The sequence below is a fragment of the Cupressus sempervirens genome, chromosome 9 (assembly GCF_028749045.1).
Source record: "Cupressus sempervirens isolate cs-2001-9-10 chromosome 9, ASM2874904v1, whole genome shotgun sequence".
Lineage (NCBI taxonomy): Eukaryota > Viridiplantae > Streptophyta > Pinopsida > Cupressales > Cupressaceae > Cupressus > Cupressus sempervirens.
The window spans coordinates 737,093,523-737,165,611 of NC_143126.1; the positions used below are offsets into that span (position 1 = coordinate 737,093,523).

General features: G+C 35.9%; 1 pseudogene; it reads right to left on the reverse strand.

Annotated features, from left to right (window-relative positions):
- Positions 1 to 17,694: 17,694 nt before the first annotated feature.
- On the reverse strand, positions 17,695 to 49,795 carry LOC149540833 (sulfate transporter 3.1-like; annotated as a pseudogene).
- Positions 49,796 to 72,089: the final 22,294 nt, after the last annotated feature.

Genomic DNA, 72,089 nt, shown 5'->3' on the forward strand with positions numbered 1-72,089 from the left:
CGATACCCCTAACCAGGGCTACTTAAGCAACAACAAAGATTGCCTTGCATAAAATGAGTTGATTGTTGAAATATTGTGAATTGATGTAGAGGATACTTATGTTAGGATTTTTCCTGAAGTAATCAAAGTACTAAAGTTTCAAATTAGTCACAAGCAAGGTGATAGAGGGAGAAATTAGAAGTTTTAGAAAATGCTATACTTGCATGATAAGATGCTAAAGTAATATGTCTTTGGCATTCTTGTCAAAGAGGGAGAAAATGTAGAAACTGATCAGATCTACAAGATCTAATGGAAACTGATTAGATCTATAGGATCTAATGGACAAAGTTGGAAGTAGCTAATACCAGAATGGTAGAACATGATCAAATGGATAGAGGGAGTAATAATGTAAGATGAATTCAGGAGTAGTACATGATCAAAATAAACAAGTGGTAAGCCACAGAAAAGAGGAAAGAATACAATAGCTAAGAGGGAGAAGCAAAAGTAAAATAATCAAGATATAGATTTGAGAAGGAGATGTGAAAACTGATGTTAACACATTTTTCTTTTTGGCATTTTACTTACTATTTTCACCTAGTTAGCATTTTGATAACTTGGTTGAATAGTTTGGTTTGATGGTTTATTATTTTGGTTTGCCATCAATGCCAAAGAGGGAGATTGTTGGAAATCTGATTGAAAAGATCATTGTTGAAGATCAAAGAGGGAGATTATTGTAAAGAAAGAAGTTGGTTGATAATAGTGTTTTCAATCATTGTTTTGTCATTGATGTCAAACTTGCTATTTGTTGGAATGATAATTGCTTATAAGATCCAAGTACTATCACTTAGTTGATTGATGAAGAGGATTTAATCAACAAGATGTAACAAGAGCACCTAAGGGAAAGGTTGAGTTATGGTTTTGTAATGAAGTGCAAGGATTAGTTGAGACAATGGTTAAATGATGTATTGATAGTATACTTAAAGATACAGATGTTAGCCACACTTAGAAACCTAAAAAGAATAAGTTGTAACAAGGTTGACTGCAAAGATTAACTAAGTTCATCAGTGAGTGCCAAGCAAGCTAGTTCAAGCCGAGCAAATTTTCAGTTGAAGCCAAGCAAATCCAAAATCTAGTGTGTATCGAGTGAAGTTCAAGTGCTGAGTGATATAGGAGCTGAGAAAACATAAAACTTAGTGGATGCTGAGTGAATCCATAGTAGGTGCTAAGCATTAGTAAAATGTAGTTGATGCTGAGTAAAAAAGTGCGTGTCGAGAACCAGAATTTCAATAGTGTTGAGCTACTACATTATTTGAAAGGTCAAAGATTTGCCAAATCTGAGCCGATAAAGTTGTTACCTTGAATTTTGTGAAATAGTTGGAGGATAAGGATGATGAGTTGGTGGCACAAAATTCTATGTAAAACATTTTTGAGTGAATTCAAGAGGATTCTTCAAGATGTTTCTAGAAGACACAAGATGTGGGTTAGATTTAATGAATCCTACCTAATCCATTCGAACCAAAATAAAAGGAGGGAAGAATCGAGCGGGAAAAGAAATTCTAGACTTCTATTTAAGGAGTCATAAACCAAGAAGTAAGAGTTTCTAGTGTACCAAATTGCAAAGTGGTTGAAGGATGTCAAGGAGAAGACATCAAGGAGAAGGAAGAATAGAGCACAAAGACCTTACTTTGATAAGTGGTCAGAGAGAGATGATTGCACTGGTACATTGAGCACGAAGCCTCAAGGAGAAAAATCTTGAGAGGAGGACAAGCTGTCAGAGCTAAAGAGATTGAAAGCTAGACAAAGTGTTATGAGTTAAAGAGCGATCTAAAATCTGCAAGATAAGTTGTGAATTGTAATTAGGTCAAAACCCCTTATTGTTACTCTCTAGCAATTGTATTAGTTAGGGTAAAAATCCTATGGACTTAGGTTGGTTTAATAGCCATTTGTAAGTCCTTTAGCAAGGTGTCATTCCCAGTGAATGTTCTAAAGTTCTCTAACTAGGCCCACTTCTAACAAGGTGGATAAATCCTTTAACCAGGTCACATTTAACAATGTGTTGTAGCCTTTAATAGGGAAGGCCTTTCACATCACATCACTGCAGAAGAGTGAGAATTGAGTAGCATGTTATTGGTGGTTTTTCCCAAATTGGTTTTTATGTAAATCACTATGTTATGTGTTGATTCTTCATGTGTTATGCTTGCATGTTGATTTACAGTAACTTTTACTTGATGAAAAGTTTGAATTGGACATTTGGACCCTAAATAACTAATTCACCCCCCCTCTTAGTTATTCTAAAGAATTTTTAACATCTTATTATGTGGTTTTCCACCATATTTTATCAAGTGGACATCTGATGTGAAAACAAGTTTTGAATAATGAAGAATCTTCCTCTTTGTTTGCCAATCCTCGAATAACCACAAGTTAGAGTTCTTCATAGAATATTGTCTAAGCCATGTGCTGGTTACAACCACTACATCGATATGGTACTCTAAACCTTTACCATCTATATTTGAGCGATCCAATTTTTGTTTGGCTTGGACACAATGACATAAATAATAATCTATCCCTTCTTCATTTTCTTCAGGTGCAATAAAAAAAAAAAACATGGCCTGCAGTGACAAATGTACAAAATGCAGTCATTAATTAAAAAAATACTCAGGTAAAAGTTATAAAGTTACATATTGAAATTACAAAGATATATAAATATATATATTACCAGGTTGCACTAGATTAGACAAGTAGTAAAAGTCAATAGACGAATCCATCTCTACCATTTCCAGTGCTTGTGGGGGATGATAGGTGTCAATTGGGTCCAAAACCTATATATCCCATTTGTCCACCCATTCAGTTGACTCACAGTTATCCCAATTTTTCTCTGTGCACGACAGACAATACATGCCATTTTTCGTGTGTGGATACTCCATGAACCTACATTAGAGCTTCTAAAATAGTGCAACTCACTAGATCCTATTAGTGTGCAACAATCCTTATATGGTGCAATGTTAGTATTATTTATCAACCAAAAAAATCTATGAACCGTAGATTCACCTTCCTTACCTGGACCCATTGTAGTGTTACATCACTGGACAATGGATTTTGCATCTGTCAATATTGCTCCATCTTTGTAATTAGTTCTTTATGAGCTAAGGCTCTTTTGATGCATGTGCCTGCACCATCGTGCTCTCCCTTTCCATGACTAGCCTTTGTGAAATTCCACATATATTGAATTCTACAAAACTTGTGCATCCTACTCAACCAATAGAACATCCGTGCATTCTTGAATTGAGATGTGCAATTGTCTGACCAAACAATGTGCTGACAATATAATATGCCCTTGCTAGCCAAATGTCCATAAAATAATTGAAAACAACCATGTACAAACTCCATAGAATGTGATTGATCATCACTGATGTAAAACTGGTACTCCCTCAAAATCTTCCTGTCATCCTCTGTACTTGTAGGTGAATGCATGAATGTTATGTGAAAAAATATGGAAACCTGTTGAGAAGTATAATACTTTGCTTGCACCTCATTTTGTGGTTGTAGTGTGTAGTTCTTTGTGAAGTCTACAACTAAAACACTGGTATCTAGTGGAAATGTATCCTTGCACAACTTGAATTGCAAATCCAGCCATCTAGCTCTATGTGTATGCCTTGCATACTTGTAAATAATCTTTTCATGAAAAATCTTCATGAACTCATATACTGGAATCTTTTTAATGACTAAATCACATCTTTTACCCTATTTCCCATCTTTTAGAGCATATGTCACTATCTTAAATTTTCCATAATCTACTATTTCATTTCCAATTGCATGTGTACTATCCATATGTTGACAAGTTGATAAAAGTTGCAAAGAACCACAAAATAAGCATGTACCATCCAAGTATGATGTCTTGTAAAATTTTTGGCCACCCCCTATTTCACATAAAATGTTGGATATGAACTCCCTTGAAGATCTTGGTGGGCTCATTCATGTCACAACCCTGCAAAATATACTTAGAATGCAAAAACACACATATATGCCTAAAAATATCAAAATGGTTAGAAAATTCAATATGTATCCTACAACAAGAAGTTGTGTGTGTGTGATTTATCTTCACATAAAAAGTTTTACCCATTTCAATTTTTTTTTGACTTATTCGAATTTGAGGATACATACCAATAAATTTTGCTAAAAATTGTGTCTGAGTTGAGTCCAAAAAATGTTTTGCATGTGGGTCATAATTTTGGCTACCAATCCTCCTTCTTACAACATCTCTTTGATTAGGGAAAATACGTGTGTTATTTTTCAAAAAATCTTCAATCAATGATTTCAAAGCTTCACTAATTTCTTTACCCTTTTGCGGTAGTCTACTGCTAAATGTCCATAACTCATTTTTTGTTGGATCTTCCAATCTCTCACGCCTTAGCATGGCTCTCCTTAGAGTACCTCTACCAATTTTCAATATTTTTCATGTCTTTCTCATGAGTCAAGCTTTCTTCATTTGGGTACTTACTATTGTTGATGTAAGTACTCGTCTTGTGATATTACTATCTTTGGTGCATGATTCAGAACCCACTTTTTCACAAGCACTCATTAGATTCTTTACAATATTTTTTTCATTTGAATCATCCATTTCTCTTAGCCCAAGAATCTTCATGATAGGCCTACATTTCAAATTCTTCATCATTTCAACAAATAATTGGCATTGATCTATAATATTTAATTCTTCAAAAAATAATCTCTACATATGGTTAACTTTTTTTTGAAAAGTATGCTTGCTAATTTTGTCAAGCATTGATTTCAAAATTTTATTATCAATATCAATCAAATATTTTGGTCTTCTAAAATGAATTCTAGAAGGTGTTATAATCTCTTCCATTCCCTCAACATTTTGAACATCAACATAAGGTTGAGTGTATTGCGTACCTTGAACCGAAGATGATGTGCCTTGACAATAAGATGCAAAAGATGGAATATCACCTACTTGATATGTTGATGTTGTGCCTTCAACATGATATGATGGAGTGTGTACATCATCGGATCTAAAAATTAGTGTCTCTTCAACATGAGAGGACAATATGACTCTGACATTGGAAGATGATATAGCTTCACAATTCAATTGTCTTCTTAAGCGTAATAGTCTCATTCATTCTCTTTGTGTTTCCAATTCCTCCTCTTTGTTTCTTTATATCGATGCTTGTTCATCCTCTTCGAAAGTCAATTCTTCATTATTGCTTTGCAATTTTGTTTGTTTATGTAGTAGTTTCATTTTATCTCTTTTAATTGCCAAATCTCTCTCCCTATCTTCATTTGTTTGAGTTTTTGGTTTCTTCCTTGGCATGATGATGATTTCTACATATCAAATTATTCAAACATCTGAATTACTTACAATTTGTAAATTACAAATCATTCAAATACATATAAAAATTACATTTATTTCAATGAATACACAATATATATCAAACAACTTACCAAATTTCTAACCATTTTGAGATAACATTTCGTTCAAACATACAGATTTCAATGAATTCACTAATATTAAACAACATGTCAAATTTTAATCAAATTTGTCTCTATATATCAACAAACAATATTTAAAAATAATTACACAAACCTTTTCTATAGAAAGAATATTCAAAAAGCCTTCAAATAGTGTATCCAATGATTGAATTTGGTGTTTGCTAGCTTCAAAAAGTCTTCAAATAGTTTTTGCTAGCTTCCAACAGCTTGAAAGCCGTATTTTCTATTAGAACAATAGAATGCACAATAGACAAAAAGAAAAATGTGAATCAAAAGGGACCCAAACTTGCTTTGTGACCCTTTTTTGGTGATTTTACATAGTGCGTATGCACTATAGTACATACACACTATAGCGCGTATGCTCTATAAAGTGCATATGCACTATAGTGCATACACACTATGTCAAAACACATCTCTCCCTATCCCAACATCCCCCATCCCTTACTCTATATCTCTCCCTACTCTCTCTCCTCTCCCATCCCCTACTCTCTCTTAGTCTCTCTCTCCTCTCTCATTCCCTACTCTCTCTCTTTGACTCTCCCTCTCCTACTCCCTCTCCCATCACTTACTCTCTCTCACTCTCTCTCTCCCATCCCCTACTCTCTCACTTTCTATCCTCTACCATCCCCTACTCTCTCTTGCTCTCTCTCTCCTCTCCCATCCCCTACTCTCTCTCTCTCCCCTCTTCCATCCCCTACTCTCTCTCTCTCTTTCCCTCTCCCCCTGCCTACTCACTCTCACCTTCTCTCCTCTCCCATCCCCTACTCTCTTTGTCTCACACACTCCCATCCCCCTCTCTCTCTCTCAGGCTACTCTCTCTCATCCCCTACTCTCTCTCCCCTCTTCCATCCCCTACTCTTTCTCTCTCTCACTCTCACTCTCCCACTGCTTACTCTCTCTCTCTCTCTCTCTCTCTCTCTCTCTCCCATCTCCTACTCTCTCTCACCATCTCTCCTCTCCCATCCCCTACTCTCTCTCTCACACTCCCATCCCCCACTCTCTCTCCCTCTCTCACTACCTACTCTCTCTCCCCCATCCCCTACTATCTCTCTCTCTCCCTCTCCTACTCCATATCCCACTGCCTACTCTCTCTCTCTCCCATACCCTACTCTCTCTCACTCTCTCTCTCTCTCTCGCATCCCCTACTCTCTCTCACTCTCTCTTAGGTCTCCCATCCCTTACTCTTTCTCACTCTCTCTCTCCTCTCCCATCCCATACTCTTTAGATCTCTCTCACACACTCCCATCCCCCCCTCCCTCTCCCACTCCCTCTCCCACTGCATTCTCTCTCTCTCTCTCTCTCTCTCTCTCTCTCTCTCTCTCTCTCCCTCTCCCTCTACTCTCTCTCTCTCTCTCTCTCTCTCTCTCTCTCTCTCTCTCTCCCATCCCCTACTCTCACTCTCTCTCCCCCATCCCCCTACTCTCTCTCACACTCTCTCCCATCCCCTACTCTCACTCTCTCTCTATCACACCCTACTCTCTCTCACTCTCTCACACTCTCTCCCATCCCCTACTCTCACTCTCTCTCTGTCACCCCCTACTCTCTCTCACTCTCTCACACTCTCTCCCATCCCCTACTCTCTCTTGCACACACTCCCATTCTCTCTCTTGCACACACTCCCATCTCCCCTCTATCTCCCTCTCCCACTCCCTCTCCTACCACCTACTGTATCTCTCTCTCTCTCGCTCTCCCATCTTCTACTCTCTCTCTCTCTCTCTCTCTCTCTCAGGCTACTCTCTCTCCCCTCTCCCATCCCCTAAACTCTCTCTTTCACAGATACACACTCCCATCCCCCCTCTCTTTGCTCTCCCATCCCTTACTCTATAAATCTCTAACACACACTCCCATTACCCCTCTCTCTCCCCCTCTCCCACTCCCTCTCCCACCGCCTACTCTCTCTCTCTCTCTCTCTCTCTCACTCTCCCTCCCTCTCTACTCTCTCTCTCTCTCTCTCTCTCTCCCATCCCCTACTCTTACTCTCTCTCTCTCCCATTCCCAACTCTCTCTCTCTCTCTCACTCTCTCCCATCCCCTAATATCTCTCACACTCTCCCCCATCCCCTACTCTCTCTTTCCCCTACTCTCTCTCTCTCCCCTCTCCCATCTCCTACTCTCTCTCTTTCATAGACACACACACTCCCATCCCCCCTCTCTCCCTCTCCCACTCCCTCTCCCACTGCCTACTATCTCTCTCTAACTCTTTCTCCCTCTCTACCCTCTCTCCTATCCCCTACTCTCACTCACTCTCTCTCATCCCTTACTCTCACTCACTCTCTCTCTCTCTCTCTCTCTCTCCCATACCATACAAGCTCTCTGTACCACCCCCTACTCTCTCTCTCTCTTACACACATTCCCATTCCCCCTCTCTCTCCCTCTCCCAATCCCTCTCCCACCACCTATTCTCTCTCTTTCACACACCCACACACTCCCATCCCCCTCTCTCTCCTCTTCGATCCCCTACTCTCTAGATCTCTCACACACACTCCCATCCCCCCCCTCTCTCTCTCTCCTCTTTGATCCCCTACTCTCTAGATCTCTCACACAGACTCCCATCCCCCCTCTCTCTCCCTCCCACTCCCTCTCCCACTGCCTACTGTCTCTCTCTCTATCTCTCTCTCACTCTCTCCCTCTCTACTCTCTCTCGCCCCCATCCCCTACTCTCACTCTCTCTCTCCCATCCCGTAATCTCTCTCTTATACATAGTCCCATCCCCCTCTCCCTCTCCCTCTCCCTCTCCCATTCCCAGTCCCATTGCCTACTCTCTCTCTCTCTCTCTCCCATCCCATACTCTCTCTACCTCTCTCTCCCCTCTCCCCTCTCCTACTCTCTCTCTTTCACACACACACACACACCCATCCCCTATGCTATTTCTCACTCGCTCTCCCTCTCTCACTCCCTCTCCCACCACCTACTCTCTCTCACTCGCACTCTCACTCTCACTCTCACTCTTACTCTCACTCTCTCTCACTCTCACTCACTCTCTATCTCTCTCTCTCTACCTCTCACTATCTCCTTCTCTACTCTCTCTACCACCCCCTACTCTCTCTCACATTTTCACTCTCTCTACCATCCCCTTCTCTCTTTCTCTCTCTCTCTCTCTCTCTCTCTTTTTCTTACACACATTTCCATCCCCCTCTCTCTCCCTCTCCCACTGCCTACTCCCATCCCCTACTCTCTCTCCACTCTCTCCCATTGCCTACTCTCTTTCTTTCACACACATGCACTCCCATCCTCCTCTCTCTCTCTCTCTCTCCCATCCCCTACTCTCTCTCAAGCTACTCTCTCTCTCCCCTTCTCCCATTCCCCACTCTCTCTCTTTCACACACATGTACTCCCATCCTCCTCTCTCTCTTTCTCTCGCTCTCCCTCTCCATATCCCACTACCTACTCTCTCCCTCTGCCCCATCCTATACTCTCAATCTCTCTCTCCTATGCTATACTCTCTCTCTCTCTCTCCCCATCCCCTATTCTCAATCTCTCTCTCCCATCCTATACTCTCTCTCTTTTCCACCCCTACTCTCTCTGACACTTCCTCTCTCTCCCATCCCATACTCTCTCTTACACACATTCCCATTCCACCCCTCTATCTCCCTCTCCCTCTCCCTCTCCCACCACCTACTCTCTCTCTCCCATCCCCTACTCTCTCTCTCCCCTCTCCCCTCTCTTACCCTCTCTCTTTCATATACCCACACACTCCCATCCCCCCTCTCTCTCTCCTCTCCCATCCCCTACTCTCTAGATCTCTCACACACACTCCCATCCCCCCCTCTCTCTCTCTCTCTCCCTCTCCCACTCCCTCTTCCACCACCTACTATCTCTGTCTCTCATTCTCTCCCTCTCTACTCTCTCTCCCCCATCCCCTACTCTCTCTCTCCCCCCTCTCCCATCCCCTACTTTCTCTTTCTACCACCCCTACTCTCTCTCACACTCTCTCCCATACCCTACTCTCTCTCACACACACTCCCATCTTCCTCCTCTCTCTCTCTCTCTCCATCTCTTGCTCCCTCTCCCACTACCTACTCTCTCTATGATCCCCTACTCTCAATCTCTTTCTCCCATCCTGTACTCTCTCTGCCACCCCTACTCACTCTCTCACACTTCCTCTCTCTCCCATCCCCTACTCTCAATCTGTCTCTCCCATCCCGTACTCTCTCTACCACCCCTACTCAATCTCTCACACTTCCTTTCTCTCCCATCCCCTACTCTCAATCTCTCTCTCTCTCATCCATACTCTCTCTTTGTGACCCCTACTCTCTCTCACATTTCCTCTCTCTCCCATTCCTTACTCTCTCTGCCACCCCTACTCTCTCTCACACTTCCTCTCTCTCCCATCCTGTACTCTCTCTGCCACCCCTACTCTCTCTCACTTCCTCTCTCTCCCATCCCCTACTCTCTCTCTTCCCTCTCCCATCCTCTACTTTCTCTCTCTCTCTCTCTCTCACACACACACACACACACACACACACACACACACACAACCATCCCCCCCTCTCTCTCTTTCTCTTGCTTTGCGTCTCTTCTTCCCTCTCTATGCACTATTTAGGTCTCAATAGTGTGTGTGCACTATAGCGCACACACGCTATTAGGACCCAAATTTAAAAAGCTTTAAATAGTATGCACACTATAGGGCTTATGCGCTATTCAAACCTTTGCATTCTACCAAGCCTAAGGCTTGGTTTTGCCTTGGAGATCCAACCCAAAGGTTTGGAGTCTATAAAATGGTCTGAGACATGTTTTATTGCAAACATACAAAAAATGATTGATTTTTCTTGTGTGCTCTCCTTCAAGATTCCTCATGGTTGACCATCGATAAGATCAAGTTACATGTGTAGGACCTAGAAAATGGTAAAATGTCTAACATACTATGAGTAAATCACAAACCCAATAAACATATGTTAACACCCTCTAGTCTACCATGAAAGCCAAATGAATCAAAACAAGAAAGCAAATCTAAAACTCCCTCTTTCATTTGTAGCTCCCATGTCTTTCTTTCTTCTCCATTTGATGTAGCTCCAAAATTGCCTATAGTGCACACAATATTGAAAAAAAAGCCTATGATAATGATGATTATATGAGAATACTTGAAGTTGTGATTTGAATATGAGAGCAAGAGTAAAAATGTGAGAAAACTAGGGACTAGAAATGAGAGAAAGAGTGCTCATTTTATAATCAACACTCAAGGTGGAAGCATTGGATTTGTCACCCATAGATATGCATCATCGAAAGAGATTCCTTGGAGAATCCATGATGAATATGACACAAGATGCCAAGTGCAAGATTCTATGATGCTTGGAAGTCAAACTTGGCTAAAGAGGGAAGAGAATCTATGATGCGTCATATGACACCTCAAGCCCACTTAAAGCCAAGAATCTTTGATGAATGAAGCCAAATATGGATGTGTGTAAGAGAATAAGAATATTGGATTATGACATATCTTAGCCAAGTGTCAAAGGAGAACCCACAAGGTGTCACTCCCATGTGTCATGATGATTTCAATATTTTGTGGAATATTTGAATTAAAAATCTTTTATTCCACAAAATAGAAATTAGTGAAATGGAATTAATGGAGGAAAATATGACTTAGGAAATTAAGAATTTCCTTGGTTTGTGGATGATGAACCAATTAATTAATAAAATATCAATTAATTGAGAAGGTTAGTTAAGAAGAATAATTAGTAATGACATAGGATTAAATTATGGGCTATTTAATCCTATAGAGAAAATTAGTAGGTGATTGGCCAATTTGATTAAATAAGTGTGACAACATCCTTTGATGAAAATGTGATGATGATATGGGTTGAATAGGATGATGATAGGTAGACCAAAGCCATGGTCAAATTGATTGATTAATTGAAATTGATAATATGTCAAGGACACATGACATGAATTAAAGATACGTAACATTTAATTGATATTGTAAATGCTATAGGACCGAGATTGATTGATATGGTTGATCATAATAACATTAATGAACACTGTTAATATTATTAAAATAGTTGATAATTCCATGATTTGACATTGAGAGACTCAACAATGTCAAAGATCGGGTGACGTGAATGATAGTTTGACCTAGCACTGAGAACCATGATAGTACTAAGGTCAGATTGATAAGATTTGATAGATTGATAGGTTTCCAAGGCACTTAAAGCCACAAAAATGCCTAGGATAAGATAAATGATGATTTATTTGGGATGCTTGACACGTTCTAGGATGATTAGGACTGATTTCGAGTTGATTTGGGGTGATTTTCAGTTGATATGAAATGGTTTTGAGTTGATTTGAAATAGTTTCTAATGATGTTGAAATGGTTCCAAAATGATGTGAAATTAATGTGAAAGAGGATATGAATGATGAAAGACATTATTGAGATATGATCAAGTTGGCCAAAAGATCAGAGTTAGTGGAATGAGAAAATGAGATGAATTAGTATGAAAAGTGATGTTGATTCAGGGGCCTGAGGGTATTTTAAAGGGTTACCACTCAAGATAGTGACCAAATAACTAAAATGATAGCTCAATTTTTTCACAATGAAGATACAAATCCAACACAACTGACAGTTCATAAATCAAACTTGAAACAAAAAATTTATGGCCTCCAAAGTGCAAAATAGGGGCTCCGAGAGCAGTTCTAGGCATCCTACTACCCCAAGTGCACCCAAAATGCATCCAAGTGTGTCATGATAGTACCAAGTATGCCCATGGTGCACTTGGGAAGTCCAAGTGTGCTCAGAAAGTGCACAATGTGCCCCAGAAGGCTCCGGGGGCCAAAAATAGCCTGACTAGACTCAGAATGACCTGAAACTTTGTGTGAGTGCCCAAAATGGTGGAAAGAGGTCAGAATATGAGTGAAACTATTCAAACATGGTCATATTTGGTCAATATTGGTCAAACAAAGGTCAGAGTGAGGCTATACTAGGTGGAAAGCCCTAGAAGGTTGACAAACAATGTAGGATGATGCTAGAATGTAGGAATGCAAGATGAAGATGATTTGGTGTATCAAAACACATGATCATGGTGGTGAATGAAGATATGAATGAAAGAAGACCTAAGAGATGAAATGAGGACTAATTAGAATGAGGTGAAGACTTTTTCTTTCAAAGAGTGCACTATATGTCAAATGGAGCTTCATTTTGATCAAACCGTAGACATGAACCATTTTTGAGCATCTACAACATGATATTATAGGTCTCTGTGTTAGCTATATAACCATTTAATTTATTTTTAATTTGAAATATTTCAAGCCTTTCATCTGTAATTTCTTTTGAATGTATGTCCATTTTTTGACAAAAACCAACATGTACTAATTGGGCTATAGATTTTAGCTCATTCATCGAATTTCGCAACAACTTAATTTTTTTAGAAACTAGACTCCATTCTACACACTTTGAAAAAAAGAAGTTTTGATTTTAGATTAGTTTTCAATCATTTCTAGGGGGAACACATAGATAATTCACATTTTTGGGATGTGTCTAGTTAAAAAATTCATTAAAAAAAAAAACACATTATAAAATTACTAGAAAATCTGGGATAAACTACATAGTGTTAAGTAACTTTTGACCAGAGTGATTAAAGAATTAAAAAAAAAAGTTAAAATTTTAGGGGGGCCACACGTTGAACTGTGCTATGTTTTTTTGGAATAAATAGTACCACTTTATATGGCCCCCTTTTTTGAGGACCTAAAACTAAACCATTTTGAAAAAAAATTAGTAGTTTAGAAACTAGATTCAAAGGACTACGACTTTTGTTTTTTTCATATCTTAAAATTTTGAGCATAACTATCTTCAAATTCTTGTTGAAGTTTAGAAATTGCTGATTTTAGAAAAAGGTGTCTACTTATACCCCCCTTTTGGCACCACAACTTGGTGCACTTACCTAGTATTTAGCTAGTCTTTAAGGGGCCTCAAAACCCTTTAGGTCAAAACACTACCATCAATTGGTTTATTGTTGTTCTGTTATTTGTAGGGAGCATCTATGTTACAACCATTGAAGAATAGATATAATTGACTTCATGCAAAAATATATATCTTCTCCCAAGCTATGCACTAGATATAGAAGGTAATATTTGTAGAAGGAATATTAACATTTGATGATCCATAAGATTAACAAAGATTGAAAGGAAAGATCCTATTAAGGATATAATATAGTTGATAAAGTGAGCAAGTTAACAAATGATTGGCCAAATAATTTAGAACTTGTATTACCATGAACATACAATATCTCTAAAAATTACATGGCATTGAATTTTTAAACTATTTATAAATTTTGAGAGAGATACGATTAATATTTATAAAGTTTATAATGTTACAAGCTAGGGTTGTTGTTGCACCAAAAGATTGTCCTGTTAATGACTGATACAACCACTAGGCTTATAGAACCCATGAGATAGCTAAGCCATGTCACAAGTCCTGAAGGGGAACTTTGGTGATTAGTATAGCAATCCCTCCTCAACATTACTAGAGGATATTAAAACACATGACCAAGCTCTAATACCACTTATTACAAGATAAGGTTTCCATTGCACCAAAAGATCAATTTTCCAATGTTCAATACAACCACTAGACTTATAGTACACATGAGGTAGTTAAGCCATGCCACAAATGCTGAAAGAGAATGTTGATAACTAATCCAACATACAGATATTCACTTTTATACTGGATATCTTATTGTAAGAAACTACAATTCTATGAAATATTATTTTATTAAATATTTAAATATGATCAAAATTAACAATTCTCTTAGATAAATTGAGAGCTATAATTTCATAAAATAGCATGGTTAAAAATACATTTAACAACAAAAAATACTTTGGTTCATGAAGTTTGGTTGGAACCCTAAGGATTCCATGTAAGGAAACTTGGCAACAAAGAATATAATTGTTTCCACATAACCCATAATAGATCTGAAATAAATACGGAATTAAAATCCACATGCAAGAGAATAGACAACATACCCACAAAATGTGACACAAGATATACCCTGGGAAACCCTCATTGAGGGAAAAAACCCAGCCTCCAAAAGCATCCATCACCATGTATTATTCAGCAAAAAATACCATTGCCATACAACCATGGAAGCCTTCATGGCCATAGCCACAACCGAGCAAACTATGTGAACAAGCATGAATCCACACATCCCATGCCATGCTTTCAACCTTCACAAATGCTCCCTTGGCTAACCTATCAAGCCTTGTCCCGCTCGACTCTTGCCTTTTGTCTTCTCCTTGTCACACTCTCTCTCTCTCTACAACAACTACCGTTGTGGCTGCTTATATAGTAGCAAGTCCCACAAAACCACTAAGTGGTATTACATAAACCATGTGCTACCTAACCCACTGACCCCACATTTAATATTGGGCATTTAATTCTTTTCCCCAATATTAAATAATTACATGAAATATTATCACAATGTTACAATACAACTCATCAAGAATATTCCATGGGAATCTTTACATGTTGCACGTCCATCTAGGTACAACATTACATAATAAAAATAAAATAATAAAATAACAATATTATGCAATGTGTGCAACACCCATTATCTCAACATTCCATTCCCAATTTTGTTCAAAATTCTCCCACTACTCTCTTTGTCTCACCTTCCCTTAAGGCCTAGTTGAACTATATCAGAGGCCCCAATTTTTAGAAGTCTTCCTCCCATATTACCCAATACACTTTGGCATAAGGCCTTGATGGGAAGATCTTGTGGCTAAATTTGAAGATTTGTGTATCTGTCATAATAAACACAAAACATTTACGAAGTGACTACTTTGTTAGCTCTAGATAGCATACAACAAGATCAATAAATTTGAGGCAGTGATTGAATCCAAGAGAAGAATTGAAGACTAGATTAAAGTAAAGGATGATGACATAAATGGCAAGTGGATGAAGTTTTTAGGGAGAAAGTCCATTATTGGGAGTATAAGGAGGAAAAATTGTTGAGTTAAAAATCTAGATGCCCCAAGAGGAGCATAAGACAAAGATCTTCAATGCCCTTTCCTCTATGAAGGAGTTCTAGTACCAACTAGGATAATATTTGTAAGAGATGGTGTTAAAATGCATTCTTTGACATGCCAAATTTGTTGATATATTTATCACCATGTAAATTCATGGAATTCTGTTCTTTTTAAATAATAATAATAATAAAGTAACTAATGACATGGATCTTTAATAATAGTTATAAATTAATAACCATAACACTTCATTGATAGTTAATTTATGTTTACCATTACTTTGGGGATTATTGGGGGGAGATAAAAATTGGTAATCTTTACATGCCATTACTTGGGAGAAAAAATAGTCAATGGGAAATGAAAAAAATATAAGGGGAAGGATGAAACTATTAGCATGAGTGCTAATGCTATTCCTTTGGGGGAGTATCATAAGTATTTCTAGAGTATGTGGAGATTGGTAGCATGATTGATCTATTGCATTCATGATTGTGTTTGTCATTGATGACAACATCGTATGGTTTTTTTAAAGATTGGCAACATAGCAGACATAGGTCATGGTCATATGGATTGAGATTTGATGTTTAGGTGAAGCATGGTTGAGGACACGTTATACACAGTATCCTTATGATGAGGTTAAGTGTACATGAAGTAAGTCAATGATATGCAGAATATATGTTTGATTTAAAGAGAGAAATATAGAGACAGAGTACTTGATAAGAAATTTCTAATAATTTATTTGAATCTCCTACTAGAGATAGAATCAAGATATTCAAAGTTATACAGTGACATAGGAAAGTCTAATGATGATTTCAACAAGTGTGCAATTCCTGTAGTCACACGTATGAGAATTTCTAAAGACTGTGAGCTGACAGTATTGTCTAACTAAGAAATAATTAATTATCTTAATGTGGTCCTATTATAATTAATTGGGAAAACCCCAAGGTTGACTCAAGGAATTGTTTGGAGGACATGATATAAAAGAAGGTTATTTTCCTTTTGGTAAAGCATGAGTTGGATGTGAATTACAATTGAGGAATGTGAATAAGAGAAGAGTATTTGGTAAATGTGAGTAAGTGATCCAAGGGATTATTGGATGTGAAATTTGTGATCTAGTATCAAGATCAAAAGAATAGGAGTAGTTTGGTTGATAGGACAAAGGACACCTTTGAGAAGAAAAATTCTCCTGCTCCAACTTTATCTTTGCAGAGATTTAAAAGGTTGCAAATTAAATGGCTTGGATAAGAAAAAATTGCTTGATACAACATGGAACAAATGGACATTTATGCATAGGAAATTTATGGAACAAAACAAATGTACTAGTCAGATTTACTAGATAATTCTTACTTTGAAAACATAAAATGCTTACATGAAAAAATTAAGAATAAAAGTCATACTCTAGGCACATGAATTTCAAAATGTATCGTTGTATATTCAAAAACCAATATAGAAAATGATGTGGAACATTTAAAATACCAAATTGTCTTGCCATTTTAAATAAACATGCTGATATTTAGTTGAAAATTTAAAATGTTAATATTTGATGTACATTACATCCTATATTTTTCTTAAGAGCAGGAATACACTTACAATGCATAGAAAAGAAACAAAGAAACAACTTTACTAGTAGGGATACTGGTTCAAGGCCAATTATTAAAAAGATAGGAGAGTTTAGAGATGGTTACAAAGAATGGTTACAAATAATGTTGGTTTTCTTTGTAGCAATGAATCACCAAGAGAATGACCTTAAATGAGAGATGTGGCTAGGACATTGGAGAACCTCAAGAAATCATTGATAGGAGGTCCAACTACTTCTAATTTAACACCAACTATATTAGAGCTCCTATGCAATACCAATGTCACAAAACCATTGGCCTCTGGCAATCAAAGTCCTTCATTTTACCTTATGACCTTCCTTGAAACCTTTGTACCTAGTTAATCTGCATGAAAAATCACATATTAAAATTTTATTTCTAAAACTATCACAAGAAACACATTAGTAGTTGTTAAACATAATTAAATCAAATGCTTAAGAGAAATTTTCATGAACCATCAAGAATTTAAAAAAGAACAATCCTTTTTATCCCAAATATTGCCATAAATAATGTGTATACAACAACTGTAAAAAGCTTTATTTATGAATGAAGTAGCTAGCAAAGTGAGATGATAGAATTATACAAATTAAATTCAATTGCATATCTCAGATTAAAGAGCAAAGAGAATTGTTACGTTAAGTACCATGATAGATTGAAAAAGAAAAATAGCATCAAACATACCTTTCTTCTTGTGGCATTCCAGAATAAAAGTAGATTGATGGAAAGTTGCACTCCACAAGAAGCTTGTTCAGCTCTACAGCCCTGTTAACACTCTTGACAAATATCACAACTTGATTAAAGTCCAGTGCATCAAGAAAATCATTTAGCTTTCGGTTCTTCTCCAGCTCACTCAGTTTGATGTAGTGCTGGAAGAATCTCAAGACATAAATACCAGACACAACAAAAGAGAGAATAGTTTACCATTTTATCGGACATTATTAAACTCAAATAAATTCAATACCTGAGCTAAACCATGAAGTGTCAATTTTGCCTCATTGTCAATGTATATCTCCATAGGCTGTAAATGAAAACAAATGTGTGTAACATTAGGTGGTGTGATGACCATCAAGAGCCAACAGTGCCACAACAATCCACCTCATATTTGTACCATGAAAAAGAACTAAACATAGCTAGTGTACACTATCATCAAAAATTGCAAAGGTCAAGACATGATTTGTGCCCTGGAAGAATGGTTTATCTAGTGAACCTATCAAGATAATTATAGAGCAAATGAAGAGGGCACTTATATCTACAAAAAATGAGGTTGTCATATGACACTTTATTCACAAAGCTAAAGAAAATCTAGTTAGAAGATGCAATCAAAAAAACCCAAAGATTTTCAAACTAATCAAAATTTCAAAATGGTCAAATACTCGCAGAGAACAATTCAAATAGTAGTAAAAGTTTTTTTTCAACAAGAAAAGAAATTATACAATATTAATACTAAAAAAATAAATCAAACCTGGAACAAGATTTGCTTCATCAGTTCCTACTATGCAATGAGGAGGATAAGGAGGCTCTGGCTTATTTGGATAATGTGTGTCAAGAAATGCCAGCATTGTCCATTTTCAACCACTAAATTCTTTGGCCAGCTTCACACTCTCTTCCATCATAACATTTATCTATTGATTGGGGTATTGGGGAGCTTGTAAGAAGGAGATCATGCCGATTTCTATTCTTCCAAAAGATCTAATAAAATTTTCATTAGGTAAAATTAAAGTAGAAAGTCCATTTGAGACTAACATAAAATGAGCTTCTAAGAATCATAATCTTTCTCTAATCCAATAGGATTATTTCAAGGCATGTTTAGTAAAAAAAGTAATATGAAAGCGTTACAATTGTCTACAAATTGATAACATGAAAATGCTGGCTTTCTACAAGTTCTATTACTAAATTATTCCTAAAGTCGTGTTATCATGATTTTTGCACTTCTAAATAATAGAAATGCTTAGTAGTCCTGAAGTTTAATGAATGCTAATTGTCCATACCTAGATTGCTCAAAGGGGGGCCAAAGGCACAAAGGAGGCCATGCTGGCAAGCCATGTTTTATATGACAAAATTAAATATTTACTAAACTATTATTCAACTGATTCAACTTGCAAATCAATTAATGGAACATCTATTGAATAAGTTTTAACACACACAATTCTTTTTATACCATTAGGTCTAGTATAATAAAATACAATTAAAAGTAATTCATTCACTAATCCAATGTTCAATAAGTATAAGGAAATTAATTTCATCCGACATTTATTAGCAAGAAGATTAAAGGAAGTATTATCATCAACTTTTCTTAACCAAATAAATTCAATGCAAAATGAATACAACTGTACAAGTCAATCACCATCTACAAGTCATGCACCATCTAATCATTTTATAAATATGTGAGTGATTATTTCCTAAAACCATCATTAAAGGAGATAAATAATTCCTTACAGAACACAAAAAAGAAATAAACATGAAGGATCAGTTTGATGTAACCTACAAAACTATCCTCTAACTAATGGATTTACACTATTAGTTACATAAGCTTAGTATTTGTGTTTAATTCTTCCATTGAAACATATCAGGCCTATAATTTCTTTTACTTCGATAGCAATTAGATCAACATTGATGGTATTCATTGAGTTGAAGATGAGATAGTATTGTCCTACATAGAAGTAGATGTATTGGTTCCATCTAGCAGAGAACATGATACAACAGATGTATTGAATTTTTTTACAGTGGACGTGCAAGAGTGGTTATCGGGCATGACTAGAAATCATGTGGGTTCTGCCTGCGTAGGTTCGAATCCTACCATCCACGCTCTGCTATGATTTTAAAATTTTGTGGCATGTCACAATCCATTGGTTGTAATGTGGGGTCTTGGATAATGTTTCAATTGAGCTTTTTGTTCTATAGGTACAAACATTATTAATATATTTGCACTTGGATAGAAACCTAGGTACAACCATACATTATTTGCTTATGATCTTGGGCTTATGTTAGATACAAACTCCATCTCTCAGAGGAGTTTTAAGTTTTGGATAATTTTCATTGGATGATATTGTTGGAAGCTTTGGACTGAAATGTTCAAAAATTTCTATAGTGAATTTCATATTCACGTGGTCTAGTGCTAGGGATGTTTACTTCTAAATGTAGCATCTCTTACAAGAGATAAGCTGATCTGCAAGTCTCATTTTTTGAAGTTAGCACTGAAAGTTTGCAAAATCACACGATTCATAGAAAACATCCTTTATAACCCTTAGTTTCTTGAATTTTTTATGCTTTAATTTATTTCAAATAGCTTCTAATTCCTCTAGAGAGTTTTCTACAGGTTTCTCCTAAAATGAGATCAATCTAGCAGGTGATGGGACAAATGCAGTTGAGTTTTCTGAATGGAAATGGATGCAACCCAAGCAAGTTATTGAACATGTGAGACGTCTAGAGTTTAGTTGAGGAATGGCTTGTGGTTGATGTCTAATTGGCTTAATCTAAAGAATACTAATATTTCTCTTTTGTGTTTTGGATCAAGCTATATATAACAAGAGACCAGTTTATGAGAATTTTTTAAGACATTTGCTCCATATATAAATTCATAATCAGTTGTACTATGTAAAATATAGGAATTGTATGATCCTTTTTCCTTCATATGCCACTTGCATCATTGTGTATAAAGATTTGACACTACATGATAATGTTCTTATTGTAAATGAGATTTTGTCATTTTGACAAATGAGCATATCAGTTTCAAAGTTATTTCTATCTTCTAAAAGCATTTTATCAATATTTTCCTTCTGGAAAGGGGAATTTCATAATTTATGAATGCTAGATATGATATGAGGAAATCTTTATAATAGCTCAGACATAAATTTCTTCATCTTTATTTATTTACTGGGATTTGAACACGACTCATACATTCAAATAATTCTCTTTTTCCTAAGAAATTGTTACCATTTGTCCTATATATTTGTTAATCACATATGGTGGTATCAGGTACAAGGATCATTGTTAAGCATCCTTTGTACATGGTCTTTAAGTTCAGGTTGTGTAACTATATTACAATGATTTTATGGATTTCATTCAAGCTTGTGGTTTTTGTCAGTCCCATTATTTAGTTTTTCAATTCTTTTTGTTTCAAAATTCTAACCATAGCATTTATTGTCCAACAACTTTCCAATTTTCCCTTTTTGTTTCAAGATTCCAACAAAAATATTACTTGTCCAACCCTGAGTTTCCATAAACACTATCCAGAGAAATGATTATGGTTTGGTATACATGTCAATTAGCTAGCCTAAGCCCTATACGCTCAGTTGGAAGTGGACCAAGGAGAGCTTCCAAAGAGTGATAATAGCTTAGTTGGCTATAAAATTTTAAAGATCTGGAAACCTATTGACTACATAAAAAATCAATAGCCTAATTGGCTGTAAAATGCCAATGATCTAACAGGTATGTGCAACAAATTTGCATTGTCAACTTTTCTTTCTTGCAAAATATATTCAACTAGGCTTCTCTAGGGCAAGTTATTTTTGAATAGCTACTCCTCAAAAAATTATCTATAACCCTTGAGAGTTCCATGACATAACATTTTTTTAGTCCATTGATGGGACTTCTAAGAGAGATGATATCCCCTAATGAGTCAATTGCCTAGTTGGCTACAATTTTCCAACAATGTTAACATCCATGCGGTAAATCAAAAAGATCAGATCAAGTCAATAAAATGGCTCATGTGCTTGTTATTTTGAAGGATCCAATAGAAGAAATGTTGAAAATTTTAAGGATCCAATAGAAGAAAAGGTGCAAGAGCGCCACACACAACCAAGCCAAAGTTGAAGTTTATGGAGACCTCAAAGACCCTAATACAAATCAGGAGGATGGAGTGTATAAGCAAGGTCATCAGATCAATTGGAGGATCTTAAGACCTATAATGAAACTAAAATAATGCAATTCCTCTTCAGAAGAATTGGCCTTGTGGCATTTTCAAATAGAAGGTGAGTTGATTAAAATACCTCTAGTCACTATTTGTGAAGCATGTTTCTTAGTAGACTTACAAAGATGTCGATCAAATATGCACTTAGTCTAGGATAGGATTTCAAAGTTTTCAATATGAAAGTACTGCATACATGTAGTTCTTATTGGAGGTTAGGTGATAAGTCAAAGAGACAATGCTATACACCTTAATGAACAATATATAAGGTAAATTGAAGAAGTAATCACTCTGTGGAATGAATAGATAAAGAGAGTCTCATACACCAATTTTCTGTCTTACATGGAGGTGACCTTAACAACTACCTTCATCTTTTTAACCTTCTATTATGTATATGAAATACAAAAATGATTCAAAAAAATGCTATAGTATCAGGTCCTTAAAATAAATCTCCTTCTATTAAGTTATAATACAACAACTACATATTATGGATGCAAAAAGGGCTAATGGTTGGTCGTAATGGTCCAAAGTTTGTCCAAGTTTCTGTTGGGACTAAAAATATGCATGCTTCATTTTTAGTCACATTTCAAAAATTTGGGAGATCAAGCCCCATAATTGCAAATGTACCCGACTATACCTTTGAAGCCCCTAAGGTGTTTAATGTTTCTAACACCATTGATTTAGCCCGTCCACATGTTCCATGATGTTAAATTGAGATTTCAAGCTGTTTGGCAAAGTCTTTTTTGAGTTGGTGTCTTTTCTGCATTTTATCCCTAGTGTCAGACATCGACAGGAGGTTGTGTTTGTCTTTGAATATCTCGCACCCAAAATAGTGTCATGACTTGCCACTTTGGGAGAGTTTAGTGTCCATACCTAAGAATCTATGTTTCAGATTTCAAGTCATTTTGAGTCTGTTGGACTAGGTTTTGAATCCCTCAAAGTTGGTCATTTAATGTTTTCATGCTGATGCACATTGTTCATTTTTCTGGGAAGCCTTGTTTGACATGCTGTAACTTTTGACCAGTTGACCAAAATGCTAAAATTCCTTTTGTGTTGCATTGTAGACATCAGAGACTTCCTATCTTTCAAGTTTCAGCTTATGACGAATCCGTTTGATCAGTTTTCAAACGTGATTCCAAACACAATTTTTATCTTTTCACTGGTGTCAGCAAATGCAGATTGATTGGAACCCCTATTCGTGATATCATAAGTTAAAATCTATGATTGGCTAGATTGAATGGATTGTATTGTTGTGTTTTCCTCTAAAAATACTTTAAGTGTGTCAGTTTGCAAGTCATGATGAATCTATTTGCACACTTTTCTAGGTCAATTCCATTTGCAAAAAATGATTTTATGCTAGTATTTCCAATCTGCAAAATCCAAGTAGCCCACTTTGAATGTCTGCCATTTGCGCCCAATTATTTTTTATGAGCCAAAATTGCATATTCATATTCACCTCATGACAGAGATTTAACGCCCCAATTTTCATCTTCCCATATGCCTATTTGCCTAGTTTTTCGAGCCAAATCCAAACCCAATTAATGGTATTCTGACATGTTTTTGGTGCAAGTAATTCTAAAGGGGCAACTTTTATGGTCAATATCTTTTGACCCTGAATTTCTCATGGGACAAGATTCGACACGGTAGAGAATGCAAAACAAAGAATTAGTGTGCCAAGTTTCAGGACCTGATCAGAGGTTTGAGTCAATTTTTTAAGGCTAGTCAACAGACCTCCTGGCACAAAGTCAACAAGTTGTAGGAGAACGATAAAATGACTTGTTCAAACAAGCAACAAAGTTTTCTCAAACTGCACAAATGTTCAAATTTCATTTTGGTGAGCTTTGCACTCTTGGATGCACCCTCAGTCTGCTTTACAATCTTCTCTTATTTTTGCAATGGTATTGTCTGTGGCACATGGATGTTTTATATGAAGCATCCAATGCACAAGAAGACCAGTGTTAAAAGCCAAACTTGTAGTCTTTAAAGAAGATGCCATGCATAAGATGAAGCCACAGTCTTTAAAACATTAAGGAACAGTGAAGGGGAGAGGATGTTTGAAAGAAAAAGTCGTTGTAGTTCCAGTGGAATCCATGCTAGACAAGGGAGTATCACTCGTGGATCCACATTTTTAAAGCCCCAGGCATACACAAGGAAGTCAGTTGAAACACCCAAGCTGTAGGTAAATGAGCAGGACCAATGGGAGCCACAGCTTGTGGTAAAAGAGAAAGGAAGCAAGAAAAGCTTCAAATCTACAACGCATGCAAGGGAAAATTCCTATCCAAAGGAGAAGCATGCCTATGAAAATGCAGGCAACGTTTGAAGATTGCTTCACGCAGAACAGAGCAAGCAAAACAAAAGAGTTGGTTTCCTCCACTAATGGAAAAGTCACCAACGTTAGTAAAAGGAGGACATAGACCAGTAAAATGAAAGCTCACGCCCAACCTAAGAAGCCATCAAAGGCACAAGGCATGAAATCGAAGACTCATGCTGGAAAACAAAGAAAAATTGTCCAATAATAAGGAGATTGCTTTAGCGCAGGATAAATGAAGAAGAAGCCAACAGGCTAAAGATGCTCAGCAGATCATAAAAAGAAGTCGCACACTAAGAAAAAGAAATCGGCCAAGTTTAGAGAAGACCCACGTCCAAGAATGAAGGCGCATCAAGACAGAGTGTCCACAATAGAAGCCACAATTTTAAGGCGTAATGCCAGTCAATATTAGAGAATTCAGCAAATCAAAGATAGAATCCACACCATGAAAAGAGAAAGACACACAACTTGAGGAAACCATGGTGAAAGAATAAGAGCTAGGCGTTAAAAGAAAGCTCCAACAACATAGAAAGAGGGATGGAGCTGGCACGATGACTCACACAAATAAAAATAAACATGGATAAAATGCAGCAGCGTAGAGACATTTTATGGAAAGGTGCCTGAGCATGTTTTATCCCACATTCATTATGTGGTGCATGTTTTAAGTTTTTAAATACAACTACACATGTACAATAAGATTTCTTAGGACAAAAGGCCTTTGTGAAAGCCAAAGCTTGCGCGTGGGCCCATGGTCGGCCAGAGGAATAGTAAATGTGTGATGTTAGCATGATAGAGGCATAATTTTGGATGAACACGTAGGCATGGTGATGTGGTGAAATGCGTGAGATTGCGCCACATGTCCAGATCGGATGGTGGGTGCAATCCTGCATTTCCAAGTTGTGTGGAGTTTAAATAATGTGGGAATGCAAAATTTTGCCACATGGCAGAAGGGCTCAAACCAATGGTGAAGTGGCGCTGATGTGATGGGTGGATAAGCAATCAAGTGATGACTAGAATAGTGCCATGTGGCAGCTCGTGTGGCAATGGGTCCTAGTTGGCGATCAGGAGCAAGTTGAGACAGGAGGTGCTCAGATCGTGACACGTGTCACAATCTGACGGATGGCACTTCCTCGCAAAAATAAGATGCACATTAGTTAAAAAATATGAGAAAGAAAGATTGCGCCATGTGGCATCGAGCCCACGTAAATTGTGACGTGGAAGTTCAGTGGTAGGGGTGTAGAGCAGCCAATCAATGAGTGACATGTGTCACTCAGTCAAACCCAGTTTGACCCCGAATTCTGAGGGGTGAAGAGAAATTTGAAAATGATAAAAAATTCTATGTTTTATTATTCTTATTCAAAGTTGCATGTTTAGATTGAATTTTAAATTCAGTGGGCCTTTTTATAAAGTTTGAACCTTAGCATATTTTACATTTTTTGAAATTTAAAATCAAACAAGTTGTAGACCTGACCTTTATAGCAGAGGGAGGCAATTTCCAAAGGAAGATTTAATGAGTTTTTTGAAGGCTAGATAGGCGATATTATATATTGCAGGAATCGGGAGAAGACAAACTTTTCAATTTTGGAGTCAATTTTTGCACAGGAAGCAGTTGGTTTAGGCTACATGAGGTTTTCTATCAAGTACCTGAATTGCAATTGTATTCAAACTAGGAAGTTTAGATCTGATTTTTAAACATGATATTGATTTGAATATGGTTAAAAAAATAGTTCAAATGCAGTATGGGTCAAAATTTGACCACATTCACTCAGTAAAAACCCAATTTCACTAGCATTCTCATAAGGCAGTTAAGAGATTTTGGTGACTCACACAGTTTTCATCATTTAGAAAGGGATATTTTGCAAGTTTGTTATAGAAAATGATGAAACAAGATCAAACCAAAATGGGAAAAAATAAGAAAGAGGTTTTTCAGTTGCTAAAGGATTGAATTTCAAGTGGACACCTGTCGGTTGTATATCAGATCCGAGAATTTCATCTTTTCCTATATCTTTCATTCTTTCTTTCATTGTAAGGGTTCCAGTTTTTTGTTATTGGGAGACCATTGTGGGTTGGAAATCTTCAGTCCTTCTGTGAGACCACTTTGTTGGATCTAGATCTGTGATTCCACCTTCATTCTTCAGCACATTTCTCTCATGTGAACAGCAAGTGTATTGATAATATAGATAGTTCTAAGATGTTAGGTTGTTTCATGTTTTAATTTTATGCATCTGAATGTATAGTTTCAAGGAAATGAATACATATGAGCAGCAATTTCACTAGTTTTGTTCTGGTTCTTGTCTCTTGTCTCAACAATTTGTAAGTCTTATGTGGTTTTGGAACAAAGATCTGAGACCCATTTGCATCCCTTTCAGGTTGTACGTTTGATGTATTTTGCTATTGGACCAAAGGGCCAATTAAATGCTTAATATGTTTAAACAAGGTTACTAGTTATTTGAGAAGGATATTTTGTGAGAATGATATCTGAATGAACACTAATGTCTGAATCACAAGATGATTAGATAGATTTGATGTCAGGGTATACAAAATATGTCTCGATGTCATAGATGTATGTTTTGAATTCATGGGATTGCCCAATGGATCATGTACTAATCAGTTATAGGATCACTTGTTATACTTATGCATATTTGAGGATTTGTTGAAACTCAACATCAATAATCAAATGCTTTTCCCCTTTCATGTTGAAGAGCTATAATAGAATGCCCTCACTCAGCTTATGAGGTTCATAGATCTGCATCTAGCTATCGTAGGTCTATGTTATTTCATGAGTTATCATGAGAAATAAGAGTTTTATCTACTTCATATTAGATTCAATATGCTTTGATAACTGGTACCATATAAAGAATCTATAGGTCCACCCGCCTAGGTTTTGCAGAGCCTAAAGAAGAAGAAGGGTCATACCTTATAGTTGGCCTGTTGTCATAAATGGCATGTTGAAAATGGGAGTTAGCTACCCCTAGACATGTCACTTTCTTAGTGGGATAATTGAAAACCCTCCCATGTTTTCAAACACCAACAGTTTCAACAATGTTCTTAATAAGGTTTCTAGGAGTCTAAGATAGGTTGGGGATGAGTCTAGGAATTTAGGAAACAATTAGGAAGAAGTCACAATTTCAAATAAAGCCATTTATGGTTTTAAAAAAATTCCAATTTTCAAATAATAACAGCTATCTCAGGGAACTATTGTTTTGTTATGTTTTGGTTTAAACATTCAACTCAATGCTAAGAGTTGGTTGGATTAGTTTTGGGAGTTATATTGGAGTCTTTTTAATAGAAAAGGGTCTCTGTTATGGGATAGGAGAGAAGGTATTGAAATTGGTGTATACAGTTTTGGGTGAACAACAAGAAATAAACTATTTGTTGTTGTAAATACGTATTTACTATTTACACTTACTTAAGTTTACTTAGGTTAATGCATTATTTTATTATTTTATTTTGTGAGACACTTAGGAGTTTGTGCACCTTTTTGAGTTGTCATGTTGACAACATATAAGTATACAACTCTATTTTAGCACATGGTGTCTACAACACTGATTTGCATGTTACACCCTTGTAGGCTTATCCTCTCATCATCACACTTACTTCTGTGCTTAATGGAGGATAACCCATATCTGGTGGACATGTGCCTAGTTGTGTGACTTATCATGTAGCTAATTCTGAGGCATTCTAGATGTATCTCAGAGGCCTTTATATATAGAAAATCCTAGTGTACTTTTACAATGCATATTGAATGAATATATCATCATTTTGATCATACTCTCTCTTTTTGGTCTATAGTTGTGCTTGTGTTTGAGTTCTTAGTTCCTGGGTGAATTTTGCCCTAAGGCAAATTCTTACACTATTCAAATTTTGTAATTTCCCTGATCTATCAATTCTAAATTTGATTGATTGAATTTAAAATGCATTGAAAGGGTTCTTAAATCATTTTATTTTACTTTGGATGTGCTTCCAAACATTGCAGTGACTCACTATCACACCAGTTATTGTTAACTAGTTGTTTGTGTTTAAGTTTGCTGTTGTAGTAGGGTTTAAGAATAATTTACAATTGTTCCATGAATACATACGCCTAATTCATGGAATGAAAACTATTAACTTGTATTATAAATGACTAACCAAGCATTTGTACAGTTGGATTGAATAGAAGTGATCATAGTGAAGGAAAAATAATGAAAATGGTGGATCGGGTATAGCAGTGGCTAATCTGGTCAAACAAGGAGTGTGTTTTATGTTTGTGAAAATTATGTGATGTTCATTAGATGGTGAATCCATCTTCAATTTTTGGCAGGAGAGTGTAGAATTGGGAGATTGTGGAAGCCCTAGATAACAAGGGTTTTAAGGCATAAATTAGGGGTTTTGATGTTGCAGACCCTTTGGAGTTAATTCCTTTTGCATATGGCCATTTTAAGGCATAACTAGTTATTTTATAGTAGTTGGGTTTGATAGGATGTCATTTGTTGATACTTCCTTTGGAAAATTAGTCATTTCCATGTATTGAAAATAAGGGTACAGTCATATATAATGGTATTGACCCAAAACAAGAATATGAATTTTTTTGATGTCATAGAACATTGAAAAGGGTATTCATAAATACCATCACCTTGTTAGGTGTCTTGGAAGAAGTCTGAGTTATTTGGGTTTTTGTTTTGCTATCAGTCTACTAAACAACCTACTAGGTTTTTTTAATAGTTTGAGGAAGAGTTGTGTGGATTGGGGGTATTGGAATTGAATTGGAACCTTAGAACCATTGAGTCCAAGTGTTTTAAAGTTTATAAAACCAAACCATTCATTTATAAGTCTTGAAGATAGTCTTGACAAATTAGATCTTTGAAGTATTTGATATGATTGATAGGCTAGAGTGCCTAAACCTCTAAAATTTCCAACTTTCATTGTGTTTTGAATACCACCACCCTACTCAACTCCATCAAGAAATGTTGAAGGATAACAAAGAAGGATAAATAGATGAGAACTGGAGTAGCTATAATTGATTCAAATTGTGCACATAAAGCTTAAACTACACATTAACAAATATTATGAGAGCTTGTTTACATTAATGTTATTCATTTGAAAAAAGAAATATTTGGCTATAGATAAATACCAGTGTATGATAGCGAGGGTGGATCATGAAGATATTAATATCATTTGTCGATCTCCTTTTAATAGTGTTTTCTCTTTGCTATGGGAACCCCAATAAAATAGGTAGTGTTAAAAGGCATATTATGGCCCCAGACAAGAAGATTAGATAGAGAAGTTGAGGCAAATTTTAGTATGCAATAATATATTGGTAATGATGTTAGCTATTTGGACTGGGTCCTAGTCAATATACAAGTAGACCTGACAATCTCCAAACAAATATATACTATGATGGGCTCATAAGAAGAAATAAACTAATTATGACCCACCCAATTCTAGTTTTTGCAGACTATGATGAATTTTGGGAAAACAGGTATATATATCAATAGACCTCACAATCTTCAAACCAATAAACTATGATGTTCTCATTGTCATAAATACACTAGTTATGACCCACCCAAATCTAATTCCTAAAGACTAAGATGGATTTTGGATAAATAGATAAATATAGAAGTTGACCTCACAATCTCCAAACCAATATACCATATGCTAATGATAAAAAAAAAAAAAAACACTAATTATGACCCACCCAATTCTAGTTTGTGAAAACTTGTGTATTTTGGGAAAATAGGTAAACCATTCAAAGGAACTTGGACTTCCTCATGTTTCTTCTTCGTGTTTGAAAACTCAAAAATGACAGTTGGTTTAAAGATAACCTTAAATGATGTGTGACTCAGAAATAGAGGTAGAAGAGGTGGAGGCCTTTCTATTGGAGGATTCTAAAGAAGAGCTATGTCGAAAGGGAACCAAGAAGGGAAGAACTCGCATTATGGTACCAATCCCACCAAATAGATCCCTACTCATAAATAGTACCAATGTCACTTGAGAAAATGAATATGCGAAGAAAAATATTAGAATTATAAAAACTAACCAAACACATATAAAAAATTTGAACTAATGGTCTCCACAACCATCTAATAGCAACACCTTTTGATAGTTGACTGCTTATTCTAAGCAAGAGGGTAAATTAAGCATCAATAAAGATAATATTTCATGATCTAGAATTTAAGATCATGCTATAGAAAGTACATCCCCACCTATTATTACAACATTTGTCACATTGAATGCAGTTATAAGGGCACTATGAAATTAGAAACCATAGAAAATGAACATGAATTATGTTTAAGTAATACCATTCTATTGAATTCTATAAACATATATGCAAAGCTAGAAAGGTATTTAAAATTAGATACAAAAGTAACAAATAAAACTAAACATACCCCAGTAATGTTATCAAATGAAGGCTACATTTAAACATCGCATACTCACACGTTGCTTTCTCTGCTACCATATTTGAATAGCAATACCAAATTTGAGCACCAAAAGGGATAGAGGAGAAATTAGTTTAATAAAGTTGGAATATGGAGATAAGTTTACAAGTCTTTCCATGGTATACAAAAACAAAGTAAATGAATTACCTTGGTTTGGATGCAATAATGAAGGTTGCTCCAGTAGTCCTCATCCACAATGGTTTGTAGATTTCTTATGGGGTCGAGGTTGTTCAAAGAAAATATCAAATGACTATTGCAAACTAGAACACTAAGGAGGTCTATAATTACCTAATTACAAAATAGCTAAGACCAAAGATAAACATCTATTCAAAATAAGGACTGTTTGTATGGTGGCTTGTGGACTGCAACACTGTCTATTTTCATATGGGAGTTATGGTAGCAGAGAAATAGAAACATTTAAAAAAATAAAAGGATAGGATATGAACAACTTACTGACAAGATGGATGTTGCCATTATCAAGATTGTGCATAGTAGAATATTGAAAATGTAAAAAGTGGTAGAAAAGATGACTTATTAGGATGAGAAGATGAGAGGTAGATGGATTTGGGTTTTGCGATTCTTTGGCATGTTAGTTTGAGCTTCACTTGGTTTCGAGAATACTGTAATATTCTCTACTTGACAAGGCCAGCCACGTGAAGGTGGAAGCTCATCTAGCCTCACCCCCCTCCCCCTAACATCAATCTAAATTACCCATTATCATCTAATTACATACTTCATTCATTCCTTCATCCATTTATGAACTATAACATTCAATCAATACAATCACATAAAATTCACTAATATGATATAAAATTCATTAATATAGAATACTAATATTCATTAATATGATATAATGCTTGTAGGTAAACAAAAATAGGGGTGAGTCAAGGTTTGGATGTTTGAGTCAAGAATTTGATGACTACTTCTTATGATTGGAAGATCAAAATGTCCTGAATTTTATCTATGTTAATCTAAGAAGGAAAACCTAGTGATCTCTCATGAAGAAGAAAAATGAGTAAATGGGCACTTCACATCTACAAAAAGTGTTGCATAGTGAGTTAGCTGGAAATGTTGCACAATGAGTTGCAAAGATTTGAATTACACCACATTGAGTTATCTTGTACCACATCAAGTTGCAAAGGTCTAGTTCTCATAACTTCAAAATCAAAGTGTGTCTCATAATCAAGGATGACTATGTACGTAACTAATGTTGATCTAATCCTTGTCCCATTCTACCAATCAGAGGAAGCCATGTAATGTCTTTTAATATTCGTTGTCATGTGATGTTTTAATAGTTAGTTGAGAGGTAGTTTTCATTAGTTTTTTTTGGATCTGATAGTTTCAACAACTTTCCAAAATAAATCATGTTGAATGCATGGAATGTTATCAACCAAAATAATATTTGGTAATCATTCATTTAGTAGGAAAGAATGATTTGTTTACAAGGCTGAAACCTTTATAACACAATGCATTATTGTACTATTGAAAATATTACGAGTCTCTAAAATACTAAAATGTAATCAATCTTGGAGAATTTGAATAATATATATTTTTTGTTTTTTGTTTACCCCCGCTATGTTTTCTGTAACTGTTTGAGCTTATCCTGTGTTTGCTATTGCATTTTCAAAATCTACATAGAATTTGATGTCACTTTTCTAGTTGATGAGATCTTTGGGTTAAACCACCTGCTTCTTCCCTCAGCTTCCTCTCCTCCATCAATAGAGCACAAATTAAATGGACTCCAGGCTCCAAAGGGGAATTCACACTAAACTTTAAATGGAATTGCAAGGTTCAACTCATGACATTTGAGTGTTGGTAGTGTTATTAGGGATGACAATAGTAGAATAATAAAGGCAACTTCCAAGAAACTCTCACCTGGAGAAAACCATAAAAGAGAGGCAAATACTCTTCTCCATGTTCTCCTTTTGGCTAAATCATGTATCATTCAAAAGATTTATATTGAAAGATACTGATTATTATCATCCTTTGTATGCACAAAAGGCATTCAACAAGTTGGAGGCTTAATAACATTATGGGAAAAGCTTGGGATATTTAAGGTAGCTTTCCCAAATAAACTATTGCCCATTACTACATGGAGATAACAAGGTGGTAGACCTTTTATCTAACATTGGTATCAATGAGAGAGGATATAATTACTAATGAAAACATGCAACATTAGTCTCACTGAATTATTTTCCATTCACCGAGTCTGAGCTTAGATGGTTAGCATTCTTAGAGACAATATGGGGGCATCAAGACAACAATAAAGACATTGATTAGAAAGAAAGTGAATATAGAGAACTTCATTAAGGATTTAGGTGATAAGCTGGCAAAAGCCACTAAGGTCATCAAGTTCCTATGGCATTGGGTTGACTGGTCAAGTTGGAGAATGGAGAAAATACCACCTCCTTCTTTAGTTGAGATAGCATAATTACAACATAGAAAATTTTGAAACTTTTGTTACTTATTAGTTGTGGAAGATACACACTCAAGCTCTCCAACACACATGGGCATACAACAAACATAATTACTCACTTTGATAGCCTAAATTGGCATCAATTTTGAAGAAATAAGATCCAATTTGCTGCATGGAGTTAGAAGAAAAATATGAGTCCTTCCATTTGATTCTCAATAGTTTACATTATGAAACTAAAGAATTCTTTTCCCTCTTTGAAGTTATGAACATTCCTTATTTAACATTTAGACCAGTAAGGTACTTTTGTATGATAGTGGCAATACAATTCATCTAATCTTCTGGTAAGGTCCATGAAAATTGAATGTAATGCTTTGGAGTGCCTTGTTATCTCAACTATTTTCTTTCCTTGTCTTCAAATAGACAAAGAAAAACTAAAAAGTCTCAAAGATTATCTTCCTTTGAGTTTGGATCAAGTTTTATGACTCAAGTTGTTGCTGTATTAAGAACATTTAGTTCATCATTGCCACCATGCATTTCTTATTTAGGAGCATTTAGGAGTGAATTGCAAATTTTCACACCATCAGAAACAAAGAAAAACAACCAATTTTGGCCTAGAAACTCTGTAAACTTTGCCTTATTGAATTTTTCCATCAAATTCACACCAGGATTGGCCAATGCTAGCTAAAACCCATATAAGATCAACTAAGTAGAATATTGTCTTATATAAGGACATACTTCTCCTATGGAAACATTGACTCTTTTGAAAAAACTTATTTACCAACTTTAAAGTCAATTGTATGTTTCTTATGCAATTCTATGAACCTTGTAACATTGATATATAAATTGAAGTTAAAAATAAATATGATCTGTCACCTGAAGATGCTTGTTATCAAGGACCCTCTTAAGCTCTTGCAATATTCTAATTCTGCTGGTGTCAATGTTGGCCACAACTTCAAGAATGAAAATAGAGGAGTGCATCATTTAAATGTAGTTCAAACTTAATGTGCCAGAATTCAAAGTATGTAGATTTTATTAGATCGTCTGAAATCCCCATCAAAAGGTAGATTGTGCTGAAAATTTTAACATATTTTCATATGAACTATTTAAACATGTTTTGATTTGTGCAAGTAGATCATTTAGAATCACATAAAATGGTAGATGAAGCTTAAAAAGTTAACATAATTTCATATGAACTACTTAAATAAGTCAATTAAATTTGACCCACGTGACACTAAATATCAAATTGGGGAATTGATTCATCTGAAGGCAACCTCTTTCATGGGGTGATAACAAATAATGATATTTATGCAAGTAGAAGAAATGGGTGGATTTCACAACTTACAGGACATATCCAGAATAACATACTATAAAATATCTTCTTTAACCCAAAGATCCTTTTCATCCTCTATCCATCTCATCAACCTATGTTCAATGGTAGATCATGGCATGTAAATATGTGTGATATGGCCATTTTTTCTATAAATATACTTTATGAAGATGAAATGTGTAGGATCATTTACTATGTTTTATTGGAAACTTGTGGGTGTAAATCATTACTATGAATGATTCAAAAATTACTTAAAACAAATTGATTCTTGAAGATGTTATTTACAAATTTTAATTGATAAATAGATAACTAACCTTTCTCTTAAGTAGTTTTAGTTGGAAAAATATATTGGAGAATCTACGTGTAGAATGATAATTCCTGGAACTCTTATGGCATCCGTATACTGCTTAGTATCTCTATATATTGTGGTGTTTGGGATATTTCCAAGAGGTACAATGCGAGGCCTTGAAACTATCATTATCAATCTTAGTATAGAAATGACCACCTACAACGAAAGGATGTAAATTTTTTTGAGTAAAGCAAGAACTTCATTACTTATTTTACCAGTTTATTTTAAGAGGTACTAAATTCAAAACTAACACTATTGAAAAAAATGTAATGTATACTTCTTTTTTCATGGGTCCCTGGCAATGAAATAATAAGAATTATCAACATACCACTGTGATAAGACCTATCTCAATATATCCAAAGACCACTCCAAAAAAGCTCCCATGTAGACTAAGAAATCAATTTTGTCCACCTACTAGAGATGATAAGCTCCAGGGATATCAATTAAGCCAAGCATGGATGAAATTATAATGGAAGAAAGGACTATAAGGTGAGTGTAGTGAAAGAGTGGAGTCAAGAAGAGGAGAGTTGACATCACTCCAGTGGCCATTACAATGTTTGATACTACTGTCTTGCAACCCGCATTGAAGTTTTTAGCTGACCTTGAAAAGACACCTAAACAAACCTCATTATAGTAAAGCAAGGCTATTCAGTACTAAAACTCAAGAACTTTAGTGCCATACTAAGTTCAAAACCTAAAGCTTTAGGAGTCCATACAAATAAGAACCCCAAAGACTTATCTGTTGTGAAGTAGCAAGAGAAACATGGACCTATAATGTTCATCATGCCAATGGAAATCATCTCCTTATTTCCATCAATATGGTAGTTCTTAATGAGCCCAAAACTTCTACCAATTGCTATTCCTTCCTATTTTTTATGTCACCCAGATCAGCCTAAATGAATATGACATATGAAGGTATCATGAGAAACAACCTTGAAGGAAACATTGACCTAATAAGGGAAACATCATTCATCTGCCTTCCATAGTATAGCTAGATCAGGGCCCTACCTAGCTATATCTTCTCTAGCCTTTGCAGTATGAGTGTTCATGTGAAGCACCTAGTTTTCTCATCCACATAGAGATAGGGCACCCAAGAAGGGACTGGGCTAGACACCTATCAAGAACCGACCAGTAGCCTAGGCATTTAATTGTTTATGATGGCCAAGCTTCAAACTGTCCAGATTATAGGAAGATCCCCCCACTACTTCTCATTGCCAATTATCATTCAAACTCTTCAATTGATGTGAAATCTATGATGAAGACTTTTATTAGGGTTTCTTTCAATACAGAGTCTAGACATAAAACATAACATATATCACAAGAGGATATGGACTTTAATATTAAGCCTATTATTTAAGTGGTTCTTATATGTGCAAATACCTTCAATAATTTAGACAAGAGCTTTGCAAATGTTTCAGTTATTATGGTTCCCGGGCTAAAGAGCATAACAGAGTCATTATGGAGGAACCACTAAAAGCATCTAGTCGCTTCCCGCTTCATAGTTATGGCATGAAATCTCATGAGGCAAAATGGTCGAAATCACCAGAGCTAATGTGAAATCCTGTGAAATCACTAGAGTTCATCTTCTTGTGAAATCACCAAATGTAATGAAAAATTTATTTAACTCAAATGCACACTCGAGCATCTTTATCAAAATTTTAACTTTGGATATTTTCAACTTCGGCAAACTCATGTTGTTGGTCAAAATTTTGACCAAAGTGGGATTTTTTTCTTTTTTTTGTGTGACCAATGCGGGAATGAAAACAAAAAAAAAGGAGGATTCATAGCTTTGGTCAAAAAATTTGGTAGAAAAACAGGCACAAATGTACTAGTGGAGATTCAAAGTCTCCTAACAGGGATTGATATGTACTGAATATTTTTATTGACTCTTAACAAGGTCCATCCTCTAACAAGGAATTTATATATTATCGCATCATCTTGTGGGTCCCATCCCCAATAGGGTTTTCCCTTTGATTAAGGGTTTTCCTAGTTAACATATCTAGTGTTATTGTGTTTGAGTATCTTGTTATGGTTGCTAATTATATTGCTCATATGGTTAAAGATTAATAAGGTTGATAATTGTTGTAATAGTTGGATAAATTATTTACCCCCCTCTTAGTTATATTGGTGGACTTTTATTTTGACAATTGGTATCAGAGCATCAAGTGCTTGAAGAGAAAGTTTAACAACTTTGGGAGATCAATGGTGAGTCATTTTAGAAAAGAAAGTCCTAAATTTGATGGAGTTAACTAGAAAGAAAAGATGAAGGCTCATTTTCTATCTATGGGTCTAGGATATTGGCTTTTGAGAAAGTATGATAAAGAAATTGTAAAAGAAGAAAATCTTGAGGAATGCAATGAAGAAGAAAGAGATTTGTTTATGTGTAACATGAGAGCCAGAGAAGCCTTACTAATTCCTAAAAATGAGAAAAGTCAGCTAAAATCACTAGAATCATCTCATATGATTTGGAAAGATTTAGAATCTATTTTTGAAGGAGATAAACATACAAAAAGAGTAAGATTACAGAATTGGATATGCTTGTTTCAAGATGCTAAAATGATGGAAGATGAATCTATGAGAAGCCATGCAAGTAGGATATCTGAGATTTTTGCAGGAATCAAATCATGTAGTGGATCCAAGAAAGAAGATGAGATTGTGTGGAAGATTTTGAAAACTTTGACACCACCATTGAAGAAAGTAGCACAGATAATTGAGATTTTAATATCTTCTAGTGAGAAGTTCACCAGAGAGACTTTTCTTGGAAGATTGGAAGCAACATAATATAGTTTGAGATAGTCTAGAGAATTCACAAGAGTGGAGACAACTTTTAGTTCCCTAAGTGTCCATCCTTGCTTATCCAGAAGTGCAAGCACCCATGGAGATTATGCTAGCAGCAAAAAAATAAGATCTGAACAAGACAAAAAGACTGAAGAGGGTATAGCCTTTCTTGTTAGAAGAGAACTAGATGAAGAATTTTTTTAAATGTTTGATTTGTAATTAATTTGGTCAATATGCATCTAAGTGTCCTAAAAGAGAAAAAGTATAAGATCAATTTCAAGTGTAGAAGACCTAGAGATTATTTGTATGCTAATGAAAATGATGAATATGAAGAAAGATCTCAAAGTGAAAGTGATGATGGATTTCAAAGTGAAAGTGATGATGAATTGTGGCTATAAAAGAAGAAAGTTATGAAATTAGAGAAAAAAAGGCTCTAGTTTCCCAAGTAGAAAATAAATGTTATTGGATTATAGATAGTGGTTGTTCACATCATATGACTGGTGATATGAACAAGTTTGTTAAATTCAAGATCATGATGGAGGGATTATCAGAGTTGGTAACAATGTAGCCTATCACATCATAAGGATACAATCTATTACTTTTGATGGAAAGACTAACACTGACAATGTTTACTTTGTTGATGGTTTAAAGCATGACTTGTTGAGTGTTGGACAATTGGTGGATACAGGTTATTATTTGTAGTTTAGAGATAAGACTTGTATCATCAAAGATAAGGATGGTAAGTTGATTGGAATAGGTATAGGATCTAGAGGTAATGGCTTTTAATTGAATCCTATTGAGATGACATGTTTGGTTGCAAAAGTACATAATAGTTGGTTATGGCATAGAAGGTTTTTCCATATAAACTTTGATAACATTATGAAGGAAAGTAGTACATTTGCAGTTAGAGATTTTCCTAAAATCATGAAGCCTACTAATGTTGTTTGAAAAGAATGTATCATGGTTAAATACAAGAAGGTATCATTTCCTAGCAAGAAGTTTACTACTACATAGAAAATGAAGATTTTTCAAACAGATTTGAGTGGCCCTACTAGAACAAGAGGATTCGGTGAGAGGTACTTTATGATTTTTTTTGATGATTTCACTAGAATGATGTGGGTAGCATTTTTTAAAAGAAAAATCTGAAGCATTTGAGAAGTTCAATGTATTCAAGAATACAGTTGAGAATGAATCTAGTGTGAAGATTAAATGTTTGAGGTTAGATAGAGGTGGAGAAATTACTTCTAGAGAGTTTAACATGTTTTGTGAAGAAAATGGAATCAAGAGACAATAATCATCACCTAAGACCCCTAAGAAGAATGGGATAGCAAAAAGGAGAAACATATTAGTATCAGAGGCATCAAGAGAAATGATGTTTGAGAAAGATGTGTCCAAGACTTTTTGGAGAGAAGTAGTTAATACAATAGTGTACACCATGACCAAAGTACAAATCAGAAAAGGTAGAAATAAGACTCCTTATGAATTATGGTTTGGTCATACACTTTCAATAAAATACTTCATAATTTTTTTGGAAGTAAATATTACATAAAGAGAGATTCTGATATTGGTAAGTTTGACCCTAGAAGTGATAAAGGTGTGTTCCTTGGTTATTTATTGAAAAAAATCTTATAGATGCTTTAATCATAGAACTAAGACAATTTTTGAGTGTGAAAATGTGAAAGTTGATGAAAAGTTTTGGATTAAAGAGAGGATGATGAATTTAATTCTTGTGAGGAAGAAGAAAATCCTAGAATTGTTAGACATAATGTAGAAGTTTTCTTTGAGACTAACAATGACTTGTAGAATGATGTACGAATTGTTGAGAAAAGAGGAGAACAAAGATACGAACCAAGAGAAGAGATAAGAGTTGAGATAGAAACTTCTACACATAACAAGAACTTGGAAAAGACTCACCCTCTAGAGTAGATCATTGGAAGTAAAGAAAAATGAGTGGTGACAAGAAATAGAATACATGAGGAATTATGCTTGATATCTCAAGTTGAACCTAAGAGTGTAGACGAGGCATGCAAAGATGATCATTGGATCCAAGAAATGAATGAAGAACTAGATTAGATTGTGAAGAATGAGACATGGGAATTGGTTCATAGGCCTAAAGACAAGAATTTATAGGAACTAAATGGTTATGCAAAAATGAGATGAATGGATAAGGTGAAGTTGTGAGAAACAAAGCTAGATTGGTATGCAAAGGTTATTCACAATAAGAAGGAATAGATTATGAAGAAACATATGCCCTTGTAGTAAAAATAGAAGCAATAATAATGTTTTTGACTTTTACAGCAAGTAAGAAGTTCAAAGTATATCAAATGGATGTCAAATCGACTTTTCTAAATAAAGAACTTGAAGAAGAAGTTTACATTAAGAAACCTGAAAGATTTCCTTTGAAAAAAGACAAGGATATGGTATGCAGATTGAATTAAAAAATGTATGGTCTGAAGAAAGAACCTAGAACTTGGTATGCAAGATTGGTTAAGTATTTGGCAAAACTAGGATCTGCTAACTTGGTACGACAGATGCCAACTTATATTTGAAAGAAATTGAAAATGTTTTGTTGATTATTGTGATATTTTTTGATGACATAATCTTTGGAGGTAATGATGAGGCAAGTACATCAAAACATTTGTTGATGAGATGAAGAACAAATTTGAGATGAGCATGATTGGTTAGATGAAGTTTTTTCTAGGTTTACAGATTGTACAAAGCAATGCTAGTATTTTCATTTCATAAGCTAAGTATTTGAAAGGCTTGTTGAAAATATTTGGATTATTGGTACACTAATGGTAATTGGTCACATGTTATCTAACAAAAATGAGACACCTCTAGTTGATTAAAATAAGTACATATCAATGATTGGAGGTTTGCAATATTTGAATCACACCGGACCAGATATAAAAAATGCAATTGAGATTTTAGCTAGATTTCAAGTTGATCCTAGGGAGTACCATAATGCAGCAATAAAGAGGATATTTAGATATTTTAAAGGTATGCTTGATTATGGTTTATGGTATGATAGATCAAGTGATTTCACTTTATGTGCTTATACTCATGCAGATTGGGCAAGCAATATGTCAGATGACAGAAAAAGCACCAGTGGTGGAGCATTTTTCCTTGGAGGAAGATTTGTTTCTTTGCTAAGAAAGAAACAAGATTGTATTTCATAGAGTACAACTGAAGTAGAGTATGTAGCAGAAACAAAAAATTGTAATCAGATCATGTGGATGAAGCAAATGTTGAAAGATATTGGGATAGAAGTTTTAGACCCTATTATCATACAATGTGGCAACACAAGTACAATGAGTATGTCTAAGAATCCTATATTGTATTTTAAGACTAAGCATATATCTATTAAGTATCATGTCTTAAGAAAGAAAGTTGCAAAGAAAGAAATCAAATTGGAATATGTCAGTACAAAAGATCAGATTGTAGATATCTTTACAAAGACTTTTCCTAAAGATACATTTGAGTACTTGAGAGGTATGTGTGGAGTTATTCCCCTACCTACTTATGAGTATGATGCAGAGATTGCATCAGTCCAGTGGCACATAGCACTATTCTTTGACTAAATTGAATGATTATGCTTCTTATATGGGGGAGTATCTGTGATGAGTAGAGTCATTTAGGACTCCTGATAGATGGTTTTGAATAGTGTCTTTGGAAACTTGAGCTAGTTGAAGACTTGGAGCAAATAATGGACATAATGAAGCCTTTGTCATTGATGTCAATAGGGGAGAGATTGCATGAAAAACATCTCCTTAGAACAATGAGGGAGAGAAGTGTGCATGAATGAATAAGGGAAAGTATACATTGAGAAACATCTCCTTAGTACTATGGGGGAGAGACTACATGAATAAGCACCATGTATGAGGGAGAAGATCTTCTAATGAAGGAAAGATTGATGTATGGGGGAGAGACTGACATTTCCTATGTTTAAGAGAAACAAGTTGTTGACGTCAATGAGGAGTAACACTGAATGGGGAGAAGTTGAAAGTTGTTTAGTTTGTGAACAACTGATGTCAATCTTAAAAGAAAGAGATGCAAATCAAAGCAATGTTCTTGAGGATTTTAGATTTGATTGATGAAGAGGATTTTAAAAGATGAGAAAAATGATAGTTGTAGCAGAGTATGAATTTCGTATTCTTGGAACTTAGATATTTTTCATCTATGTTTCCATCAATGCCAGAGGGGGAGATTGTTAGCATGAATGTTGATGGTATTCCTTTGTGATGCAATACAAGATATGAGAATCCCCAAAGGAGATGTCCAAACCCCCAACAAATAACCACATAGCGAAAACACAAAAACAAGAAACAATAATAAAAAATTTGATACCAAGTCATAACTCTTTATTCATAAAATAATTGATTACATGCAATATGCTCGGCTGTAAGGCCTTCTAGGTTAGGGCCAAATACAAACAAAAATTACAATATCAGTTCTATTAGATCCCAAAAGATACAACTTATAATCTCAATCCCAGTTAGTCCAGATCCACATCTGGATAAGAAAACCAAGGAGAATTCACACTTTTACCCTAAGGTCCACCAAGCAATCCTCTGGCTCTTAAGCCACAACTACTAATTCTTCAAAGTTTGCATCCTCTTCTTCAAGATGGATCCATTAATCATGATTTCCTAAAGACTCTAAAAACCCCCCTACTTATACCCAACTAAGCCACAAGTTAGTGTAGTTCATTCCAAAAATCTCTTACGTTAAATACATGTTGAGCCATAAGTTGGCTACAACACAAATTAAATACCCAGGCTACATAAATTAAATGCCAAGGTTGGCTCATAGACAAATCGGCACCAATAGGAACCAAGACCAAGCCGAGTGGCAGAGAAAACTAAGCTGAGCATCAACCAAACCATAAGCAATGTCGAGCTCCCAAAGCATGCCAAGCTCCCAGTGCATGTTGAGCTCCAAAGAGTATGTCGAGCTCCCAGTGTCTACCAAGCTCCATAGAGTATGACGAGCTCCCAATGTCTATTGAGATCCATATATATGTCACGCTCCCAGTGTCGACCAAGCTTCACAACTAAAATTATGCCCAATAACGATCGAACACCACTCCTTTAGTGACCAATTCCACATCTTCAAGCCAAAATCCATCCAACATGCAAGATTACAAGCCAACCAGGGATGCTACTACATCAGATACCCTAGGTTCGAAAGGATTTTATCAGTAGTTGGAAGAACATCTTTTGGGATTCAGTACTTAAATTCCAAACTAGTTCTTCACATACATATCCTCCAAATCCTCAACTTGTATAATCTTTTCCTTTTTCTTATTCCACTTCTTCACTTCCATCCTTGGTGTGCCACATGCTTTCTTTCCATACTGATCTCCAACCTTCTTAGAATTTTCCAACTCAACTTGATTGCCAATACTCAAGTTCCTCCTACCAAGCTCTTCATTCTGCAAATGAATCAGGCAATACTTCCTACCACCTTTCTCAATAGTAAACACATTCTTGACACAATCATGCACAACCATGCAATCATACTGCCAAGGTCTACCAAGCAACACATGAAATTTTCTCATGTCCATAATATCACACAACACTTGATCTTTATACTGCCCAATCTAGAAATCAATAAGGCCTTGCTCCCTCACTTCCAAAGCATGCTCACCTTGCAACTAGCCAATCCTATAAGGATAAGGATGTCTCACTCTCTTCAAACCAAGTTTCTAAAACATCTCCTCAGCAACAAGGTTATCAGTACTACAACCATCCACAATCACATTGTAGACTTTACCACTAGACTGACAACAAGTCCTAAACAAACTAGTCCTCTAATAATAATCCAATGTCCTCTATCCAACTAGTACTCGCCGAGCTAGCAAACTCTCTACTTTCTCAGGTTGACTATCATGGACTGCAACCTCATTCACAACAACTTTCCTACCACAAGGACATTCAAAAGATCTATGCCCTTCTTCACCACATCTAAAATAATTATCACTAAACCCCCCTCCACCTATCCTCCTCTTCTGATCAATAGGTTTTGGTTCACCTTTAGCACTCGGTTTAGCTTTTGCCAAGATATCCTACTTCTCCTTCCTTGTAGCATTACCTTGACTTTTCCTCTTTAACTTATCTTCTACCTTCAGAGCATACTGATAAGCATCCTCAACTAAAGAAATATTCAAAATTCCAACCTCATCTTGAATATTTAATCTCAAATAGTTAATGTACCAACCTACCTTCTCTTCTGACAATTCTCTATGCCCAGACTGAATAGTCAACTTGTAGAGCTCCTCGGTATAATCTTTCACAGTCATATCCTTCTGTTTCAAATTCTGCAACCTCTTAAACAAATCAAGTTCATAATTAGTAGGAATGAACTTAGCCTTCAATTCAGTTACCATCAAACTCCATCTAGTGATCTTCATTTCACCTTCCTCTTCCCTATCTCTTTGGACTTCTTTCTACCAAAGAGTAGCATGTCCTTTTAGCTTAGTTTGTGCCAACCTCACTCTAAGTAGATCTTCAATATCCTCAAGCTCAAAGTAGTCTTCCAATTCACCAATCCAATCAATTAGGTCTTTAGGAGTTAAAGTACCTAAGAAATTAGAAACCTCCATCTTATCCTTTAACTTCAACTAAGATCTAGTTCTAGCAAACTGACTAGCCCTGGTTTCAATAGGTCTCTCCACATGATCAGTTCTATCCTCACCACTAGATCAAACAACTTCAAAGTCTGTAGCAACTTCCTCATAGCCATCTTTAGTACCCACATGCTTAGGTACACCACCTATAACACTCACAATTTCAGCAATCATGTGACTCGTCATCAATGCAATCTTAGATCTGAATTCTTCTCTAATCTTTTCTGATATCCTTTCTTCCACATCATCACTAAGACCGTCAATTTCCCTAAGGTCTAATCTTCTTGGAGGCATCTTCCAAAATTTTCGCAAACCCAAAGCAATAGATCCATCAATCCAGAAGATTAATCAGCTCTACAAGACCAAACTTTTCCAACCCAAGATTATAGTGCAAACTACCATCATTCAACGATTTGTCCACACACTTTGGAACAACTAGGCTCTAATACTACCTAACATAGTCCAAGGCAAGATAATCTCCAAAGAAAATATCCAAACCCCCAACAAATAACCACACAATGGAAACAAAACAAGCAAATATAATGCAAAATCTAATACCAAGTCACACCTCTTTATTCGTAAAATAACTAATCACATGCAATATGCCCAGTTGTAAGGCCTTTTGAATTAGGGCCAAATACAAACATCAATTACAATATCAGTTTTGCAAGATCCCACAAGATCCAACTTACAATCTCAATCCCAGCTAGTCCAAATCCACAATTGAATAAGAACACCAAGGAGAACTCACACTTATACCCTTAGGTCCACCAAGAAATCCTCTAGTTCTCAAGCTGCAACTATTAACTCTTCAAAGTTCACATCCTCTTCTCCAAGATGGATCCCTTAATCATGATTTTCTAAAGACTCCTAAAACCCCCTACTTATACCCAACTAAGCCATAAGTTGGCCTAGTTCATTACAAACTAAATTAAATCCCTTACATTAAATACATATTGAGCCACAAGTAGACTAGAACATAACTTAAATACCCCTACCTAAATTAAATGCCAAGGTCAACTCACAAACAACTCAGCACCAACAAGAACCAAGACCAAGCCAAGCATTAGCCAAACCATAAGCAATGTCAATCTCCTAGAGCATGTCAAGCTTTAAAGAGTATGCTGAGCTCTCAATGTCTGCCCAACTCCATAGAGTATGCTGAGCTACTAGTGTTTGTCAAGCTTCATAGAGTATGTCAAGCTCCATAGAGTATGCTAAGCTCCTAGTGTCTGTTGAGCTCCACAACTAAAAATATGCCTAATAATAATCGAGCACCACTCCTTTGGTGACCGAGTCCACATCTTCAAGCTAAGATCCATCAAACATGTAGGATTACAAGCCAACTAGGGATGCTTCTGCATCGCTTTGGGGAGTATGCCAAGTATTGCCAAAGTATGTGGAGATTGGTAGCATGATTGGTAAGTTGCATTCATGACTATGTTTTTTATTGATGAGAACATAGTATGGTTTTTGTAAAGACTGGCATAGTAGCTGACATAGATCGTGGTTGTACAGATAGACATTTGATGTTTAGGTGAAGCACAGTTGAGGACATGCTCTACATAGTGTCCTAATGATGAGGTTAAATTCATGACTATGTTTTTTATTGATGAGAACATAGTATGGTTTTTGTAAAGACTAGCATAGTAGCTGACATAGATCGTGGTTGTACAGATAGGCATTTGATGTTTAGGTGAAGCGCAGTTGAGGACGTGTTCTACATAGTGTCTTGATGATGAGGTTAAGTGCACATGAAGTAAGTTGATGATATGTAGGAGATATGCTTGATTTATAGAGAACAATACAAAGATATAGTACCTGATAAATAGTTTCTAATGATTAATTTGTATCTCCTACCAAAGATAGAATTAGGGTATGCAAAGTTATGCAGTGATAGAGGATAGTTTGATGATGAAATCAGTGAGTGCAAAAGTCCTGTAGTCGCATGTATGAGAAGTTGTGAATACTATGAGCCGATAGTGTTGTGTAATTGAGAAATAATTAATCATCTTAATGTGGTCCTATTATAATTAATTGGGAAAGTCTCAAGGCCAATTCAGGAAATTTTTTTGAGGACATGATATAAAGGAAGGTTATTCTTCCTTTTGGTAAAGCATGAGTTGGACACAAATTGCGATTAAGGAGTGCAAATAAGAGAAGAGTATTTGGTAAATGCGAGTAAGCAATCCAAGGAATTATTAGATGTGAATTCTAGTTAACAGGATAGAGGAAGAGGAAGCAACAATACACCTTATTTCTATTATTTTGCAAAGAATAATACATAGATCATGTGGAAAGTGGGATCATTGGTCTTGCCCCTGAAGCTGTTTGGATAGTGGGTCCATCTGCTTTCTACAACTCCTAACAGGGTTGGAATCTCATAATAAGGATTCAAAGTCTCCTAACAAGGACTGATATGTACTGAAGGTTTTATGAATTCTTAATTGGGTCCATCCTCTAACAAGAAATTTATATATTAGCACATCTTCTTGTGGGTACCATCCCCACCAGGGTTTTCCCTCTGATCAAGGGTTTCCCTAGTTAACATATATGGTGTTATTGTGTATGAATATTTTGTTATGGTTGCTGATTACAAATTGCTGATATAGTTAAAGATTAAAAAGGTTGATAATTGTTGCAATAGTTGGATAACTGATTCACCTTCTCCTCTCAGTTATATTGGTGAACTTTATATTCTAATGAGAATCGGAGAAGCAGATGGAGATAGCCATTAATCACAATATCTATGGAAACAAGAAGACAATAAATGATTAATCCACGTGTCTTTCCTTTCAATTATTTTCCTGAGCAATATCTAATATGATGAGAATTCATTCTAAATTTCTGTGAAGTATTACTGTGAATCAATTGTATTGTTTCTTATTTTGTTTTGTACTGATCACATCTATGGCATTCCATTGTGACGATGTAGCGCATCCATCATTTTTTAATTTGACTTTAATTCTCTTTGTGATTTACAAATTGCTCTTACATTTCTTAATGAAGAATGTTCCTGTGAATACGTTGTCATCTTGTGCATGGATTATTTTTATATTTTCCACTTGGATCGCTTGCCAACATTGTTACTTGTCAGAATCTCTGTCCTGTTCATTACCACTAGCGGATTGGGCAGAATGATAATACTGTTCAATAGTATTGTGAAATTGTGACTAACTTCCAAAATTCTCGAGACGTTGTCAAAGGGGATCTACCATTCTGCTGAAACCCGCGAGCCCTTTGTGTTTGAATACTTCTTACCAAATAAGTCGATAGGATCTTTAGCAAGGAGTTTGCCTACCTTATATATATTTTTATCTTTGTTATTTCACTGTTCTATTTCTGCTCTTTAATAACAAAAAATATGACATAGGAAATCTTGTTTTTAGTCTAATATGATGAGAATTCATTCCAAACAATAACTGGGAATAGTAAGCGGCATGTTTTTCCAATTTTCATTTCTGTATTTTAGATCTGCCAGAATCAAGCACCAAATTGGCCAATGATTAAGAATCTTTTTGATGACATATCGATATTGAAGCTGATTAATTATTGCTGCTTAGAGGTAGTTAAATGAAAGTGATATGTTTGATATAGACGTCTTACTTCAGTATTTTCTTCCTTTCATAAATACCCCACTCACAAAATCTTCCAACATTGGGATATGCAAATGATAAGTTTGTGTATTTTTCATCAAACGGAATTAATTAGGCAAAGAACAGTAGACAATAAGAAATTAAAAGTATAGATACATATTTTTAGGCATTTCTTGATAGATAGTTTGGGTCAAGATGGCCATTACTATTATCTTTACTCCTTATTTGAGCATGATTAGTCGATGGTTCGAAATGTCTGCATGTTGCAAGAATATCTAAATATTGCACAATAAGAATTAAAGTTTTTATAAGGTGAGGAAATATTGAAGTATTTGACTTTAATTTATGTTGGTTAAAAGGAGAACTTCTATATTGTTATTGATATGGAACTAGATCATTAAGTAATGCTTGCTCGAAATGTCTGCATGTTGCAAGAATATCTAAATATTGCACAGTAAGAAATAAAGTTTTCATAAGGTGAGGAAATATTGAAGTATTTGACTTTAATTTATGTTGGTTAAAAGGAGAAGTTCTATATTGTTATTGATATGGAATTAGATCATTAAGTAATGCTTGCTCTATAAGGATTCATGAAATATTGTGAAACTGTGATGTACTTTTCCTTTGTTTTGTGAGAGTTTTCACATTTTGAAATAGAATATGATTCTTGATAATTTTCTTAGGAACAAACAAAATATCTCTTGTTTCTCAATATGCACTACGTGTAACTACGCCTTATAAAATGAGTTCATTAGAATATGATGGACTTCTTGATATGATTTGATATTTAGCAAGAGTTGTATTAAAGATATACGTATTTGATGAATAGAATTCCATTACTCTCCTCTTAGTTTTTCTTGTTTAGACTATCTCATTGTCATGCTAGGTATCTTTCATGTTAGGAAAGATTCAAGTTAAGCTTAACAACTTTGTAGTAGGGTGGTGAAGCACTCCTACATTATTCTCACCCTTTTGTGCTCTTGGACAAGTTTTGGAGCCTCTATCAGCATGGACAATAGGTTCCGAACTTAATGATATTATGGTGATTGGTTTATGGTTTCTTTCAAACTTTTCAGTTTATCTCCTATCTTCATACTTGTACATTACTTGATGTTATTTTGTTGGCAGGGGTTCAGGCCCTATCTAGATTTCACTAATCAGAACGATAAATACTTTTAAAAGAGAACATGATAATTCCAAATTATTTTAAAGAAAAAAATCATAACAACAAACAAATTTATTTAATAAATTCAAAATAATTCCAAACCATTTCGTGGAATGGACCGAAAGAAATAAAGCTTTACCAATACATAATAGACCATATTGTCCTCAAAGTTAGCTACCATAATTTCTATCCTTTCGTTTAATTAACTGGTTTGGGTCAAATTGTAGGGTTCAAAGAGTATGTAAAACCATATCAAACAACAAAGGGTTTAAAGAGCATGTAAAATCATGTCAAACAACAAAATTAAAACAAAGAAGATAAAAAATTTGACGCAAAACAAGTGGAATTCACCATTAAAGTCTACATCTACGAGAAAGGAAGACAATGTCAATAACAAAACTACAGTCAGAAATCAATAGATAACACATCAAATTGTGTGATTCACCATGATAGACGACTACGTCCATGATATACAAGACAATTTCTTTATTCAGGGATTTAAACGCACATACAATAAATCTTTCATACAAATATTCAACTCGTCACATAAACAATGAAGAGAGCAATTAAAGAAAATAAAATTTCACATTCTCAAGCACTTATCATAAAGAAAGCTATTTCAGGTGCTTTTGGAGAACCCTTTAAAATGGGCAAAGAATCTGCTGGTGAAGTTTGCCACTAGAATTGCTGCCCTCTTAAGCTTTCGGGAATGTGAGCTGGAGATCCATGAATTGTGGCGATCTGGAGGCGGTCTTGTGAGAGTAGCCAATTCTCGATCCAGCTGATTTATTATCGATACGAGCTCATACGAATCATACAACGGGCTTCCACAATCCCACGAACAAACCTTTTGCACCTTCTGATCTGACCCATCTAATTCCATTCTCAATTTTCACAATGCATATGCTTTTTCTCTCCTCACAACTAAAATGTTTGAAATAATCGAATAAGACGTGAGGAATCTTCACCAAACAACAAAGTGTGAGAAATGCTCGGACATCTGTACGTGGATTTTCTTTTCATGCATTGTACTATTTTGGTATGACTACAATGATTGAATGCTTTTGTGGTATTTAAATGATTTTGGCCTTTCTATAAAATTAAGAGTCACTGGTAATTGGCACGCTCCTTGTTTTATCCCCTGGAAGTTTAGCAAGGTATCAGAGTTGGCACCTGCCAGCTGTTCATGATTAGCACATGCATTGACGCAACCAAGTGCTCATAGAAACAGAAAAGCACCGTCTTCAGTATTAAAAGTATAAATTATGCACTCTATTGTTTAGTTGGTGTTTCTAATTATTATATGGTGATTTATTAAAATTTTCGTTTTTTCTTTTCTTTTCTTTTGTTTGTTTGTTTGTTTGTTAATTTCTAAATTTGAAAGAGAATGAATGTATGAATGAAAGAATATTTATGATTTTGTGAGATCAAATGGTGTGAAGGAGCATAAGTCACCACATTAATATATTTTCATATTTTTTATGTTAGTTTTTCTATTAATAATTTTGATTAAGAAGTTTGCTAATTTGTAAAGCTTTATCTCTTCAAAGAACTCATTTAAAAGAACTTGAACTAGTCAAATAGATTTATCCTCATTCAATCAATCATTAAGAATCTAACAATGATACAATATGTTTGTTTCAAAATATTTTATGTTAGAGAAATTCATACATGTATTATAGAAGTTTAAATTATACAAGTTAACTATAAAAAATAAAAAATAAAATTATAAGTTATAAACATTGATATCATATTAATAATTTTTTCAAAATATCATATTAAAAAATAAAATAAAAAATTATATCAAATTATAGTTTTAGTATTGGAGGGAGGGAGGGAGATGTTATTACATCTTTTATACATATTTGTAAATAATAATAAATAAACTTTTGTTTATAAATCTTAAATTTGACATATTTATACAAGGTAAATAATTGAAGGGTGAAAAAAAACTAGAAAATAAAATAAAAATATAATCTAAAGTTAAGCCTACATGTGTATGGATCACATAAAGGAAAAAGGTAATAATGAAAAATCATGTGACAAACATGTGCAACATCTAGATAAGGTGTGCTAAAAGTATATGGGTTAGAGTTAGGAACTAGGGGGTAATTATGCCCCAAATAAAAATAGGAGTGATAATAATCAAACTAACAATGATTGAAAACACCCATTTAGTATCATAGGGTCTTTGGATGATCATATTATGCCAATGCCATATTTAATGTTATGAACATACAATGGTACATACATAATAGGTACCTTGCAAATATAGTTAGGAAAAGGGTAATGTGTGGAGAAAGGAATGACTCATTGAATATACAAGGATGGTTAGGTAATTTGAGTAGCTAAAGTCAATGGAGAAAATAATGGTGCGACCAATGTAAATATATGGCATTAATGACATAACATAGAAATGTGAAAATAAATACCATAAGGGAAGGAAAGAGACCCTCAAATATATAGATGTGGCCTTGGAAGATAAATATGTGGGAGATAAGACATTATTACTTAAAATTTTAGGACAAAAGAGAATGATATGGATAGATCTGTAAAAATTATGCAAAGTGTATACTCTATAAATGTGATTAGTAATGTAGTTCTAGTAGAAGCGATTGTTAAAATGCATAAACACATGTACGCATAATGTGTAAGCTCCAATGAACATGATATGGAAATATAATATCAATACAATAATAAACCCTATATGGCATGACCAAAAATCATCAATATTCAAAAAAAAGAAACTTACCTCTAAATGATATAACTGAAAAAATTACGTCTGGTCTTAGTACTAGTTGTAATAAAATATCTTGATTGACCACTAATTGAACATCTTCCATCTTTGAATTGCAAATGATAAACCTTTTCTACAAGCTCTCCAACACTTAACAAGTTATATTTTAAATCATCAACAAATAGAACATCAACTATGTTAGTTTTACCACTAGGAGTTATAGAACCTTTTCCCTTAATTAAGCAAGGTGTATTATCACCAATTTTAATAACACCACCATCATATTTTTTCAACTTAACAAACTTGTCTTTGTCACATTTCATGTGATGCAAGCATCCACTTTCTATAATCCACTCTATTTAAATTCTCTAAATGTGAAACTAAGGCATCTTCTTCCTTAACAAGACTTTCATTTTTAACAACATAAAATTCTATTTCATCTACATTATCATTGTCCTAAAAGTTGATATCCTTAATACTAGTTCCATCATAACTAGCATAAAACATTCCTTAGGGTACTTTGACTTGTAAGGCTTAGAATTAACCTTATATTCTCTGGTAGGACATCTAAAAGAAAAGTTACTAACTTTCTTACATGAAAAACAAATTATAGATAAGTTGACTTGAAATTTTCTATTACCTATGTGATCTCCCTTTTGTGATTAAAGGTTCAATCTCATCCAACTTTCTTTCTTCCTCCTCTATTTCTGCCCAATCCTTAGCATGATCTCCAATATTTCCACTACTAGTGGTCATACTCTTTGTTAGTATTATTTTGTATTTAATATCAAAAAATTTAATTTCAAATTCATCCTTAGGAAAACAATATTTAAGTTTAGAGGTTTCAAAGGCTTCTAACATACCAATTAGTGTCTCCTTGTTGAATCCCTTGATGAGAGGAATTATCCCCTCAATAGAATAGATTTTTTTCTCATAGGATGGTGTCAAAGATGTAAGAATTTTATACACAATTTGAATTGCAGTTATGACTCCTCCAATGTTCCTTAATCCTATAACAATTTCTACAATTCTTAGAACATAGGCTCTAATTGTTTTATCTTACTACAATTTTACATTCTCCAACCTTGCTTTCCAAGCCTATAATTTTTTTTCTTTATGTAATCATTTCCTTCATATGTCTTCTCCATGTTTTCACCAACTCATGTGCTAAATCTAATTCATTTAACTCTATAAATTATTCTCTTAATAATGCACTAATTAAGGCTTCTCTTGCAATCATTTTACACTAAAATTCCTTCTTCTCATCTTCTACACATGAATATTTTTCTCTCTTTGATTCTATGTTAGCTTGATTATTTTTAAGCAATAAAAAATCAACGCTTACATAGATCAAGAGAGTTCTCACCTTATTTTTTAGATATCATAGCTTTCACCATCAAGTTTAGGAGTTTCATTCATGTATGCCATTCTATATCTCCTCAACCAATTGACCTGCCTTCTTGAACATGACCTAATGCTCAGATATTGATTGCTAAGAAGTAAAATCCACACCACATAATTCAGAGTAGAATGGGGTGAATTAATGGTGCATAAATGTAATTAATTAAAAAATTATAAAGATGATCACCAATAAACAAAATAGAAATGTTCAATAATAAGAGGTTGTACACCATAACACAATGATTCTTGTTCTCAAGAAAAACCCTAGATAAGAAGGAACAAGCCTAGTGGAGATGATACCCACTAGATACTATACAATTATGTGAATTCCCTATTAAGGGATGTGACCTTGTTAAGATCAAAATACAATACATTTAGCATACTTATCCTTTTTAAAAGATGGATTCCTATTAAAAGACCTTGAACCCTTGTTAGAAGGTTCCAACCCTATTAGGAGTTAACGATAACAAAAGTATTACTTCTCATCACACTTTATCAAAGGATTAATGGTTAACCAAATTAGCTTTAGGATATAGAAAATCCAAGAAATGTGAACTAACTGATCTACAATTTACTTTCCAAAATAGTTCCTTTGAAGTCCATTAGAAATGATAGATTTTATTCATCTCTCTTATCAAAGATTATGATAATATCTCAACTATGATTTGATAAATTCCAACATCAAGGCTTTTGTCTATACATCCCACACATATAATACAAATTATGAAAATATCTTTACTTTATACCCATTATGAATAATCAATTAGCTTGATCTGTTAGAATTTCCCCAAAGTAAATTTAAATAGATAGGACCATGCTAAGGCATACACACCCTCTTAAGAAATTGTATAATCATTACATGAAGTGTTCTATATTTCACAATGCATAATTAAGACTTTCTGATAATAATTAACATGCTACAAAGGTCTAGCTAGTTTCCAATGAAATATATCACATGTCACATGCCAACAACCATTACATAAATACTGAAATGATCCAAAAATACAAATATAAATACATCAAAGAGTCTTCTATCATATTATATACTTTCCAAAATCAATTATTTCTCACCATAAAGGTATAGCCAAAATACTCCAACTACCTCTTGCATAAATCTCTACTTACTAATCTGCTACTGGTATTCACTAATTCATGTGAAACTCAACCACAATATCACATTAAGTAATACAAAAATAGACATAATGTATACACTAATGAAACATAATTAAGTTTTTCAATCCAAAACTATCAATCACTATTTGTGTTGGACTGAATAATAACCTACAACATTCAAAATATAAGTCTATCTACAACCCTGGAACTGTGTTGACATAAATGGAAAAGCCTATCTCCAATACAAAATATCTGATACCTAAACTACCTCTCAAGTTCTAACAATCTCCTCCAATCTCAATAGAGTAAAAAACTCAAAACTAAAGTAAAGATTCCTTTACATTTTTATTGGAACAAGATTTGTCTCCCAAAGGATAGTCTCTTCCCATGGATCACCCTTCAAAAAAGGATCATTACCACTAAAAGGTTTACTAAAATTTTCTATAGAGTCAATATTAGATGTCCTCTATGTAAAAGAATTAGGAGACTACATATCATATTCTCCTCAATTATGAATATTCTAGAATCTTTGTTGGAAATTATTTTGTAGTAAAATGAGACGGATAACAATATTGCCTAATAACATTTTGAGTCATTTTCAGAGTCAACCAAATATTAATAAAAATAGTATATATAATATTCCATAGGGATTTAACCCCTCCATTGTGGATCAAGTGGTCTATAGTTTATTATTTTTACTAAGGATCCCTAGTTGTAGACTAATTGATCAATGTTACCACATTTTTCCCCCCGCCACATTTCAAATTTCGAAGTGCCTGCCCTTCCCAACGGTCCCTCCCTCCAGTTTAAATAATATTCAAAATCGCCCAGGAAATATGAAAAAATTAAATATTTCTAACCTTGCAATATTTCCTAAGTCCCCTAAGTCTATTTTCTCTTACCTGCATGTTCCCCATCGTTTGATTCGCGCAAATCAATGGTTAGGCGCTATGTCGCTATCAAGATTTCCAACGCAATTCTCCATAGCGACATGGCACCCTTATGACACGTGGCGTGGTGGGTCCGCAGGACAGAGACCAGTGTTAAGAGGGCGGGCTAGAGGATGACGTGTATCACCGGAGGGCGCCATGTCACTAATGGGAAATAGGTCCTTCTCGCCGTTAGCGACATAGCGCCTGACCGGGAGGTGTGATGGCAAGCAAGTCTACGACAGGCCAGTTTTGCGGCGGGAAGAGGTTAGGCAGCCAGAAGTTTAGAAATGCTGGTGGGGCGCCATGGCGCCATCGGAAAACTCACGAGTTTTCCGTTGGCGACATAGTGCCCAAACGGAAAACAAACCATGACGGACTCTCAGGCTTGGTGGGACCGTAGGACGGGACAGGTGGGATGAGCTATCTAACGTTGTGGCCTCGTGATTGGTCAGGGTGGTACCTCATCTACCATGGTGGCATTTCAGAATATGCCATGTTTGCATCAAAGGGTGAGATGGCAGTTGGGCGCTATCTCGCTATGGGAAGGTTGTCTCGATTTTCCCATAGCGACATAGCGCCTTAGTACCATGTGGCAAGTCAGTGGGGCCAAGTGTTATGGAATTCGCCAGAATGGTGCTGCGTCAGGCCAATGAAGGACTGCCACATATGCCAGGTCAGAACATAGACATGAGGTGGCACTAGATCTTCAATGCGGCTAGCACAGTCAAGGGTTGAGTTTTGAGCCGTCAGATCTGCAGAGATCAAGGGCAGGCGCCATCGCACTATGGGGAAGTTGCGCGAGGTTTTCCATAACGAGTTGGAGCCCTTCTGCCATGTGTCCTTGGGGCCCAGGGGGGATGCACAGTTAATATCATAGTTATGATTGATAGTTAAGTTGCCAAGTCAATGATACAGTCAGGTTGGGGCATCGCAGTCACAGTTTGGTACCGCCACGGATAGAGATAACTGTTGGGCGCTATGTCGCTATTAGGAACTTCAGGGCATGGTGCCCATAGCGACATAGCACCCAGTCAAACATAAAGGTGCGGTCAACGCATGGAGAGGACTGCCAGGGTGGCAAAGGGGAGGAAAGTGATTGCCCCACGTGGTCCAGTCAGCATGTGGACCTGGTTGACTTTTTTGACCCTGCTGTTACATGAACCAGAAAGTATAGAAATCATTTATTTATTTTTTGCTGTGGATCTGATTTCATAATCAATTGCCACCAACTCAGAATGAATACCAGGTGCAGAGGGACACTCCATCTATCCAGTCGATCCATCTACCATGTCAGGGAATGTTGTAGCGCCATTCCTGCCCCTTCAGTGCCCTTGTTTTCAACGAGATATTGGATTTTATGTACCCAGAGCCATGCCTAGATTAGATCCTTGATTGGATTTTGCAGATGAGGAATTAATGCCAGTAGGTGAGAAGTGAATGTAATGTAAAAAATCCTCAGTCATGCCCGAATTATAAAGGCAATTTTGTGATCTTTTTTTAGGGTCGACTCTTCCTGATTTCTCTGTTGTTGCTTGCAGATTTGCAGTGTAAAAATCCCTTTGTCTCTGAGCTAGGTGAACATCCTGTATCATCTCTTTCAGCCATCAACGTGTATGGGTATCATTTTGCCTCTCGTTGATGCATTGTTAAGATCAGTGGTCTGCATACTGTATCTATCTTTGGCCTATTGAATAATATACAAGTGAAATCTTCTGTTCCTGGTGTTATTCAGTTGGTCTCCTGATTTGTATGTGGCTGTTGGTTGATATAAGTCTGAATGAATGTATGACCTTGAATGTTACCCTAGTTCCGTAGTGCATATTTGGGTAAAGAACGAGTCTGAACACTCTGTTTTGGTGCATCACCGCCTTAGATTAGACTAGGTAGATTTTCTTTAGTGCTCTCTTTCTCCCTTTCCCTTATGAGAATAGATAGGTGCACCTTGACAGTAAGAGGAAGCCGGCCTTCTCCGGAGACTCAACCTCGTAGTTCAAGTCCCACAGCTTGGAGGTTGTTTCCATGTTTCACTAGGTTTTCCTCGCACATAGGCCTTGGACAAGGGTGCAAACCAAAGTGACAACAGTTTTTGGCACGCCCGGTGGGACTCATATCAGAAGATTTCAGCTCTACTGGTGTCAAGAAGAAAGAATTCTAGAGATAAATGCTGAAGAAGTAGTGCTGGCTTCAGTTTTCAAGCCTTCAAGAGGCTGATTCTTTAAGTACTTGGCGACTTTGAACATCAAAAAGTCTGGTTCCAAACCAAGTTTGTAGTGATTCATGCCCAAGACTCAAACAAGGGTGTCTTCTAGAGGTAAATTTCAATATCAAGAGCTTTCTCTTTCAAATCCTAGGAGAAGAAGGACTAGAACTTCATTATCACCAGTTAGGGGTAGAATAATAGTTGATATACCTATAAGATCTGTCTCTACTCCCCCTATTGTTCGAACTCAGCCTAGATTGCCATCAACACTCATCAATAGAACACTTGTTTATATGGCACAGCCAAGAGTTCATGGTTTTGCCACCTTTAATGGTGGAAGTCCTCTGTTGTTAGCCCAAAGACATGATATACCAGTATCTGCACTAAAAAGTATACCTAATTTTACTGGTGAAACTTCTATTTCCCCTCCAGAGCATATCCAAGAGGTAGCGAATGTCTGCAATATTCATGGTATTACAGAAGATGATGTTGCTGTCAGACTTCTAGCCTCATCTTTAAAAGGAAAAGCATTATAGTGGTATAGAGGCTTAGCTCATGGTTCCATAACTGATTGGGATGGACTAGGAGCAGGATTATGCAAACATTTTGAAGATAAGAGTGACCATTTGTCACTACTAGAGCAGTTGACTACAATAAAAAGAGCCCCCCATGAATGTATGACTAATTTTAATTACAGATTCCAAAAGACATGGGATAGGATACCTACTATAGTGAAACCTACCCCTGGTAATGCCTTCTTGCATTACCTTAGAGCTTTCAACAGTGACATTGCCACCACAATCCAAACTATGGGAGGGGATACATTACCGAATGCTTATGAGACAGCTATAAAGGCTGAGAACATCCTAATACAAGGGGGAAAGTTGGCTCCAAGGCCTCCTATGCCTTTCTTTCCTGATGTTCCGAACCACCAACCAGCGATAGCCCCCCTTCCTACAATTTTTACATCACAAGCCCTTACTCCAGTTCCCCAAGCTTCCACATCCTCAAATGGAATATATGAGCTCAAGGAAATGCTCCAAGGTCTAGTGCTGAATACAGAGAAAAGAGAGAAGACTCTGGATAAAAAATTTCAAGAACAGGGGAAGGAGTTGAAGGACCAAGGGAAGCGATTAGAGGATAGTTTTTCTCTAATACAAAAAATGAGTAACAAGGTGGTGGCCTTAGAAAGGCAGCAAGCCCAAAGTGGCAAGCCTCCCCAATTACAACATCAGGCTCCAAGTGGTGGTAGGCCTCCTAATCATTGGAATAGCTCTTTTGATTAGAATAGGCAAAATAGTCATGCTGCTGCTTCAAGCTCAAATCAGAGTAGAGCTTTAGTTCCTCAAAATAACTTAGCCCAAGATCAAGACTTTTGTCCTTCATGTAACTATTCTTATACCTATTGCCTATGTCAGAAGGCAGAATCTTATTTGGCCCTAACTGTCCAGGAGTCTGCAGTAAAGCAATCATACAAGGAAGATCATCCCAAGGAGGCCTCATATATTCAAAGGCAGGGTGATTGCTCTTTTATGAATCACCAGATGGAGGAGCATTGTAATGTAAACCAGGATTCTGTTGCTCATAACACAAGAAGCAAAAAGAGAGCTATGGAACATACTGCCCCCCTCTCTCCTGAGCAGGCCTCAACTTCGAGTGTTATACCTCATATACAAACAGCAAGTGAGCAGACAAACACTTCACAACAGCAAAGGCAAGGTCCAAGAAAGGAGGATGCAAGTGATCCCTATGTTGCTCCATCTCAGCCTCTCATGGGTACAGCTCCCAAAGTTTTCGCCAAAATTCCTAATACACCCTTGAGTGTGGTAGATCAAATGAAAAAGACCAATGTAAGCATCTCCATGTGGGATGCAGTTGCCACCATACCAATGCAGAAAAGGATGCTGCAACAAGAATTGGAAAAGATCGAACCCAAAGATTAGTCATCTACCATGGAGAGTGACACTAGTTTAGTACAACCATCAGGTAATGTGGAGACAAATAAAAAGGTTAGACCTCCTCCATTCTATGTTTCTCTGATTATAGGGGGCAAGTTAGTCCATAATTGCATGATAGATTCGGGGGCTAGTAGCTCAGTAATGCCTAGGTGTGTTGCTGATGCTTTAGGAATGAAATATGAGCCCATTATTAGGGATGTGTTACAACTAGATGGGAGTACTGTCAAAACCGTAGGCATCCTTAGGAATGTGGAAATGGCCCTGCATGCATTCCCTGGTTGTACTGTGACTCAAGACATATCTATTGCTGAAGTCAAGCCCTGTTTTGCCATCTGTCTTTCAAGAGACTTCACTGCCCAAATAGGTGGATTCATATCTGCTGATTGGTCTTATATGTCATTTAAGACCAGATATGGGGCCAATGCTTCAATTAGAGAAGAACCTCAAGCCCTTCATCACACTGAACCCTACACTCCCAACTTCATTAATATGAATTGCCCTATTTTGGAGATGGATGAGAATGACATAGTAAATGAGCCTGCCACCTCCATAGTAGAGATTCTTGATTTCTTCTTAGATGAGTGGGCAAATACATGTCAGTTTGAATCTATGCTGGAAACTCTTGAGACAGGCCTTAGTACATATTGCATAATAGAGAAGGAGGCTCAAGTTCCTGATCTTGTTGGAGCTAATGATGACATAAGTGGAATATGGAGTATATACTTCGATGGCTCAAGGAATAGAAATGGATCAGGGGCTGGTGTTATGTTGATCTCTCCTGCACAAATAAGATACTACTTCTCTTTTAGGCTCCAATTCAGTTGTACCAATAATGTGGCCGAGTATGAATCTTTGATCCAAGGTCTCCTACTTGCCCAAAAGAGGGGAATTCAAGCCTTGAAAGTATATGGAGATAGTGAGTTGGTAGTGAACCAAGTGAGAAATAAGAATATCACCAAAAATGGCCTACTCAAGTCTTACAAACAAAGAGTCTGGGATTTGCTTGAGGGTTTCCAAGCATTTAATATCCAGAGCATTCCTAGGAAAGAAAACAAATATGCTGATAGACTTGCAGCAGTGGGTGCATCTTATGATGTGCCAGGGAATCTTGAGGAAAAGAAGAAGCAACAAATAAGGGTGGTAGTAAGGCCCGCTGTTCCTGATAATAATACTCATTGGCAAGTGTTTGAGTCTGATGAGAAGGTTGTGAGTTTCTTGCAGAATGAAGCAGAATTTTCAGAAAGAAATCAGTCAAGACTACAAGACCAGTATGGTGATCAGATCATTCACCTCAGTTCCAACAAGTTGCCCAAGGGTCTCATTACCTTGGAGAGTGCCTTTAATCTTGATGATTAGACAAGAGGCAAAGGAATAAATCTAGCTGCAGAAAAGGATGATCATGCTCCAGTTACTATTGCTGATGGAAAATCTCTTAACATGGGGAAGGTATGTTCTGAGGCTGAGCAAGAAAGTTTCATTCATCTATGTCAAGAATTTAATGATGTGTTTGCTTGGACGTATGATGACTTAAAGGGGTTTGAACCTAGTTTGTTTCAGCATACCATAGAATTAGTTGATAGGGTCAAACTAGTAAGGCAAAAACAGAGGCCAGTGAATCCCAAGATTGAACCCTTAATGAGGAAGGAACTATCCAAGTTAATTGAAGCTAACATAATTTTTCCTATCAAACACTCATCATGGGTGGCTAACCTTGTCCCTGCAAGGAAGAAGAATGGAGAAATCAGATTGTGTGTGGACTTTAGGGATCTTAATCAGGCTTCCCTTAAGGATCAATATCCTCTCCCTTCTATGGAGCAAATTCTGTCCAAGGTCAGTGGGTCAAGGAGGTTCTCTTTTCTTGATGGATTTTTTGGTTATAACCAAGTGTTGGTTAAAGAATCTGACAGATATAAGACAACATTTACTACTAAATGGGGCACCTATGCTTATTGCAAGATGCCATTTGGACTAACAAATGCTAGTGCCACATTCCAAAAGGCAATGGAGGTGGCTTTCAAAAGATTAATCGACAAGTTTGTCTTAGTATACCTTGATGATATAACTGTATATTCCAAGAATGTAAAAGATCATCTTGATCATTTGAGACAAGTATTTCTAAGATGTAGAGAGTTTGGGGTTTCCCTCAACCCAGCCAATTGTGTCTTTGCTACAAGCCAAGGAAAATTACTGGGACACATTATATCTAAGGGTGGGTTGACCATTGATCCAGAAAGAACAAAAGCAATACTTGCCCTTCCTCTCCCTAAACACAAGAAAGGTCTGCAAAGTTTCCTTGGTAGGATAAATTTTGTAAGAAGGTTTATTCCTAATCTTGCCATCATGGTGAAACCCCTTATAGCCATGCTTAAGAAAGATATGGTCTTCTCATGGACCAAGGAGGGGAAGGAGATTTTTGAAGAAATTAAGGCAGCCATAGCCTCAGCCCCCACTCTCATGAACCCAAATTTTGAGAAAGATTTCATCCTCTACACTTTAGGTGGTGAGTCAAGTGTTTCTGCTGTCTTAACTTAGACAAATGACAAGAATGAGGAGTAGCCCATAGCCTTCTTTAGTGAAGGACTCAAGGAATATGAAGATAAGTATAGCTTTGTTGAGAAGCAAGCCCTTGCAGTCATTAGAGCCTTGAAGAAATTTAGACACCTCTTATCCCACAATAGGATCCATTTGTTGGTGCCCCATGCTAGTGTAAAAGACTTCCTGTTAAGCAAGGACATCAGTGAAAAGAGAGCTGGATGGATCACTAGGGTAATGGAATATGATGTTGATATTCAGATTACCAAATTGGTAAGAGGGAGAGGATTATGCAAAGAAATGTTATCAAGTCAGGATTCGGATGAAGGGACTGCTATGGTAATTGCAGAGCAGCAGGAGGAAAGGAATGTTAATGCCCCAAGGAGCTGGATGGATGACATGAGGAACTTTTTATCAGGGAATGGATACCCTCAAGGATTGGATAGAGCTAAAAGAAGACAATATAGACTGCAATCCATTCCCTATGTTGTGATTGATGATATCCTATTCAAGAGGGATTTTAATGGGACCCTGTTGAGATGCATTGAAGAGGATCAGGTTGAGAGGATGATTAAAGAACTTCATGATGGCCCTGATGGTGGCCACTTCTCTGCAAGAACAACCGCCATGAAGATCATGAGGGCTGTATATTACTGGTCATCTCTGTTCCATGATTGTTATAGGTATGTGAGAAATGTGCCTTTTTCTCAGGTAAACAAAGACTTGCAGCTCTTCCTCTTCACCCCATTCAGGTGGATCAGCCCTTCACCCAGTGGGGGTTGGATTTTATAGGCCCCATTAATCCTCCATCTAGTGTAGGTCATAAATGGATCTTGGCTGCTACCGATTATTTCACTAGGTGGACAGAGGCAGTTGCCTTGAAGGATGCTACAAAGCCATCAGTTGTTGAATTCCTTGATGGAATTGTATCTAGGTTTGGAGCTCCTTCTACTATCATTTCAGATAATGCTAAATCTTTTTTCAGAACCCAGATTTGTGCATGGGCAATGAATCACAATATTTATCTAAGCACATCATCAAATTACTACCCCCAGGGTAATGGTTTAGCTGAATCTTCCAACAAGAATCTGATCAGAATCATAAGGAGAACGATAGAAGACAGTCAGAGGGTCTGGCATAAAAAATTAAGGACTACTCCGTGGGCTGATAGGATAATACCCAAGAGATCTATTGGGAATTCACCTTTTGTGCTGGTATATGGTAGGGAGGCTAGACTTCCAATCTCCTTGGAATTCCCATCCTTGGAGTTGGCTCATCAGCTGGAATTGGTTGAAAATAGTTCCATGTCGGTAAGAATGGCAGAGTTGATTGAACTGGAAGAAAAGAGAAACAAAGCTATGCAAACCCTGGAGATACACCAGCAGCAGATGAAGAAGAGTTTTGATAAGAAGGCAAGGGCCAGAATCTTCAGAGAGGGAGATTTAGTTCTCAAGTGGGACTCAGACAGAGCAAAACCAGGAAGGCACTCCAAATTTGATCCACTATGGAGTGGCCCTTATCTGATCTCCAGCTGCAAACAGGCCAATGCGTTCCAGCTAAGCAGGCCAAATGGTGAAATTCTGCCCATTCCAGTTAATGGGATCTATTTGAAGCCCTGTTTTTGAAAATTTGGGAATCCATGTACATAAGTAGTTTAGTTTCTTTCTGTTGTTCCTACTTTCCAAGAAGTGCACGTGCACGGGTTTCTCTCTGTGAGTAGCCAAGTTTCGAAGTTTTGAGGTTGCAGAGGAGGAAGTTTTTTATTTTTTGGCTCCAGTTGTAGAGTTTCATGTTTTGACCTCTCACAGGCAGTGGTTAGGGTTTTACAGTTCACCAAACCCATTTTTTGACTCCATAGCCCAATGGATACATAAGGTCATTGGTCTGATGCATAGCAGGCTTGCGTCCCCTGTGAGTCACCAGAATGTTACCACATTTTGCCCCCCGCCACATTTCAAATTTCGAAGTGCCTGCCCTTCCCAACGGTCCCTCCCTCCAGTTTAAATAATATTCAAAATCGCCTAGGAAATATGAAAAAATTAAATATTTCTAACCTTGCAATATTTCCTAAGTCCCCTAAGTCTATTTTCTCTTACCTGCATGTTCCCCATCGTCCAATCCGCACAAATCAATGGTTAGGCGCTATGTCGCTATCCAGATTTCCAACGCAATTCTCCATAGCGACATGGCACCCTTATGATGCATGGCGTGGTGGGTCCGCAGGATAGAGACCAGTGTTAAGAGGGCGGGCCAGAGGATGACATGTATCACCGGAGGGTGCCATGTCGCTAACGGGAAATAGGTCCTTCTCGCCGTTAGTGACATAGCGCCCGGCCGGGAGGTGTGACGGCAAGCAAGTCTACGACGGGCCAGTTTTGCGGCGGGAAGAGATCAGGCAGCCGAAAGTTTAGAAATGCTGGTGGGGCACCATGGCGCCATCGAAAAACTCACGAGTTTTCCGTTGGCGACATAGCGCCCAAACGAAAAACAAACCATGACGGACTCTCAGGCTTGGTGGGACCGTAGGACGGGACATGTGGGATGAGCTATCTAACGTTGTGGCCTCGTGATTGGTCAGGGTGGTACCTCATCTACCACGGTGGCATTTCAGAATATGCCACGTTTGCATCAAAGGGTGAGATGGTAGTTGGGCGCTATCTCGCTATGGGAAGGTTGCCTTGATTTTCCCATAGTGACATAGCGCCTTAGTACCACGTGGCAGGTCAGTGGGGCCAAGTGTTATGGAATTCGCTAGAATGGTGCTGCGTCAGGCCAATGAAGGACTGCCACATATGCCAGGTCAGAACACAGACATGAGGTGGCACTAGATCTTCAATGTGGCTAGCACAGTCAAGGGTTGAGTTTTGAGCCATCAGATCTGCAGAGATCAAGGGCAGGCGCCATCGCACTATGGGGAAGTTGCGCGAGGTTTGCCATAGCGAGTTGGAGCCCTTCTGCCATGTGTCCTTGGGGCCCAGGGGGGATGCGCAGTTAACATCATAGTTATGATTGACAGTTAAGTTGCCAAGTCAATGATACAGTCAGGTTGGGGCATCGCAGTCACAGTTTGGTACCGCCACGGATAGAGATAACTGTTGGGCACTATGTCGCTATTAGGAACTTCAGGGCATGGTGCCCATAGCGACATAGCACCCAGTCAAACATAAAGGTGCGGTCAGCGCGTGAAGAGGACTGCCAGGGTGGCAAAGGGGAGGAAAGTGATTGCTCCACGTGGCCCAGTCAGCATGTGGACCTGGTTGACTTTTTTGCCCCTGCTGTTTCGTGAACCAGAAAGGATAGAAATCATTTATTTATTTTTTGTCGTGGATCTGATTTCATAATCAATTGCCACCAACTCAGAATGAATACCAGGTGCAGAGGGACACTCCATCTATCCAGTCGATCCATCTACCATGTCAGGGAATGTTGTAGCGCCATTCCTGCCCCTTCAGTGCCCCTATTTTCAATGAGATATTGGATTTTCTGTACCTAGAGCCATGCCTAGATCAGATCCTTGATTAGATTTTGTAGATGAGGAATTAATGCCAGTAGGTGAGAAGTGAATGTAATGTAAAAAATCCTCAGTCATGCCCGAATTATAAAGGCAATTTTGTGATCTTTTTTTAGGGTCGACTCTTCTTGATTTCTCTGCTACTTCTTGCAGATTTGCAGTGTAAAAATCCCTTTGCCTATGAGCTAGATGAACATCCTGTATCATCTCTTTCAGCCATCAACGTGTATGTGTATCATTTTGCCTCTCGTTGATGCATTGTTGAGATTAGTGGTCTGCATACTGTATCTATCTTTGGCCTATTGAATAATATACAAGTGAAATATTTTGTTCCTGGTGTTATTCAGTTGGTCTCCTGATCTGTATGTGGCTATTGGTTGATATAAGTCTGAATGAATGTATGACCTTGAATGTTACCCTAGTTCCGTAGTGCATATTTGGGTAAAGAACGAGTCTAAACACTCTGTTTTGGTGCATCACCGCCTTAGATTTGACTAGGTAGATTTTCTTTAATGCTCTCTTTCTCCCTTTCCCTTATGAGAATAGATAGGTGCGCCTTGACAGTAAGAGGAAGCCAGCCTTCTTCGGAGACTCAACCTCGCAGTTCAAGTCCCACAGCTTGGAGGTTGTTTCCATGTTTCACTAGGTTGTCCTCGCGCATAGGCCTTGGACAAGGGTGCAAACCAAAGTGACAACAATCAATAAGAATGTCATAGTGGTAGTTAATATTGGGATCTTAAAATAACCTAGATTTCAAGCATCAATGTCATGGTGGGATGGAAAAGTGAGAAGAAATTGGGAAGATATGAAGCTTCCTACTTTCATAGCCTTGGGTAAGAATAATAATATTAGAGTTAGGAAAGAATGCCAATGGTTTCCTCTAAAGGAAGGATGGTTCAAACATAACTTAAATATGGAGCGTCTAGGAGAAACCTGAGTAAGGATAGAATTGGACATGTCTTTCAAAATAGAAAAAGGTGAAGAGATCACTTCAATGTCCCTTACTTTGGGGGATGCTACCAAAACATGGAGAGAAATTTAGCCTTTAATATAGTCCAATTAAAATTAACCACGTGCTTGAATATTGATAATCTAGAATTTAAAGGAGACTCGACTATTGTCATAAACACTTTAAGGCAAGAGAATACCTCTAATTAGATATTAAACTCTCACCTAGGTACAACTATGTATCTATTATGTTTAGTCTCCTATTCCACCTTCAATCATATCTATAGGGAAGGAAACAAAAGAGCCGATGAAATTACCAATAATGGGGTCCATGACATTAGTAGGATGCATTGCTAATCAACTTGATATATTATCTCCTTAAGTATTTAAGTGATCTTATGATTACACTATTTTTTATTATCATAAATATCTTAAGGATATATGAAAAGGAATATTTAGAGTGCTCTCAAAAGGACACTTAAGTTCTCCATTAATAAGATGATATATCGATATACTTATATGTTTACGTACATCAACATTTCATTTTATAGCTTGATAAATATTAATTCAGCATATTTTGTCATAGTATTTTTGGTTTCCATTTTCCTTAATCTTTGCCTTCATAGATTGTTGAAAGTCTATTGGTGGTTATGCAATTTTTTGATAAATCTATTTATGCAAGGTTCATATGGTGTAATTTCTACAAAGAAATATTTATTTATCTATTGAGAATAAACTCTTCTTTAAGGATGGGTGAATTATGTTAGATTCATGGTTTTTATGCACTTGTTTGATAAGTCTATTCATGCAAGGTTCATAGGGTGTGTGTGTGTGTATATATATATATATATATATATAACTCTTCTTTGAGGATGGGTAAATTATGTTAGATCTGAGCCCCTTTCTCACATTTAGGACTTTTATGGATGGATGGGTTATTGATTTTGTTATAGGAAAATGTGATGGTATAGAAATGTACATTATGACAATCATTATCTAATGGTTTAGAAATATCAATCTTCATCCACAGATTTTTTTTTTCCTAATAATTTTTTTGTATCTTTGTACCCCCTGTTGAAATCTACATTACATTTTCTAGTAATTATGTATCATTCATATGTATACTCAATATCTCATTGAAATACTAACAAAGATCCTAGCCCAAAGTGTTGAGTTTATTTCATCACAAGTTCACTGGATAATTATGTGGGTGTCCTTGGGGATAGTTGGATAGTTATTAAAAAAGGCTTAAATATTTATATAGGTTAATTTGTAGAGCATTTTTATGAATGTAATCCTTATTGAAGCAATGTATTTTAGCTTTCCCATCCAAAAAGATAGACTTGTAAATAGGAAACATATTAGATATTGTATCATTGTACTTCACTATAAAGGGAGGAAAACCTTCCTTCATAGATTTATGTGACTATGAAGGAGAGTGAATTGTACTATTATATTTTGGATGAATCATCCCAAGAAATATTGGGAGTTTTCTTCTGCATTCTTTTCCCCTCGTTTCTTACACTTGAACGAAGCTAATGTAGTATTATTTTAATTAATGAAATGTATTCAAGGATTATAGGTCTAATGATCCCAAAACTACATGGTAATAAATGAGAGCTGATAAATTAAAAACTATGCATTTGTAATGTCCCCATCTTTTAGCATCTAAGTGGAGTTCTTAGCCTTCGTATTCTCCAAAGGCTAAGTGGAGCATAAGAGAAAATTAAATTAATTTCTTATAAAGTCATTAAATAAATTAAAAATTAAAAGGTGACTTTATATTTAATTAATTATTGTATTACAAGGGAGAAGCTTCTAGAATGTGTATTAATTATTGGAAAGGGGGAAACCTTTAGTAATTTAGTTTTCTAGAAGCACAATTAATTATTGTATTGCAAAGGAGGAGTTTCTAGAGAGTGCAATAATTATTGGAAGGGCTAGGTTCTAGGACATATGGTTGGTCCTTATGATGCTGGTTTGCAATTTGTTTAATGTCCATAGGGATGTCACATACTACTTCAATTGGGATCTAGGTGGAGGTTGGAGTTCATTGTGTTGTTGGATTGCTTGAGGACAAGCAATTTCAAGGAGGGTGGACTATAATGTCCCCACTTTAGTAGTTAAATTAATTTCTGATAAAGTCATTAAATAAATTAAAAATTAAAAGGTGACTTTATATTTAATTAATTATTGTATTACAAGGGAGAAGCTTCTAGAATGTGTATTAATTATTGAAAAGGGGGAAGCCTCTAGTAATTTAATTTTCTAGAAGCATGATTAATTATTGTATTGGAAAGGAGGAGTTTCTAGAGAGTGCATTAATTATTGGAAGGGGGAAGCTTCTAGCACTTGATATTAATTAATATTTTATTTCCTTCTAGAAGGGTGTAGGGAAAGTATAAATAGAGGTGGGAGCCTCATTGATTAGCATCGGATGATTGTGAATTGCATTTGATAAGAGCTTGGATGTGTGAGTCACATATCTTTCTTGGCATTGGAGGATGTTCATCCTCTCTTGTAACATTCTAGACACCATTCCCTTGGGGTTTGGCCTTTGGAATACATTTCTATGTATTGATTTTATCATTTTGAGAACTATTATTATTTCAGTAGTTGGTTTAGTTCTTGGGCATTTTCAGAGTGCCCATTACAACATTGGGTCTAATTTATTTCCAAATAATGGGAGAGAGAAAAATTATTGTTATTTTCCCAAAACAAAGAGCCAAGTACAAGTAAAATCCCAATTCCTTGGATAATGAATCACTAGTAGACATAAAAATATAATAATATATAACTCTTCAAGTGAGTCCTTATGGCACAAAACCCAAAGCTAGTTAAAATTTACACATCCCAAGTGATTCCTAGCTTGCAGTGACTATTGAAATCCCCAAATATAAACCTTTTCTCCTCAAAACATGGTCTCCTTATGCATGACCCTTCAAATTTTATTGTGGACATGATCCAAATAATTATACTTTATACATTTTTATTTCTATTTATCACCCCTTCATTTTTTCCTCTAAAAAATTCAACTTCAAATATTCATAAAGTATAATTAGTTAATATTTTATTACTAGAGAACTCTTTGTAAATAATGTGAATATACGAATATACCAAATTTTATCTATTCCTTCATAGAGTGTTCTATCACTAAGCCTTGAGAATTTTATTATTTACCTGTATGATTTGAGCTCTTCACACAAACTATTTAAGATTGTTCTTATGAAAATTTATTAGAAGATTAAAAAATTTGAACTATTGTAGTGCCTATCCTAGATGTATTTCCATCATTGGAAAAGGATAATATCACTTAAACTATCCATATCCTTAAATTGTATATAGTTTCCCATCCTTTTCTTCCCACATATTAAAATATAGGCTATATGACTGAATACCATTTTAAATTATTTATCATTGTCTCTACTATTTATCAATTGTATGGGTATGATATCTAATATAAAAGTGACATAATACAACTAAGTAAATTCACCATAGGGTCCTATATATTTTTCATCATAAATATGTGAGAAAATGAATCATTTTCATCAACAAAGTTTTCTCAAAATGTGTCATAGTGTATGATATGTCTCAATGAAGTAATTTTAAAATGGGTTGGTCAATAGACAATGCCTCAATCTAATTTAATGGATATCTTATTATTTTCTTATTCAACCCTCTTATTTGTTCTTTAGGATTAGGAATGCCTTATACAATATTTTATTTAGCTAGTACCTCTTTTTTATGATTTTCAAAATTTATTACTTAGTTGATCACATATTTGGGAAAAAGATCTTGTAGACATAATATTTTGTGATCATCACCATTTCCAAACCCCTTTTACTCTAATTATTCCTAAATATTGATCATAGCACATATAGATTTATCCAATGGAGCCAAAGTTAAGAAATACATTGGGTATCACTAGTTTTGCATGTCTCACATCCAAGAATGAGACAAATGAGCCCTTGACTTTTACTTTTGGTAGAAGTGGAAGAATAGTGACCATCCTATTATAGGGATGTGATTATCACTACAATCATTAACATTGTCTAGTATTTTTCCCTTTGGTACTCTATGAACCTGAAGATACATAGGCCTCCTAGAGTACCTTGATAGTTGTAGAAGGAAGCCCATTTTTAGGTCTTTCATTTATGTACAGAAAATATTTTTTTAGTGTCCAATTTTGTGGTTCAAAATGACTTATATGTTAACCCCTTTCTTATAACTTTTTAGTACCACCTTGGCGATTATTCATTCCTTTTCTATAAGTATAGGTCATTTAAACTTGGATTGCCTTCATGTAAATAACCTATTTTTCATCAGTTTTCTTGACTAAATAAGAAAATATAGCACAACATCAATAATTTTAATATTTTTTGAAGATATTCTAAATGATTAATTAATACTATACTAAGAAAGATAAAATAGTAGAATTCAAGCCTGATAATAGTCAATTATGGAGACCCTATTCACTCAAGTGAGTAATAGTGACTTGACTAGTACCAATATCATTCTCTCACTAATTTTACGAATAAGTAGTCCAACAAAACTTCCTAAAATATAGCCTCTTTGTTCTCTTAAATATTGAGCAATTTAAGAGTTGCTTGGTGTGTCATGAGAAAACTATGCTAAATACAAAGAGAAAATGAAGAAATGAATTTTGTTTCAATAAGATTTTCAAATTTTCTTCATACTCTTGTTCATTTATACTTTAAGACTTGGTATGAATTATTTACTTTACAAAATAAAATACCTTGAGCAGCTTATGATCATGAAACCCTATGGAAATCTTGAAATATGTCCCCATAGAACTCAAATAAAAATGTGTCCAATTAGTTTTCAATTTCAATCTCAAAAAGACCTCTTGCATCTCAAATACATGGACTAGGAAAATGATATTGTTTTGACGTGATACACTAAGATGCTAGGTCCAATATGAAGTCTAAATTTATAGTGGTTTTATTAAAATCCGTAATTCTTTGAAGTGCTTTAGGACACACTATAAAACAAAGGAGTTCTTAAAAGAGACATTCCAATAAAAAAAATTATATTTCTCTTCTTTAAAATTACAATTTTCTAATAAAAGATTATTTTCAAAAGGACAATGCACACAATCCTTCATAGCTAAAGTATAGTTTCTTCAATATTTATGTATTGATTTGAATACTAGGATTATTTTAATAGGCATTTTAGCAATTGAGTTCAACTATGATCAACTTAATATCAATCTTAACATATTGAAACCTTTTGAATGCAATGGGGAGATTCATTTTTCATCAAGACAATTGTTATAATACCATTTATTAAATATACATGCAAATGTGACTCTTGATTAACTTCTTGAAGAACAATCCTATTATTAGTTTTGTAAGAGAGTTCTACATTTTATTTAGTTAAATCTAATAAAATGACGTGTAATAGAATATCATACTAAAAAAAAGAAGATAATAATTACAACTCCAAGTACCTTCCACTCAAAACGAGAGAGAGAGAGAGAGAGAACTCGTAATGAAAATGAGTGTGATAGAATATCATACTAAAAAAAAATAGATAATAAAATATTACACCCAACACAACCTACATATATTTATTTAAGATAAACATTGATAAATAATATTTATCTAAATAACTTTTGATGGTCTGTAAATAAACTAATTATTAATTTATTTCAACAAAGAAAAACAACTAAAGCCATTTTAATCAATCAAAACATATTCATTTAACTTATAATTTCTATGTCATTCCTACTTAATCGCAACTCAGAGAACATCTAACATTCCTTTTACACCGACTTTTATCCTATTCAATCAACCCGAGAGCATGGCTTTAATCAAGAAAGTCA